Source organism: Populus nigra, chromosome 15 (assembly GCF_951802175.1).
Source record: "Populus nigra chromosome 15, ddPopNigr1.1, whole genome shotgun sequence".
NCBI lineage: Eukaryota > Viridiplantae > Streptophyta > Magnoliopsida > Malpighiales > Salicaceae > Populus > Populus nigra.
This window is the reverse complement of record NC_084866.1, coordinates 5,056,169-5,128,257: the sequence shown is the minus strand read 5'-3', so window position 1 is coordinate 5,128,257 and position 72,089 is coordinate 5,056,169. Positions and strand designations below refer to the sequence as shown.

Genomic DNA, 72,089 nt, shown 5'->3' with positions numbered 1-72,089 from the left:
AACATATACAGACCTCGCCTAAAACCATGGGAAAGAGTGCCCAGAGATCTAGAAGGCCTTGACGGGGTTTGAACCTGTTTCCTGTCAGTTCATGACATAAATTAACCACATAAAATAAAAGTTTAGCCAGCAAGTCATCTGAAAACCAACATGGTCATGTTCAATTTCAGTTAACATAAAAGAGGATGATCATCAAGAGTGTTTGACACAGAATTTTTAATATTTGGAGAAACAAAACCTTCTGGTATTATCAGTTACACAAATCTCTTTAATTCACTCTCAAATGTACCTCATTGGATTCTTGCTGGCTTCCAATGTTGTTGCTTCTGTGCTTCCTTCAGAACAACCAAACACACGAAATAGATTGCTGAAATGTAAAAGAAAGTATATCATGCTATGTGTAAGCAATCAATTAACCAGGAAAGTGGTAAAGACCAAGGGATCATTCAAATATATGAAGCACACCTGTATGAACCAGTTGCCACTCGAAGTCCATCTCCACTCAGACAACACTCAAATTTGTCAAAGATGGAATCGTTTTCATACAGATCACAAAGCTGATCAATAGCAAAGAGCAAAACGATCACATTGTATCAGTACCTCATGATCTCTACTAAATGCCATCTAAAATCACACACAGGATACTCAAGAAGAACATGTCACCTTTGGTCTAAGATTTTCATGAACTTGGAAGGTTGAAACTGGTCCAGAATCCATATTTATGTCCCACAACTGAAAACAAAGAAATCCAGACTTTGTGAGAACAGACGCCACATTGGGTTAGAACTAAAGCAGAAGGAAGGTATGAAATTGAAATAAATTGCCTGTGGAGAACAAGTTGTGCATCTAGCCCGCTGCCATCATTATCGATTTTTAATTCTGTCAATACTTTTTCACTCTTAGGGCTGGTTGGGTATTGAGAGGGTTAACAATAATCCCTAAACGAGGGATTGTATGTTTTTCCCTCTCTTCTTTTTCAAATAACCAAATAAAATTCAAATAGTTTTTTCATCATCTCTCTCTTACTACTAACAGTATTTTAATCCTTTTCTCTTTCTTTCTACTAACTGCCATACAACTAACTTTTACACCCTTAAACATTTACTAATAAAAATCACTCCTTTGTCAGTTCAACTATATTTCTTTAACCTCATGCCAAATGCACCATTAGCATTAAGAATAAAAACACACGATTAGGTTTTGTAGAATGCAGTTTGGATTAAGTGATTACCTTAAAGAAGTCGAATTTTTTGAAAATCATCCAGCTCTAGGTAGTAAAATATTTGCTATGAAAAAACAGCAAAGTGCTAATTGAAATAGTGTGCTTAAATTTTAAAAATAAATACTGAACATAAAAATAAGAACCTTTAGAGTCATGTAATCACGACTAAGAATATATCTCCCATCCTTGGCAAACTTAATATCTGAGATTGAGGCAATTATCTCTGTGAAGAAGGACCTTGAACCAGGCACCTCTTGTTCCTCAAACCTGGGCCACCAGAGAGCATAACGTATATATTCAAAAGAAAAGGAAAAATAGTAAATCAATAAAAGATATCTAAAACGTCTCATGATACATCAATAACTCCATGATGTTAGATAATACATGAAAATTCAACAAAAGAAAACCATGCAGACAAAAAACCTAAAGTACTTACAATTTGCTATGAGAATCGCATAGAGCTGACTGTCTCATGTCAACTAAACGAACTGAGCCCCTTGAACTACTATATGCCAGAATATTGCAATGAGTAGGATGAAATTCTGCTGAAGTTATCACCTCTGCATACATAAATTCAAATGTGTGAATACCATGACAATTTGATATAGCAATCAGAACATTCACATGATTTCAATATTGAAATCTACAAGATGAATACCATGCTTTAATCATCCAAAACATTATATGGATAAGAAGCACAACAAGAGCAGAAGAATTGGCCTCTCACCAAACCACCCATGCTTGCAGAAAGGGGGATAAGAGAACTAAACAACAGCACTTGCACAACAGGAAAGATCATATAACAAGCTAACAAGACTCTAAAGAGAATATTTCTAGACCTACCCGCCCAGAATACACCATAGACAACATGTAAAACCAATAACATCATAAAATACTCGGATGTTTAATTTTCATACAAAATACAGTTATTCTAACCAGTCAGATCCTCCATGTTTGCAGGCTTTACATCAACAATATTGAAACTCTGATTGCTGATTTCCAAATTCCAAAGATTTATTCGCAGATCGTCAGCAGATATAAAAGTTTCACCATCACTGCAAAAAAGAAACCAAAGGAATAACCAATTATGTAGAATGCTATGACTGTGATGGTTAAAGATCATGCTTTCAGGCTTGAAAACATTCGGGAAATTTCAAAACGTGTATTATGGACAGCATCAGCTTAAGCTAAGAGCCACTAGGGCAATGGCCCAAGGCCCCCACTAAATCAGTAAGATATATTTGTCAATTATGCTTTATGAAATGAAGATTGCTCCAACTTAACAAAATGCCCCAAGTACAAAATGAAGATTTCCCAAGGCCCCACTTGTCAGACACGCATTAAAAAAAAATTCTTAAATATTTTAAAAGGTCCTATTTGGCCTAAGGCCCCCATTCACTTTAAATCGGCTCTGATTATGGACAACAATATAACTATCCAAAATATCAAAATAATGCAGAATCATTTCTTCGAAGAAGTGCCATAATATACATTGCTCTTCAATATCACATGTCTTTACAAGATCAAAAAATTCAATTAAAAGGAAATGATAAGAGTAATCAAAATGACAAGGGATGTTAAAGACATGGTATGTGAAAATGAGAGTTATACATCTATGAAATAAGTGAATGCACCTGTTGTTAGAAATGGAGTTAATGTGATAGTCATGGGCATGAGCATATATTCTCCGACACCTAGGCACAAGGCTGATTTCACTACTGGTCAACTGGATCATGAAAAATGAAAGAGGTGTTAGAACCAGATCACAAAAGTAGAGAACATTATAATAAGCATTTCTAGATGTCAAAATCATGATTTCCATGAGCAAACAAGTGTATTTGAGTGAAAACAACTACCACGGGTAAGTGTAGAGACGGGACACCCCCAAGTGGGAAAGAAAAGTCATTGCTCAAGCCCAAGGGTTTATCCAAACATCCTCCATTGGCAGTATATGGTTTGGAGCTTGTTGGTATGCTTGGACCTACAACAGGACCATTTCCAGCAGCTTTTGCAGGGTCAACATTCATGTCACATATTTTCTTGACCTTCTTTTCATGGACCTGTCCACCATTAGAGCAAGCACATTTGATACACCCACTGATTAGGAAATTCCATTGTTTTCCAGATTTCTTCAACTTGTCAAGTTGTTCTATTAGTTATTAAAGATGCAAAAAATTTAACCACTACAACATAGACTGAACCTTAAGAGTTTACACTAAAAGCAATTCTAATGGTTAGAAACTTTGAATGAAACCCACCTAGAAAGCTAGAGGAATAAAAATCACCTACTATAGTACAGCTAAAAATTGACAGTAAAAATATCAAAAAAATCAACAATGTTCCACCATACCTTCCAAAATTTGATTGTTTTGTCATTAGTGGACAGAAGAAAAAGTGCACCATTAGCTGCTTGGCACCATCTAATCTTGTTGATCTTCTCCTCAATTTCCAAGCTCTTCAGATAATCAAACTAAGATGAAGGAAAATAATGAATACTTATCAAATCCTGAACCCAGGAAAGAATAAAACAAATATACCCAAACAAATATAATTCCCAGTGATTAACAGGAAAAAAAAAGCCTGAAAAGGAAAAATTAAGTACCTCAGGTTCATGGCTCTGAAACTCTGTTTTGTAACGGAATTCAGGATGCCTGATAATTGGAAAATCCATCCTCTCTAGATCTCTCCGATTTCCACCATGCTAAACAATGTAAGTTTATGTCATAGAGCTATTTCGCTACAGCGGGAGGAAAAGAAAAGAAATTTTCTTTAAAGATATGCCTATGTTGTCTTACATCTCTCTTGTCGGTTCTTTCAAATAAAACCACTCGACCTCCACGATCTCCAGTAGCAAGATGGTCACCAGTTCTATCAAATTCGATGGCAGATATGATATCGACTACAAAATTCCATAACTAAAAGAAGTAAGAAGGTGAGGATGAGATGCCATAATTCTGAGGGAAATTTTTAAGTAAAAGAGTTTTGTCAATAAATATGTCTTCCAAAATTGACTTCCACTTGTTTTATGTGTTTCATCCTCTTGGGAAGGATATTTAGTTGTGGGGAATAATTATTAGTTCTTGATTACCAACCACAAGCACATAAAACCCGAATAAGCATAGTGTTCATAGATAAGCTTAAAATCCTGGTGCCTAACTACCACCTGAACTATCAAAACAGTGGGACAGTAATCTGACTGCTCAGTACAGCATGTCTTGGCTTGAACCATTACAAGCCCACAACATTCAGTCATTCTGCTATGATTGTTTCAGTTTTTACAATTCTAGGTCAATCAGTAGGTGCAGAATCAGAGCCAAATCTACCAGATTTACACAACAGCAGGTTTGCATTGACCATTTAAAATGAAATCATCTGACATAAAACTTCCATTTCATTTATCAAAAATGAGATTTGACCCCAAAATCTCTCTCCTCTCCACCAGTGCCTTTTCCATTGTGCTGTCACAATACTGGCTAGGATAGACAGTTTTCCATGTATTCATGAGCTGTACAACAGTTCCGCAAATTTTGAGACTGATAACCATGAATTTAGAACACATAGAAGCACTTTCAAAGTTATAATAAAAGTCTAGTCTCTTAAACCGATGATATTGAGTTAGCAGGTTTATTTAAATAATTTGAACTCAAGCCCCAATCCTATTTTCATCCATTCCCGTACATACCCCTTGTAGATAACTAATTCAGCAAGTCTTCTAATGATCATGTATCATGCCAATCAAAATTACTATTTTATTCTTCCAATTGCCAGTTCGCTTCTATTTTATTGGCTTCTCTATCCTCACTTTCTCAGAACATTATGCAATCAAACCCAACTACTGTTATGAAGATAACATAAGTTTTTTTTCTCACAAATATTGCAAAAGATAACTTAAATCCCCAAACTTCCTAGCTTGCAAGACTGCGTGTATGCAACTAAGTTTATAAGATTAATGCATGACTCAACATGCCCTCTGTAGCAGGTTTCCAAACACAACACACAATCATCAATTTGTATTACAATCAATAAACAATTCAGCTAACCATCCATACTATCATCCACAACAACGATGCAGTTAACCACCACAGCATGACCATCATCAAACCAGTAGCATTCCCATGCAACAACATTCTAATTTTAGCTGCAAATCCCTCCCTAATGACTAATCATTATGCTCATAATAGCTCTGAAACTTGCTCTACATTGCTTCAAAGCCACACTTATAATGCTAAAAAAACACCAAATCAGACACTATTCAATGACACATACACATTCGAATCATCAAACTGAAACCAAATTAATCTCGCACGAAAATAGAACAACGAACGAACACTAATTACACCAAAAAAAAAGGACAGTTAAATCCACAATCAACAATTAATAATCCAACAACGCAGAATCAAAACCCTAACCACAGATCGTATCGTACCTTCCTGTACTTCTTCACCAGCCGTTCGCTCTCCAAAAACCTGGGCAAATTTCCACTCAAGCGGCACCGGCGCTGCCGCCACCGCCTCCGCAGCTTCCTCACTGCCGCCTCCGTTCATTTCAAGCTAAATCTTCGTTTGGCAGAAATAATTAAGAAAAAAAAAAGAAGAAGAATCGATCTGATACTCAGATTGGAAAAGGCAGCATCAGCGGCTAGAAATCATCTCCATTTAGAATGCTAGTTCTTGATTAATCAACCATCAGAACTGAAAACAAAACCACAGATTTCACATAGAGAAATGCTCTCTCTCTCTCTCGTCTGGGTGGTTTCCTTTTTTTTCGGTTTTGCTCTCTCTAAATCTTACGCACGGACACCCTTTCTCTCTCTTTCTCGATGGATTGAGAGATTGATTTGATTTCACACGCACAAAAGCACTCTCATTTTCTCCCTGTTAATTTTCTGCTCTGTTTTTCTATTATTTTTTTATTTTATTTTACTAAGACAAAAATTAAAAAAGAAAAAAATAAGATGGGAAGATAATGACGGAGGGGGGATGCGATGTAGCTTTTTTGGCTGATTAGTAGCTCCTCTCTCCTCTTAAGATTTAATTGGAGTAATTTTATGTCATGGATAGATGCATCTGACGTGTTACTCCTTACAGTAAATAATATAATAAATAAATATATCTCCGATTGGGATATTAGAAAAGCTGTCGAAATTAAAATCTTTATAAATGTGTTAAAGATTTAGCTGCTGAAACTAATTTTCTTTTAAAAAATAAATTTTTAAAAAGTAAATTATTTTGTAATATTTGGTAGTATGATAAAAAAATAAATTATAAAACACTTTTAAGTGTTTGGTTATGTTATAAAAAATGAGCTGAAAAATAAATTGTTAATATTTTATTTCAAATTTATTAAAATAATGAATAACAAATCTTACAAATTAAAAGGTTAAATGAGAATAAAATTTAATTTAATCAATTATCTCAAATAAAATAAATAATAATAAAAATAATAAAAATTAAATCTAATAGATAAAAAAGTTGAAAAATAATGAAATTAAAAAAATATAATTTTATAAAATTATTTCAAATAAAATAAATAATAATAAAAAGAATGAGAATAAGGACCAAATTGATAAATAAAAATTTTCAATTAAAAAAATGATAAGAGAAAAGCAAATACAGTCATAAAAATAAGAACAATAGTTGATATAAAAATCAAATTAAATCAAATTTTAAGGGATAAAATTAAAAAAAATCAAAACAAAACATATAGCAATCAAAAGTTTGAGAACCAAATTTGATATAATCAGCAAATAATATGATATTTCTAAATTTTTCACAACTTTTAGAAAGTGTTTTCCGTTCAAAATAAAAGAAAAACACTTTCATGGAAATCAAACTAATTTTTTTTACTAGAGAATATTTTCCATTAACCAATTTTTGCAATAATTAATAAACATATAAAATTTTGAAGAGTAATTTTAAAAAAATTATTTTTCATGAAACAAACATGATTTTAATAAAAAAATAAATAAAATGATAGGGAAAAATGCAGGATCATCATTGAAAAATAATGATTTATATATATTTGTTGTGCAAAATAAATGACAATAATAATGCTGGGGTATAGTATAATTTCCTTTTAGGGTTTAGATATGGATGGCAGGTGTGTTGATGTTAGACGGTTGAAAATGACATGTAATATTATTATTATTATTATTATTATAACTTTTTTAATAGGGGTCTCAGATGATGTTTGTTGACCTAGATTACAATGATCCTGTGTCTGCAGAACAATATATCAAAGAACAATATATCAAATCAGTCTTTAGAGTAATTTTTATAGATACTAGTTTCAAAATCATGGTTTAAAAAATAAAATATTAAAATATAAGGAGAATAAAAACTATGTAATATAAATAAATAAAAATAATAAAAAGGACGTGGAAACTGTAAACACAACACTAAAAAGATTGATATTTGAAATATGAATACAATTTTTCTTAATAAACACGATCCAGTTTATTTAGTGAATCCTTGTCCCGTAGTTTCTTTATCATGAAATTTCATCATTTTAGATTTAAAATCCCTCGTCTTAAATTATCCAAAGTAATTTTTCAGAAAAGTAAAGAGGTAAAAACACTTTAAATTATTTAAATTAATTTATTCTAAATAAAAACCAATGTAATTTTTATAATTAAATACATAGGCAACGTCTATAAAATAATATTAATGATTAAGTTTAGATTGGCACTAGAGTTTTTCTGTCTTGCTATGCCGTGTGGTTTAAAAAAATATTCAAACAAAGATAACCTGAGTGAATCTAGATTAACTTGGCTAACTCGCGTGAGTCAATTTTTTTCTAACGTAAAAGAAATATTCAAAAGGTGATAACCTGAAAGAACTCAGGTTAATTAGGCTAACTCGCGATCTATGATAACCCTAGAGGAAGGAAAGGGAAAAAAATATAAAATTCAAGACACAATAACTTAATATTGAATGATGAAATAAAAACACCAAAGTTAAATCATGTTAATCTTTGAAACCAACAACTCCGGTCATGAGACCGAGATGACCATACAAAAGACCAAAAAACTCTTGAGCAAAATTCTTAACCGTCAAAAAATTAAAAAGAAACAAATAGTAATCAAAACAATGACGATCAAATCTTGTATAAAAAACTAATAAAAGAAAATAATGAGGGGCTTAATCGAAAACTAAAATAAAAAAATTTAATAAAAAAAGAAAATAAAAGAATGAGAACCAAAATTTGATAAAATAAAAAAACAAATGAAATAAAATGTTAAGGGAAAAAATTGAAAAAAACAAACCAAGAAAAGGATAAAAAACAACAATTAAAATAATGAGTACCATATCTGATATATAAAAAAAAACAAATGAAAAGGGATGAAGTTGAAAAAAAAAATCTAAAAAGAAAAAATCAAAACAAAGAAAAACCAATCAAAAGAAAAGGGCTGATGATTGAATTTTTTCTCTATTATTTTTTTTATCAAAATATCATTTTACTTTTTAACCAAATAAAAGAATCAAGTGATCATGTCAAAATCCATTGATTATTTTTTGCCATCATTTTTTTTTTATCAAAACAATATCATTTTTACTCCATGCATAATAAAAAAATCCAATTGACCCCTGTAACCCTAGTCATTTGACCCAACCTGTGACTCAAGACATGACGGTAGGGGTGATCATTTTCGGTTCGGTTCAGTTTTTATCTATAAAAACAACTAAACCAAAATTTAAAAAAAAAACTGAAACCAAACCGAACCTGGTTCCAACTGATCGGTTTTGGTTCGGTTTTCTATGTCAAAAAAAGAAAAAACCTATATTGTTTTTAACATCCAAAAGCCACAAAATCAAACTCATCTTCATCACCAGCAACCCCCACTACAGTGTTAAATCCATACCAGCCTTTTCTCAAGCAAATAGCCTCCTACAGAACCACAAAAACACATCACACTTTCTTACAGTAATCAATCACTCCTCACTATCACAAACCCAAAAACCTACATCACCGAAAACCATACTCTCAAATACAAACCATCACCACCACAATAAACATTGTCCAGTGCCCACTGCCACTTTCTTTACCAATTTTCCTTTCATAAAAAAAAACACAACAATTGCCAACAACCAAAACCATAAAATTAAGCCTAACCCCCACCTTTACAGCCTCCATTAATCACTTATAAATTGAAGAAATTTTATTATTGCTGAGGCTTAGGGATGTTGCTAGGATGATAGATCTGGAGATGATTAAAGAATGAAGATTAAAAGGTTAGGTGTGGCGTGTGGGAGCTTCGGTAGGGGTGGTTGAACTTTAAAGAATGAAGAACTAGTGTTGTGAAGAATTAATTGTGTTATGTGCTGTGTGCTGTGAAGAATTAATTATGAGACATGAGTGGACTTGTGAGAGCTTGGGTGGGGGTAGTTGAAGTACGAATAATTAATTAGGTGTAGAGTCTGTAGACTTTTGAGTGTTGTGGGAGGTTGTGCCGCTGTGAGGATTGAAAATTTGAAATGTGGTGTGACCCGTGTGGATTGTATGGCGTGTATGTATCTGTGAGGACTAAGGAGTATTTATATATATTTTTTAATTTAAACCGATTCGGTTTGGGTTGCTCGGTTTAAGCATTAGAAAACCGAAATCGAAAGTTTTTCTAAATATTCTAATTGGTTTAATCGGTTTTTTTATGGTTTGGTTTTTTTGGTTAATTGTTTTTTGGTTTAGTCGGTTAAATCGGTTTTTTCAGTTTTTTTGATCACCTCTACATGACGGGGTCGATTCCAAGCCGGATTTTAAAAGCATGATAAAGAAATAAGCACAAAATATGATACGAAAATTCAATGAAATTAAACAATGAAGGATGAAATTGCCAAAAAAAAACAATTAATCAAAAAGAGAACTTAAAATAAAAGGATTTGTAATCATAAGAATGAGGATTAAATTCAACAAAAAGAAGAAATTAAAATCAAATGATTAGGGATTAAATCAAAGGATAAAATCCAATTAGAAAAAAGATTAAAAGCAAAAAATTAGAAATCAAAACAATGAGGATCAAACTTGATAACAAAAACATAAAAAAATTAAATGCAAAGAGATGAAATTGAAAAATAAATAAATTTAATTTAATACAATTAAAAGATTGAGGATTAGTCTGCAACTTTGCAAGGCTAGCACACCTCTTGAGGTGGAGGAGAGAGAAAAAAGAAAGGAGGAGAAAAATTGTCATCAAAGCTCCATCGTGCAATGGAGGCTGACACGTATCAGCCCACCGTGTAGAGGGTGGTGTGATGCTAAGGACGCCACCATGGAAGGCAATAAGAGGCAACTGAGAGGTACTGTATATGTCGTCCAAAGGGCAATAACGCCTTCCACCTGCTGGCGTATGCACCAATTTTTTTATTTATCAAAAGACGAGAACACCCTTGACCCCATGTGATAATTGCAAAAAATCAAGGTAAAAAAACCAAAAATACCCTTTGACCTCAAGCAAAAAAAAAGTTGACCCCAAGAGCTACTCGGTAATTAAACTATACAAAATCACAAAAAGCCCCTCAGTTATAAGCTATGTTGTTGTTTTTTCAAAGGCATGGGGGTAATTATATTATGCAATAAAGTGTGAAAATATTATTTTAGGCCCGAGTGTGTTTTCAATCCTCTTGTTTTTTAAAGGAAAAATAGTTGTTTTACTATGAATTGCACTGTTCACAATCCATATTAAAACACTGATAGGTTTTAGCTTTATGTATAATTGACCATAAACCAAAAGAAAATGAAAGAATATTACATTACAATTACAATTACAAAACTAAGTTTCCTTTTGAAGTTACTGCAACCCAAGAAAGATCATAGTGAATTTCAATAGAAATCCACGATGATTTTCTTTTATTTTTATGTTTTAATCCTTTGATATTTTAGCTCACTTAATGTTTGGTTTTACAAAATAAGATTTAATTTTATTGGTTTATATCAATCAAAGCTTTGGGGACTAAATTTGAGAATTTGACAAATGTTGAGCCCTTTTAATTTTATCATATTAGGGACTAATATATAGGGGTCTCGCAATGTCGAGGGGAAAGGTCTAGTACCTAGTTGATGCTCAATTTGTTAAAATATGTTTAAGTTCTACTGATTTAGAATTGTCAGGGATTCAAGGACCAAATTGGATTCTAAAAATAAAATATGAGGGATTATAGTTAACAAATAAAGTAAGTTTGGTTGAGTGAGGGAGGTCACAATTCTTTAGTGGGGTCTGCAGCCTCTCTAGTGGCTAAACTCGACCTTCTGCGATGGCTTTAAATGTGGCGTGTAGTGCTCTTCCATATGGGGCTGCACATGAGGCCATAGTATGATGATTTGTTGATGGTGGTATTTTCTTTTTTCTTTCCATTGGTTGGAAAATTGGCTCCATGCGTTTTTCTTGATGGGGTGATCTCGGTTTCATAAATCATGTTACGAGTTTGAAAACTTAGTTTCGGTAAACATTGGGTTTTTTAGGGGTTTTTTACACTAATTTTTTTTCCAGTTTTATCCTTCTACATTTCTTTTTAGTTTGAAATTGAGCTTCATTATGTTCTTCAAACTCCTTTCTATTTGGTTATCCCGATCTCATCATCTAAATCACCGGTTAGCACTTCACATGGTCTAAGCCCATGTCTTACATATTACTTGAGATATTAGCCGAGGAGGCATTTAAAGGAAACAAACCTTCTTCCACCTTTAAAGCATAATCTTTTGTTAAGGTGGCTATAGAAATTAGTCAAAAGTTCAACGTGCAATACGAGCCTAAGCATGTGGACAATCATATCGAAACTGTGAAAAAAGAATGGAGAATAATAACCAAACTTAAAAATAAAAGTGGCTTTAGTTGGGATGATTGTTTGAAGATGATTACAGTTTCGAAAAATGTATATGATGAGGAAGTGAAGGTATGATAAATATTATACTCTTTGTAATTTTTATATTTACTTTTGTTTCCAAAATGTTATACAAGGAACTAAAAAATTGCATATTCTAAACTTTATGAACAGACACATCCCAATCATGACAAGTATCTCAACAAAAAACTTGATATGTACGAGACAATAACAATTGTTGTTGGAAAAGATATGGCAACCGGAAATTATGCCAAATCATATGTTGATGTCAACTTGAAAGAGAACACTGAAGATCAATCAATTTCAATTAAAAATGAAGGGGAATATGAAGAAACTTCAAAAGAAAAGGAGACATCTTCCTCTAGTGCACAAAAAAGGCAATATAGGAAGAGAAATCGTATGTATGAAGATGATGTGTTGAAAAGTTGTCTAAAAAAATTGGAGATGTAGCATTTGCAATTCAAAGCCTCCGCAAAAATCAACTTGATGGTAATGAGTTATATACATAAGTGATGAAAATTGAAGGCTTTGATGAGATCACTCTTGGGGATGCATTTGATCACTTGGTCTAAAATGAAATGTTGACAAAAGCATTTATGGCAAAAAAATGCTAATTTGAGGAAAATTTGGGTTCAGAATTTTGTGAATCAACACTACTACAAGCCTGATTGCTAAGGTGATTTTACTATGATAAGAAAGTTTATGTTTGTTATTTGACAAGTATGTTTACTTATTTAATTCGGTCTAGCATGCTTATGTTTGTTAATTTGAACTAATATGTATGTGTATGACATCAAAACTTAATATTTATGCATGACTATGCTTGATGTAAGATATTTATATTTATTTCTTAATGCTTATTTCAATTAAAGGGATATTAAAGGGATAACTGCTCATACCCGTAAAAAAAAAACAATCTTTATCCAAAAAACCAATCAAAATATTTTTGTATTTATTTATCTTTTAAAAAAATCTTCATACCAAAAAAACCCAAATATCAAACTCTTACTTAATACCATAAACTAATTTGGCTTTCTTCATATGAAAAAAAAAAAACATATTTTAAGCTTTTAAATTTGAAAAAAATTATTAATAGGTTTTACTTAAGAAATATTTCACAAGATTATATCTCTGTAATATTATATGACATATATAGTTATATTTTATAAAATAAACTATATATGAATATAGGATATAACAAAAAAAAATTCATCATTACACTTTTTAGATTTCATTCTTTTATTGTAAGTGATTAAATATTTATATTTTATATTTTATATATATTAGATCAACTTGAAAAAAAAATTGATTCATTAATAAATTATTTCCCAGTTAATTTTTCATAACATAGTCAAACACTGGAAAGTGTTTTCCAGTTTATTTTTTATAACACTACCAAATATCAGAAAATAATTCACTTTCCAGGAATTTACTTTCTATGTAAACCACTTTCTAAAAAAAACTATTTTCCGGCAAACAAACGGGACCTAAATATTAAAAAAAAATCACAAGAGCATAGTAGCTAGAACTAATTATGACTGAAATTTAAGAAATTATAATATAGTGGGGGGGGGAGAGCTAAGGGTGTAGTAGTCATCATTGATAAGTCACGAATGCTCCCAAGTAACTGTACATTTATCCTTTTTTCAGTTGGATTATGTAATTCACTAAGCAAGGACTTGATTATAATTTTACTTAGATACACTGAGCTAAAACCACGACATGATTGGTTGGTGGTGAAATACAATACATATTTGTTACATCTTCTTAATAATATTAGATTAATTATAAAAAAAACAATTGTCTGCTATTACCATTGTTGCACCCAAATTGATTGAAAAATATTAAAAACATAAGGACCCAAATTGACATAGTGGGTGAAATAAAGGTTTTTTTCACTACTCAAAATGCATCTTTTTATCTTTTTGCCTTCAGACTTTGTCAACTTCTTTTTTGGTCTCTTTTGTTTGAAAAACATAACAGTAGGTGAGAGTTCGCTTGCCATAATAGGCGACCTCTTGCCCGTTAAAAAAAATAGAAAAAGCGAACTTAAGAAAAAAGTTTTAAAAAACCCAAGAGCCTGGACTTCTAGGCCCAAGTGCAAGCATGATCTTTTAAATTAAAGCCATGCACATGGGCATATCCCGATGCCTGCACACTTGGAATTTTTTTAGAGAGCTCTGCATGTTAGGCTACCCAAACTTGCACGTTTTGCTTGTTTTTGTTTTTATTTTTGTTTTTTAATTTATTTTTTAAAATCAATTAATTTAAAATATTATAAATGTATTAATTAATTAAATTAATTAATAATATATTTTAGATATTATTTTATTAAATACCATTCAATTTTTACTTTGTGTTTCAAATAATATTATAACCATATTTTTATAATATTAGTAAGGTTTTTTTACATCATGTCATTATTACTTTTAAAATTTTATCTAGTTTCTTTTTCTAATAATATTTACTTTTATTATCATATAATTAAATAAAAATTATTTTAGAAAAATGATGCCAAGACAATTAAGTCCATGAACATAGTCATGAGATTAATGGGGTAATTTGGATTGGTTTGGGTTGAACGAAGATGTCATTGTTTTAATATTTGAAAACAATTATTTTATATACATCAAATTTTAAATTCACAATCAAATATGTAGTTACAAATAAAAAAACAATTAACAATTCTTTTTGTTTAACCCATAGCAAAGTATGAGCTGATTACCTAGTTTTAACTAATAGAGTTAAGTTAGTAAAGGAAATGTTTCAAAACCAGCAATCTAATTAGTACTAATCATAACAAGAAATATTACATTATATAACATTAAATCTTAAAAATTTTAATTTTAGATGCGAGAGAGTTATTCAATGCTAATTTTTATTTTTCTTTGACAATTAATTAAAACAGTTACAAACAATAGTAAGTTAATCTATTACTATATATTAACAAACACTAAAGCTTGTGGTGTTTTTACTATGCATAAAACTATTGTTCACTCTCTTACAAATCTTGTGGATTGAAGTACTAATTTTTTTTTTAAAAAAAATTTAATTTGATCCCCAAACTTCTTATTTGCATAATTGAGCTATTTTGAGCTAAAATAAGCACCCAATTGCTTATTTTTAGGGAGGGAGGGTTAAATTGAAAGAGATGAGACTGAAATGAAAAACACAGGTAACATAGGTGATGCTTTCAAATTTGTTTGTGAAGTACATTTTAATCCCTTAGCTTTTTTTTTCTATAAGGTGATCAGTCCCTTTAGTTTTTTAAAAATATATTTTGGCACCAAACTTTGTTTTCCTCATTTTCAGTCTTTTTTTCATGGAAGAAGAGAGAGGAGTCGTTGGATTCTAGTGAAAAGAGAAAAAACTTTTCATTGGTGATGATTCCGACCACTAAATATGATAAAATTAGTGTCAACGGATTACACTAGGTGAAAGGAGTCTTATAGTGGTTGTTTTAAGTCTCAATGTAGCATAAAAAAACCAGATCTAGGTTAAGGATGCAATATTTTTTACCCAGTTTGATTGGATCTTTTTTTGTGTTTAATGAGTTGATAGATTGGTTTCTTAGTGTTTTTAGGGTAAAAAACACGTTAGCCCAATTTTCCAGCTACTATTATGGTGGTCGAGATTTGGGGTAGTATATGATATGTCGTCTGTCATAGCGAGCGACATGTTGTTTATCTTTTCTCCCTTTTTTTTTTTAAAAAAAAACAATATAGGGGTGGTGGACTACCTATAGTCCACCCTTTTAAAAAAGAAAAAAAAGAGCAGGCCCTAGGCTTTCAGGTCCACATGCCTAAACTTTTTATTTTTTGATTTTTTTTTCAATTAATATGTTTTTTAAATATTTTTTAATTTATACCCCCTCCTATGTCATTTTGTTTTGGTTTATTTAGAATTTTTTAAATAATAATAATGTTTTAAATTATATTGGGCGTCTTTAATTTTTTGCGAGATTAATATGATTTATTTGTAATTTTTTATATATTTCATATTTTATATAAATTAAATTTATTTTTATAAATTAAAAATATTTATTTTCTTATGATATTTTTAACATATGAAACCTTACATAATATTTTTTTTCATTTTATTTTATTCAATAAACTTTAGGTGTTTGTTAATTTCTATTACAAATTGATTTTAATAAACAAATTCATTAAACACAATTGGATAAATGACCCGTGTTGCACTATTAAATATCTTGATTTATATTTATCTTTTAATTTTTATAATTTTTTTTATTTATCATTAATTTTTTTTATAGAATTATCTTGACTTCATGATTTAGTATACACGACATATTCCATGTCCAGGTCATGAATTTCACGTGTTAAACTAGTTTTGCCCGAAGCTTTTTTATTTTTATTTTTTTTATTATTGTCTTATTTTTTATTGTATTATTAAATTTATTAAAATTTAACTTGATTATCAAATTTTTATATTTTTTTAATGATTGTTTCTTGTTTTTTTATCGGGTTAAAAACATTTGATATAGCCGGTGATATAACGTTGACCACCAATCTGGCATATGCTAAGGACAAAAAGCAAGCATATTATAGTAAATTATACTTCATCAACTGCAACCAATAGAAAAAAAAAAGCACAATTAAAATGTGACATCTGTATTTGAAATTAATAAATGTTAAATAATTTTAATAAATATAAAAAGTATCTATGATGTCTCTTCTTTTTCAAAGCTATAAACTACCAAAATTGAATGAATAATTAATTGAAATAAATATAAATATAAAACTAATTAGAAATAATAAAATATCTCAATCTTTCACTCCAAAATGAAAATTACAAATAATTATATATTTTTTGAATTATATTGAAAAAGAATGTGATATCTCAATTTCTAATTGGATTAAACCATGTATTTTGAGTATTTTAAAAATCCACAAGTTACTTGAATTTAATTTTTCTAATATCCCACATGAATTAAATTAAGGGCTAAAATTTTAGATTAAACGAATTCTATGCCCCCCAATTAACCAAAGCACCTCATTAGTCAAAAGTCAACAATCATGAAATCCAAATCCATAGAAAAATAAGGACAGAATGGTAATTTCATCGAACTGTCGGTCTCTAGCTCAGGTTAAAATTAACCACGGCTCATGTTAGATACAAGGTGTAGGGGCCTCTCGTGAGTTCGCTGTCGAGCGTCGGTGACTCGCTATCAAGTTGACACTTTAAAGTGTTAAAAAAGAAAGAGAGAAAAAATGAATAAACGATTGACAGAACGAGAAAGATAGCGCATAGGGAAAACAACCCTCAAATTTATAGAAGAGAAGGGAACGAAAAAAGAAAAAGAAAAACACAGAGTTGAATAATATCAAGAAATGGGAGATTCAAGTGACTCAGTCTCCATTGATATGGAGACGCCTTCTCTTAGTGGAAAGGTACTTTCTGTTGCCTAGGAAAGGAATCCTGACTTTTGGTTTGGTTTGGTTTCTTTTCTTTTGAATAAGGTGGAAATTAATTCCTGAAGATTCCATTTCCATTTCTATTTGTGTTTCTTTGGTTCTAGTTTTGGTTAACAATCAAGAAATGTTTTTGATGTTTGATTCTTGAATTAATAAATAAAATGGTATTTAAGGAATGCAAATATGGTTTAGCTATGTGAAGATCTGCATTTGGTTAGTTGAGTGATGGTTTTTTGCCTTGTCAGTAAAGGTTTGTTTTTCAAAAAGAAGGGCTGCGCATGGAAGTTTTTATCTACTTGTAGAATATACTTGACTTGGGCAGGCCTAAAATATCCTTTTTTTTTTCGTTGAGCAAGCGAGAGAGAGGTAAGAAGAGGTGGTCCTTCTTGGATAAAAGGTTTACCTTTTGAATGCTTGGTTTGTGCACTGATCATTTTACCAAATTAGTAGACCCTGTAATTACGATGGTAATGGTTTTTCTTTATTTTTGTTCGAGTTGATTTCTTTTGAGTGTTTAGCTGATTGAAATTCGATTTTGAAACGTGTTTGCAGGAGTATGTCATCGAAACTTGCTATGGTCATGTGTCTGTTTCTGTACATGGAGACCAAGACAAACCAGCTCTTGTTACTTATCCTGATTTAGCTCTAAATCGTAAGTAAACTGCCATTTCATATTTCATATCAATTGTTTTTTCATTCATCATGCTGATAATTGATATTTGATTTTAGATGAATATGTGACCTTGCATTGCTTTTTTCGTAGTCAGCTAGTCAAGTTTTTATACCAGGCATTTGATGTATGTTTAGGTGGGTTTTTGTTTTGGAATATGTATGCGGAAGAAATAGATCAAGCTTTCCAGTAATGTGGGAATTTATTGAGATCTATTGTCCGGGTCATGTAAAAATGTTTGCTTCTAGGCTCACAGATGCAACTTCAATGAAAGTTTACTCGTTGCGGACCGGGATTTGAATTGGAGGTGGTTTATTATTTTTACTAGCTCTATCAGTGCGTGATTCTGCGGACACAATAGGCTTTACCGGGTTTTTATTTATTTATTTATTTTTATCTTTTTTTGGAGATACACTACTAACAACGCTTTGACTTAAACCTATCTTTTTGGACTTGTAAACAGATATCTCGTCTTTTCAAGGATTATTATTTTGTCCTGAAGCATGCTCGTTGCTTCTTCACAACTTTTGCATATATCATATCAGTCCTCCTGGGCATGAGGTAGGTTTGTAGCTCCTGGTTCCTCATGTTTTCCTTGCCTAAACTGCTCTAATTACTGGTTCTATGGAATGCGATGTATTACCTTTGTTTCTTACGTGGCACTTTCTTCAAGAGTTATTGCAGTTAGGAGCTGCAACAATTAGCCCCGATGACCCTTTGCTTTCTGTTGATGACTTGGCAGACCAAATTGCTGAGGTTCTTAACTATTTTGGGTAAGTACATATCGCTACACTTGCTTAAAATTTTCTTTTTCAAGAGTTGGAGATGTGAAACAATGAACAAAAAGAATTAAAGCATAAAAGAAATAAGCTTTTAAAAAAGAAGCTAAGAATTGAAAGCTAAGAAAAAGGAAGAATAGGGATTGGAAACATGCAAATCTGCAATATTTTTTTAATTAATCATCAAAACTGTCTCATAAAATGACGGAAGCATATAAATAGTAAAACCCTAAAACATCTCACTATTGGGCTCAACCTATGAAGTCAAACAGTTTAACATAAATAATTTCAAATAAATAAAATAAACAATGAGACAGATCCAAATGGGATCAGTCTCCCAACCAAAAAGTGACAGACTGAGCCATCCTACGTTGTCTCCGTTCATATACTCGTGTAATTTGTGATGTGGGTCTGGTGTCCCCACCAACTCTCTCGGGGTTGGAGAAACTTGACTCTGTTGAGTGTAGTGCTGGGTGACTCCGATAGTACTCTCAAAGATCTGGATCAATTTGCTGCAAAGTAGCTCTAATGATCCAAGTGCAATCTGAATCAGGTCGACCCACCTAATAAACTAAAAACCGTTGAACCTCACCATTCATGATAAAAACAACTTGTTCATCTAGAATAGCATTAATATTATCCTTTTGTGCTGATGGCAAAGTGAAAGGGATAAAGGTTTCAATAAGAACATCAAGAGGGGAGTTAAGTGGTATCTCAAATGGATCATTTGGAATTTGGAATAGGAAGTGACTTATGGTATACAACTAGATCCTCAATGTTAAAGGTGGAGCTAATGTCAAAATCATGTGGTAAATCAAGAACATAAGCTTTTGGACCAACCCGTTGTAGTACTTTTAATGGCCCTGCACTACGTGCATGCAATTTTCGATTAGTTCCTGAAAGAAACCGCTCGGGTCTAATCCATATCATAACATGGTCGCCCACATTAAATTTATTATGTCGTCTATGTAAATCAGCTCGAAGTTTATATCGCGCATTACTTGTTGGAATATGTTTAGTGATCTCAACATGCAAATCCTGAATTCTACATGCAAAAGACTCGGCTGACTCAGACACACTAGTATGAAGGGACATGGGAAGAAGGTCTACAGGTTTCTTAGGCTTGTAACCATGTACAACTTCAAAGGGACTCATGCAAATCCAGAATAGTTTTGATGATTAACAATGTTTTTTTTTCTTTTCCCGTAATCAGAACAGGACACTTTTTTTTAAGATAAAATCGGATCGAGGGTTAGGGTGATGAATAAGCATAAGAGAGAAGATCATTTTATTGTAAGAACAATTAAAATCCTGGCTCTGATACCAAATTTGATGCGGAATAATGAACAAAAAGAATTAAAGCATAAAAGAAATAAGCTTTTAGAAAAAGAAGCGAAGAATTGAAAGCTAAGAAAAAGGAATAATGGGGATTGGAAATATGCAAATATGCAATATTTTTTTAATTAATTATCAAAACTGTCTCACAAAATGACATAGAAGCATATAAATAGCAAAATCCTAAAACATCTCATTATTGGGCTCAATCTATCAAGTCAAACTATTTAACATAAATAATTTCAAATAAATAAAATAAATAATGAGATAGGCCCAAATGGGCTCAGTCTCCCAACCAAAAAGTGATAGGTTGGGTCATACTATGTCGTCTCCGTCTACATGTAATTTGCGGCTTGGGTCTGGTGTCCCCACCAGTCGGCTGATTTGAAATTCATGCTGCAAATTCACCCTGGTTCACATTTAGATGGCGCACTGCTGCATGCTTAGAAGGGCTTAACTGTCTTTTCTTTTTGTATCATGAACTTTGTTGTTTCTTTACTTGATGGATTTTTTTTCACCATCTGTCAGACTTGATGCAGTGATGTGTATGGGGGTTACAGCTGGAGCTTACATTCTTACTCTATTTGCTGTATGCTTTCCTCGGCACAGTTCTCATGGTTTGCTACTTCATGATTCTAAATTTTGTTTTAACCTGACATTTTTACTGGTCCTTTTGTTTTATACTGTTTGGCCACAGATGAAATACAGGCAACGCGTCCTTGGCTTGATACTTATTTCTCCTCTATGCAATGCACCCTCTTGGACAGAATGGCTGTATAATAAGGTTCCTTCCCTGGGCCCTCTTATGTTCTGCTTGCAGTCAAGTTATCCTATTTTCACTCTTATCCTTAATGTGATCTTAATCTACTCGCAGGTCTTGTCTAATTTACTATACTATTATGGAATGTGTGGAGTTGTGAAGGAATTATTGCTTAAGCGGTATTTCAGCAAGGTATTTTCGTGCATCTAGATCATAAATTAAGTCCATCCAAAATTGGATTGGTTGGATGATTTGATTCTAAATGATGTTGGCAGGAAGCTCTTGGTAGTGCTCAAGTACCAGAATCAGATGCAGTCCAGGCCTGCAAAAGAGTTAGTCCTTGGTGTTACCTATCCATATGGTTGTTCATTTTAATTATAACGCATGTAAAATCAGAACTTGAAATCAACTAATAAATGGCATTCAAGAACCCATACTTACCTTAACTTGATGGCATGTGTTTTTTTCAGTTGCTGGATGAAAGGCAGGGTTTAAATGTATGGCGATTTCTTGAAGCAATAAATGGGTAATGCCTGTTTTTTGTAATAGTTTTTCTTGCTCATGCACCCATCTAACAAGCGTAGATGATAGAAGTCCATGCTTTGTAGGTTGAGTATTGTTTTTTTTTTTTTGGCATGGGGCACTGTTTTAATGAAACAATGCCAAACTCATGCTATGTAATGAAACTAAAGTTTGTTATTCTTTGCTTTCTACCAGGAGACAAGACATTAGTAATGGATTGAGAAAACTACTTTGTTGCTCACTAATATTTGTTGGCGAGAACTCTCCGTTTCATTTTGAGTCTCTTGACATGACCTCAGAACTAGACAGAAGATATAGTGCCTTAGTAGAGGTATGCATTACAGGTCTTTATCCCCAACTTTCAAAATGTGGCTTGTGTGTGTGTAAAACTGAGGGAGCACTTTTTATTTACTGAAACTATGGTGGCCTACAGGTTCAGGCATGTGGGTCAATGGTGACAGAGGAGCAGCCCCATGCCATGTTAATACCAATGGAGTGCTTTCTCACAGGATACGGTATGTACAGGCCGCCAAAGTTAAGTGTTAGTCCAAGAAGTACTTTGAGTCCAATTTGCATTTCCCCAGAGCTCCTCTCACCGGAAAGCATGGGCTTGAAGTTAAAACCGATAAAAACACGAATATCTCTAGAAGTCTAAAGGATATGGATGGTTGGGGAGAATGCTTTTTGTAATCTTATTTATTGGAGGAGTTTGTAATTTCTTTGATTGGTTGGGACATTATTGGAGGATTAGAAGATTGTACATGGAAGGAAAGGAGGAAAAGATACAAGGGAAAAATATTTAGAAAGAAAGCAGATGTTGCCATTCATGTTGCCATTCTTTTATTTGTAATCATAGACTTCAGTCCAGGTTGAGAGTGGGTTCAGTTGTAAATCCTTGATTTTATTCTAAGCAAATAATGACGGTGACAATAAAGGGTGGGCGTTGAACTTGTGTTTTCACAGGTTTTATAGTACATATATATTTTTTCTTGTCGGGTTCCATGTCAATTCGGTTATGTCTTTGTTAACAAGGTAAGAGTACAAGCTTTTTGGCAGGTTTTTGAATTTTTTTTTGTAATTTAAGCCTTCGCTGATGCATTGGCAAGCGGGATGCCCCTTCCCTCGTTACTGATATGGTATTGAATGAACTAAAATGTTGGGAGCCTTTGTGGAATTTTGTTCAGCTTCATGTTGATAACGAGCAACTGCGATAAGACTTGAGCACCAACGGGTGTTGAGTTTTGCTTGGATTCCTTTTAAATTACTCGTGCATGGGAGGTCAACTGGAGCCAAAAGCACGCTGTAACTGCCACCACCCTCTCTTGTATTGTGTCAATGAGTTGTCACTTGAAAGATAACGAGTGGTTTATCTTGTCGGTAGCCGAATGCAGAGACAGTAGCGTTAGATAATAGCAAAAGTGGTGGCAGCAGGATATCCTTCAAGTATGAGGTATTGTTCTTATTTGGCCAAGCTGGAGAAGTTGTTCTATGAACCATGCGGGGATCTTGATTGGTTGAATTTTGGGATCGCAAATGAAATCACTACCGCCCATGTCTTATGATAATTCAATGAAATGCTCTAATAAGAATGGCGGGGCTCTGCTATCATTCATGACATGCAGACAGGGTGTGGTTTTGGGTGCATATTGTATGGTTTAAGTGTATTCTTACGGCCTTTTCCAAATTTCATGGAAATCACTTTATAATGCTGATATTGATATACCTGTCATTAGCAAAGCCACTTCTGATAAAACCATTCCCATTACTTATCAGATCATTCTTTAAGAATTATACAATCAAGCATCAACATGAATCGGGCAAATCATCCCTCTAGTTTCTTGCCAATCAGATTCAAAGCCATGCTACCGCAGGTTTATTTATTTTTACAAAGAAGAGAATCCAACAGGAGACCTTCTGGGAGAGAGTGGTCACTAATGTCACAATACCATAGTTGATCATACAAGAAACATAATATTCGAATATATCTCCAGCACCTACTGAGGAACTGGAAGGACGTTTCTGTTAGCAGCATCAGGTGCAGAAATTGAACTCGTTTGAAACTTGCAATCAACTGGAACCAATTGATCTGCTCTTACACTGCATTTCTCTTCAATAAAGATTGTATTCGTTAAATTATGCAACTTAGTCTCAAGCTCCTCCCCATCACTCCATTCCTGAATATTTGCCTCGACAAGCATTTTGTTGTTGCAAATGAGCTCCCACAGAGGAAAGTTCTTCCTTGGCATCAACGCATCTGTTTCTTTAAGAGTCAAAGCTGGGCAGAAATCATTTTTTCCATCACCAACATAGATGAACTGTTTTTCTCCCTCGGCCGAAACAGAAGCTTGGATCCTTTTCATCACCAGACCCTATTGAGAAATTAACTTTTGATAAGCCAAATATCCTTACAGCTCTTAATTCTAGCTTTGTTCATTGAAAACTCCCTATCTACTTTTTCATTTCTTTATTTTAGCTCCTACTTTCATTATCCAAGTTCAGCCATCAGCATGAAAAGGTATTTTTCAGGCAAATGCAAAAATTATAATTTCTTTTGGTAGGGGTTGAAAATGCCACTAGAGGGGGGAACTAGTGAACTTGCCTTGCACATGTTGGGAGGGCAGCTGGTGCACCCATGAGAAGGGAACTTATTAACATCATGGTACTGTAAGATTCTAAGCCTTCCTTCTGCATCAACATAGCTCGGGTTTGTGTTGATCTCGGAGAAGCAATCCATCAGCCCATTATGTTTCAAGACTGTCTCGATAAAGAAGTAATTTGAATCGCTTACTATCCTTAAGTCACACCTGAACAAATTACGCATCATATGTTAATGCAATGTCTTCTTTATATGCAGAGTTAAGATTTTTGTGAACTGATACATCATATACCCAGGACTTATATTGGCAAAACTAGAATATGAGAACCGATCTAGCTTGAAAGACCAATTGTTCAATTCATCCAAACACACATGCATGTGTAGTGTCTAAAAGGCATGCCAAACGATTAAGACTTTATCAAATAATAATATAAATTATATCTTGAAACCTTACCTAACAACTTAAGTTTTTGGGTTGAATTAATTCTTTGACATGGTATTAGAGCTTTGATGATCAAGTGTTCTCGAGTTCGAATCTCAACATCCCTATTTATTTGATAAGAAATAATTACAAGGTAATGTGAACCTGTACAAGTTTCAAGTTTAAAGAACTTTCACTTGATAGGATATGTTAGAGAATAATATAAATCATATCCTTAAACCTTACTTAACAGTTTAAGTTTTTAGACTTTTTGTAGAAAGTTTCATCTTCAAAACAAAACCAGGCTGGAAGGGGTGGGATGGGAATTTAGGGGTTGAGGAAGGACTACCTTTATCCTTTTGAGTTGGACCAATAACAATAATAAAAATAGAAACAAAACAGTTGAGGTATAGTACCCAGAAGCATAGGCTGATTTAATTGCAGAGATAATCCTGGGATGCAATGGGAGCTTTTTCAAGCACTCTGCAATATCCTGAATTGTCTTCCCTCGGGAGTGAAGCTCCATCATCATCTTATCCTGATATTTACAGGAACACGAGTTTTAGAACTAATTACTCAAACCCATCTGATGTTCCAGGATCATTAAGAAACAAATAGAGTAAGAGAGAAAACCAAGAACATTTGTATGCCTTTCCCTTAGGAAAGCAAAGAGAAAATCATTCTCCTAACACTATCACAGAATAAAGTGTGTTGTCACCACTGTTTGCAGACTGATCATTGCCAACACACAACAATATTAAAATCAATAATGGGTGATAAATGCAAGAAATTAACATGGATGCATATTCAAGAACAAACCATGAGACGGTTCCAAGGCAAGGAAGGAAGGAGCTGAGCGAACAAGTCGTGGACATCTAGCTTTTCGACGACCCAATTATCACTATCACAGTCAATAATGGTCTTGTCGAAGTCGAAAACCACAACCACTTTTGCCATCACACCTCCTCCGATGCCCAGCATCTGTATTGATAGAGAATTGTGTAGCAAGGTGGCTTTTTATAGGGCCGGCGCGCCAAGGTATTGCAGACAGCTTAGCAAGCACTATAAAGACAGGGCGCGCATTTGCAGGGGAGTGTCTGTGCTCAGAGTAGAACTCCTAATGGACACAAACTCGCTAGAGTTTAGAATTAATACGGTTTAAATTTCATTGGCCACTTTATGTATGTTATGTTTTCTTCCTTGGTGGTGGGAATTAGTTGATGGATCCATTATCCATAGAGATAGTTTTGTCCCCTACCTTTTTCCACGTTCAAAGTGAAATCCATTGAATTATTTGATGAAATTAAGGCCTTGTTAGAATATCCCTTTCATACCGTCTCTCTATTGGGTTTCTTTTCTTATATGGAAATTATTACTATTATTATTTTTAAGTAGAATTTCATGTATTTTACATTCTTAAGCTTTAATTGCCTGGAATCCGAGCTTTAAATAATAATAATAAAAAAAACCATAGCAAACAATCAATCAATTATAAATTAATATTCATAAAAGTTATACCAAATAATAAAACCCAAAATCCCAATTTGAAAAGATTATGATAAATTAAATATTTTATAATTATAATTTATTTTGATTCGTCTAGTTATTCATGTAAATAACAATCCAAACTGGGAATTATGAAAAATCAAATTAAGAAGAAAAACATAGAATTAAGGATCCAAATTTAAAGGGATTATGGGAAATCAAATAAATTACAATCATAGAATATTTGATTTCTCATCATCTCTTAAAATTGAGATCTTTTGATTATAAGTTTGTATTCTTAATTGATTCTATGGAGACATAATATCTACTAATTATACTCTTTACTATGAAGAAGAAGAAGAAGAAGAAGAGGAAGAAGAAGAAGAGATAATTGTATTGATAAATAAGTTTGAATTGTTAGATATGGTTTGTTTATATAGATAACACACTATGAGAATAAGAAAACAAACCAAATTCTTAATTGATTTCGAGGAAATTGTATTGGTAGATGAGTTTGGATTGTTACAAATGGTTTATATAAAAAACACAATAGAAGACTAAGAGTCTGTTTAGCTAAGAGTTTGTGGCTGCGTTTAACATGTAATAGTGATAATATAGTGTTTGGTTAAGAAATGAGCTGTGATTTTTATATGTGGAACCTACCATTATCTGCGTTGAAAACACGGTTTTGTTGAAGCAGAATTTATATGCTTTCTGTTGCATTTTTCCCTTTCTGCTGCATGCTTTCGCACATCAAGCAAATTAATTGGCATGAACAGTGCAGCAAATTAATTGGCATGAACAGCGCAGCATGCTGCACTATTCGCATCAACAGTGTAGCATCTGCACTATTCGCATCAACAGTGCAGCATGCTACACTGTTGATGCTAATTAAACAGTGCAGTGCTGCACTGTTCGCGTCAACAGTGTAGCATGCTGTATTATTCTGGCCGAACCGGTTCCGGTTCAAAACTTAAAATATATTAAAACGGGTTCGATCCAGTAAAATAAAAATTATTTTTTATTATTTTAATTATATTTTATTTGAAAAACTAGTATTTAATATTATTCAATATTTAACTACATAAATTAGACAAAGATCGCTTGATGACGTAGCATTTGCAGAATTGTAGATATTTTAATGGAATAATAAAAAATATTTTATATAAAGTATTATTTATTTTATGATGTAATATCAATAGTTAAATCTACAAAATTTTAAATTAAAAACCATTAGTATTAATATATATATTTTTAAATTATTTTATAACCTCAATTTCAAAAGTATTCTTAACCAAACATATTAAACTACTTTTTGCTCAACCTCAATTTTAACCACAGTTTTAACCAAACACCTATTTTTTCAAATCAACCTTAACTAAAAGTACTTTTTATAAAACAACTTTTTTCAAACCACAACCATAACAGCTACCGCAATACCAAACACACTCTAAGGAAACAAATAAAATAGTGTCTACTGAAAGTGCTGGCTCATATAAGCTCATCTCCTATTAAAGCACCTGTTTGTTTTTTATTTTCTTTTATGGTCAACAAAATCAGCTTTTGATTAAAAGTCAATCATAGATAGTGATTGGTAAGTGAATCATTAAAGATAAAAATATATTTGATTAAAAAAATAAAAAAAATATTTTTGATGTAATCTTGAAATGAATTTTATGTATTTTCAAAATAAAAGATAAATAGAGGACATATATCCAGAAATATTATTATTATTTTTTATTCTTAAAATATCATTGTAAAAAACACTTAATTCAAACGTTATCCAAATAAAACATGTAAGGATAATAATGGTTATTATCATAGTTTTTAAACCCAACTCAGGGGTCGATCTAGGACAAAGCCCGGGTCACGAGTCGAGTTAACTCTAGTCAGCGTAAGAATAAAAATGATTATTATCCTAATTTTAAAACTCGATTCAGGAATCGATTTAGGGAAAGACCCATGTCATGAGTGGGGTTGACTGTTGACTCGATTCAACGTAAATTTTATATATATATATATATATATATATATATATATATTTCATTGGTATGGATATTTCGAAACATTATGACAGTTGTCTACATCCATTTATCTTTTCATATTTTTCTCCCACAATTTCTTTTTCTTAAATGACATCTATTAAACATTTCACATACTTTTAAAACTAGTTATGTTTATCATATAGTTTGACAACCTTTTCTAATTTAACAAAGTTTCAGTAGAATCTCCTTTATACAGGGCCATACCTAAAATTTTATCCTATTACAACCTGTATATAAACACGTCAAAATATTTCCACACGGTAGCCTTAGGCATATTACCATTCATTTATTTATCCATTAAGTCCTTTCACATCACATCTCATAACAATTATACAACCCTTCAATACATCATTCCTTAAAACACACACACACACACATCTAACAAAACTATATAATAATAATAATAATAATAATAATGATGATGATAATAACAACAATAACAACTAAATCAACGTTGTCTTGAAGTATGTGATAGCTTGCACAAAATATAAAATTTTTAAAGGATATTAGTTAACCATTAGACATATACACACACTTATATGAAAACATGATTTATTAAACATATTTATCCTAAACTTTATCACACCACACTTTCTATCATGAGCAATTCTATTCTAATGACTGTGTAGAATTTTCAATAATATTTTTACTTATTTCATTCATAATTGTATAATAGGTCACTGTCCATATGACTATTTTTAAAGCAGATATTTACAATACTTTCTAATCAACTAAATAATTGTCTATTCCTTGAAATCACAATCCCTTAGTTACCATTCCTGGTTAACTAAATACATAGTCTTCAACTCAAGGACTAAACTGTGTAATTAATAATCACTTAGTTACCATTTTTAGGTAATTAAGTCCAGAGTCTCCAATTTAAGGATGACTGTAATTCATAATCTCTTAGTTTCCATTACTAGCAAACTAAGTCCATAGTCTTCATCTCATGGCCCAACTATTAATTAATAATCTCTTAGTTATCATTTTTAACTAAATAAGTCCGTCGTCTCCAACTCAAGGACCGATTATATAATTCATAATCTTTTAGTTGCCATTACCAGCTAACTAAGTCCATAGTCCCTATTTCATGGGTCAACTATGTAATTTCATAAACTTTTAGTTTCCATTATCGACCAACTAACTCCACAGTCTCCATTTCGTGTATGTAATTCATGTCTACATTTATATTCTTTTCAAGCTTAATTTATATAAGTCTATTTCAATACTTACTTTCATATACTTTCATATACTTTCTTTCCAACCATATCGTATGTCTTTCCATATTACATACATAACCCATTTTTCTCATTCGAACCATATTTAACAACATAACACAACAATATTAAAAGAATATTAGCCAAAAGATACATTAAATTGAAAAGGATCAAAGTGCTAGGCACCTACCTGCTCCTCCAGCCAAATAAGCTCCTCCCACAACATATGATCCTACTCATGGTGCCTCTGCTGATTTGAAAAAGATGTTATTCTCAGTATATCTCAACATATCATCAATCTTATTATATATTCAAATATTCATATTATTTTTAATCTCATCCATACAATTTCATCATCATAATCATTCCCTTTAACTTTAATATATATAAAATTTTAATTCATTCACCCCACAATAATTTACATAACCCACATAATTCAACTTAAACCTTTAATAATTTTCCTTTGATCATATTGCTCATTTAACCATTTAAGCTATTTAGTTTCACATATACATATACAACCCATTATTTTTTTTATTTGCATTACACATTATATTTCTTCCATCCATTTCATTTGTGTAAAGATATGTCATATCATTTAAAATCATATAGTACCTTTTTCTATTTCCAAGTGTTACTAAATTACTTACCATCCAAAATTGATTTATGTAAATCAACACTAACAATTTTTCTTCCAATTTCTCTTATTACATGTTCAACTCAATATCACCATAATACATTCCCACAAAACAGTTCTCATATCATTTACACTTATTCTTTTAACTTCGCATTTCATCAATATGCATTCAATTGCAAAATTACTTAATTTATGAATTTTACTATTTTATCCTATAAGGTATTTTAGAGTCCCTTAACATCATTCTTTCATATTCAAACCTTACTACTTTACCTACTAACAATTAGTTTTATATAACTCAACACTAAAATCTCTAACTTTTTATTATATCTCCAAGCAAAGTATTGCTATAATTAACAATATATTTACACACTCTACTTCTAGCATTCATATATTTCATTCTTATATGTCTTACATTTTAATATCATGTGTTTTACAACAAAATTACTACATTTACTCATTCTGAACTTTCCATTTACTTAGTATATAATTTATAACAAGGTATTTCATTTAAAAACCCATTTCCTTGAAACACTCCTACTTATATAGATATATATATTACACAAAATTCTTTTCTCAGCTTGCTAATAAATTCAATACATAAATATTTTCACAATCATTTAATCAACCATGATATTCTTACATTTCTTTTCAATTTGGCCGATTCTACCAACATGTTTCCTTTCAAATTTTCTAAGTTAGTTTCATTCATTTCCATCCTTTTATTCTCATTTACACTAACTTCATGTCAATTTGAATAATCTATCATCACTTGTCTATTTTCCAACTTTCCTACTTATACTCCTTACTTAAAAATATACTAATAGTCCTAATTCAATGGATAATACCAACCAATGCCCTTCCAAATATTGTCACATCAACAATACATATAAACTAATCACAATTCATAAGAATTTATCATCAATTAATCCAATTCCCTAAGACCTCATCTTTAGCCTACCTATGTTTCTTTTTAATTCCTTGTTCCTTTTTATCATTTCATCAAAATGTTACACTAATCACTTCATATTCCACACTAATTAACTCATTCAAAACCAATTTTACATTTCCTCCAATTTTGATTAAGAATCCTAATTGAAAGTTAAGAGATTTTGCCTAAAATTTATCTAAACCTCATTAAATAATAAAATAATTGGTAGAGAACACTTTACTTGTTGATTTATGCTCAAAATATGCCCTCCAAGTGAATTCCTTCTAATCTTTCTTTATCTTCCAAACCTTTTAGTTTCTCTCTCTAACTCTCTTTTTAATCTCTCCCAAATCATGTGTTTAAACTCTAATAACCTCACTTATCATGTCTTAAAACCTAGTTTTGCATAAGAAATTTTATGGGAAAAAAAAGAAGAAGAGACGAAAGAAGAGAAAAATGAAGAATTTGTGCATGATTTGCTAAAATTACAACAATACCATTACCGAGTCCATGTGTTATATTTTGTATTTTTGTCCGACCATTAACACTCTCACAAGGCCTTTCACAAATCTAATTGCCATGAATGTTTTCACCTAAGATAAAAAAAAATATGTCAAGAGATGCCTTGTAAAATTTTATCTATCTAACGGTTAGATTGAGAATTATACTTGATATCGTAAAATTGGATAGTAAATATTTTTATGCCAAAAATTTGAATTCGTGTACAATTTTGTTTTCTTAAATCATCAATATTTTCAAACTAAATCATTGAAGACTTTCATCTTTTTTCCTAATAAAAATGTTTCCCTTAGATTTCCTTCCCTTTCGGTTAAAAACTATGTGATTGTACGCAAAACATTTACCGGTTGGTTAGCATAATTTGCATGTAAAATCATACATTAATTTAGTTGGAATTCCATTCTATCTTTTATAAATATTCTCACCCCAAATTTATCAAAATTCTTCCTTTAAAATAATTATTTTATCTGATTAAGAAGTTTATGTGATTTATCACTAGTTAACATTTCGTGTTATGATTTTATTACTTTATCTCAGTTGAAATTTAAGTTAATTTACTAGGGATGTTCATCCCAAATCACAACAACTTTCCTTCTAATTTATCATTTTTAAATTAAAAATTACCTTATTTAATTTTGATTCACTGATTTTTAGGTCTGGGGTTTAGATTGGGAGTCGAATTGAAACAAGATTTAGATCACGGGTTGGGAGGGTCAACGAGGTTAGCCAATTTTTTTTTAATTATCAAAGCAATCTTGTTTTGACAAAAAAATTTTTTCACAAAAATTCAATAAGTTTCTGACCTGTGTTTTATCCTAAATCAACATGGGTTATTGATCGGATCAGGTCGAGTCAATAATTCCTTTATTTTTTTTAAACTCATGTTTAACCCGATAGGTCAATCCTTGTTTTATAACTAGAGTTATTATAATATTATTAATTTTAACTCTCAATATAAACTTAAGTAAAAAAAATAATTTCTAATTATTTTTCTAAACATGTAAGTTTGATAGTAATATATATTAAGAGTAAAAAAAATTTATTTTATTTTATTTTATTTTGTCCACTATAACCAAACAGGATACAAAAACAACCACTTTGTCTTGTACACCATTACCAAACACAATTCTTTCTCCGTCTTCTTTTTTATCTTATGTGACTCGATTCATAAGATTGTTATAACCCTATAGAAAATAAATCAAAATAAATTATATTGATCAATTCATAATCAACCAAATGTTTAAGGAAGAAATAAAAAATAAATATTAAATTAAAAAGGAAAAAACTACTCGATTTAACCCGCTAAATTCACAAGTCAAGTCATGAGATTGAGGTAACCCTATAGAAAGAAAGTAAAAAAAAACTATGAAGCCTATTTCCCAACTAACACAATATTGAATGATGAAAATACAAAACAATCAATTAAAAAAGAATAAAAAACAACCCAAGTTAACACAAATTAACCTATTAAACATGTGACTTGAGTTAAGAGACTGGAGTAACTTCATAAAAAACTAATAAAAAAATTATAAAGCTTCATTTTCAACAAATCCAATGTTAAATGTTGAAATTGAAAAAAAAAAACTATATCCCTAAGACCTGATAACTCTACAGAAAGCAAATTGAAAAAATTACGAAGCCTAATTCTCAAACAACCTAATATTAAAGGATGATATTGAAAAAAATAAATAAATAAAAAGAAGATTGAGTTGTTGGAGGTGAAATTGAAAAAAAAAAAGAGGTTAATTTTGGTTATGAGATCAGGATAATTCCATAAAAATAAAATAAAAATACAAAGTCCAATTAAAAAATATTAAATTAAAATGGATCTAAAAAAATGAACAGAGTCAATTCAGGATAATATACCAATCTCGCAACCTAGGTTTTAAGATAAGATAACCCTGTAAAAAATAAATAAAAAAATTACGAAGCCTGATTTCTAACCAACTCAATGTTGAAAGATGAAGTTGAAAAAAATATCAATTAGAAAAAGTAGCAAAAAACAAATGACCTGAGTCAACACAAGTTAATTTGTTAAACTCACGACTTGAGTTATAAAATGAAGATAAATTTATAGAAAGCAAATCAAAAGAAACAATGAAACATCATTTCCAATAGATCTAATGTTGAAGGCTGAAATCGAGAAAAATAAATAAATACATAAGAGGTCTTATATAACCCAATAAAAAAAATTACAAAGAACAATTTCCAAAACAACCTAATATTAAAAGAATGAGATTAAGAAAAAACTAAATAAAAACAAGAAAATGAGGTTGTTGAAGGGTAAAATTGAAAGGAAAAAAAACTAAAAAAAAGAGAAAAAAACACTAAACACTATTACAATGAATAGTATTTGTGGATGTGATTATAATGATTTAGCCACATCGTTTAGTGTTTTGTTAATAATTAGATTGATGGCCCACACTACACCATAGTCCATTTAATTTTTTTTCCAACTTGAAAAAAGATGTCAAGGTGACGTAAGTGTTCATAAGAAAGATAAAAACAACCTGAGACTCATGTTAGACTTAACCGAGTCTAATAACTCAGCTAATTTAATAATACAAATAAGAAATGCAAGGACAATAATTAAACTTGAAAAAAAAATTGACAACGACAAACCTTTTTGCTAAACCAGGGTAGTCTCGATGAAAGAAAATTGAATAAAATTATGAAGTTTAATCACCAAAAAACTCAATGTCAGATTTTTCAAAACCAATGAAAAATCTAATAGAAAGCAAATAAGAAAATAACGGTGCCTAATTTAAAATTAAATAAATTTTGAAGATAAAACTGAAAAATCATGAGCTTTTTTTTATAAAAAAAAACAAGCAAACCCAAACGAATCTTCAAGACTTAAGTTAATCTCCTAAACTCGTAATCCATTAAATTTCATATCTGGACTCAATCAATAAGCTCAATTTCCAATCAATTTAATGTTAAATAACGAAACCAGAAAAATATCAAATTTAAAAATTTATCTATGTAAAAACAAAACAGCAATTAAAAAAATAAGGATGAAATCTAATATGGAAAAAAAATTATAGAAGGATTAAATAGCAAAACAAATTCAATTGAATAAGTCATTTCATATAAAATGAATAGGAATAAAAAAAAATATGAATCAAATTGAAGAAGAAAACAATTGAATAGCTGTCTTGAGATTTTGAAGGGTGAAACATGAAATTTGAGATGAAGAGAGATGAAAGAAAAAGAAAAGAAAAGAAAAGAAAAGAAGAAAATACTGCCAACACAAAACCAGATACCTTTGGACCACACATGTCTCAGGCAGCGTTTGGGAATGCGGCTACGGCTGCGTTCCCAAAAAAATTGAATTTTTTTTGGCTAAAATTTAATATAATTTGTACGTTTTGGATCGTTTTGATGTGCTGATGTCAAAAATAATTTTTAAAAAATAAAAAAACATCATTGACATGTATTTTGATAAATTATTTAAAAAATACTCGCAACCACACTGCCAAACACGCTCTTTCTCGTAGATGGTGCGCTGCAGAGATCACAATGCCTTCAGCGTTTGGGCGTCATGCATTCTGCATATCAATTCTTTTTAATAATGCACTTATTTTTTAAATTACTAAACAACTCTAAGTGTACCTCTAAATAGTGTCCTGTGCTACTTGTGCCTCTTGGATTTCTTCGAATTTATAAGCAAAGGAATTTAAAAACACAGCAGGGTTCTTTACATGTTTATTTGGGGCGGCTCGAGCCAGACGTATCACTGCATATAGTGAGGCCTACAATAAAAGAAAGATTGCCATGAATTCATGTTCAATGCATGCATGTGAAATCCACTTAGTTAATCCATGGCTAGTGGAGGGAACATATCCCAATCAACAAATACGTGATTAAAATGTTAACCCCAACAACACTTTGGAGCATTTATATACAGTTATATCCATTTGCTGGATGCCCTTTTTTTTTTTTTCACCTATTCAATCATAATAGTAACAAAGTAGTTCTTCACGTCACTACCATGTCTATTTTTACATCCAACTCTAGCTCACATTAAATCTTGGATTGCTGATATGCTAATTCTGTGATTGCTGTTGGTTCCCTCTTCGTTTTGGTGAGCCTTTCTTCTGTTCATCTCGGCATACATCTCCTCTATCATTGGTTTCCATAGACGAACGCGAGCATTTATAAACCAGTTTGATACCTGTTTATTTCCAAGATTTTGTGAAGGAGATTGTGAGGCAGCAGAACAAATGTTGAATCTTATAACGTCAAGTGATCAAAACACAAGAGCGTATAAGCATGTCCTTCAAATTCTTGGAATATTCCATCCAACTATACAATCTTTTTTTATGTACCTGGCTTCTTGTTAGTCCGCTTTTTGCCGCAAGCAAATGCTTCTCTGCATCTTTAGGGTACCTGAAAGACATCAAACGTATAACTCACTTTTGACGCATGATTGTCAAACCAGGCTAATGCATTTTACCATAGTAAAGGCCTCTTAACAAGGTTGGTTAGGAGAAAAGATCTCACGGGTGAAGAAAGTTCTGAAACATCCATGCACGCAGAACTGAGACAGATCTTTCTGGTAAGCCTCTCTGGGGTCTCCATAGTTGGTCATTTTTCTTCAGCTGCTGGAGAGTCCATTGCTTTTGTAAGTATGAAGTTCCAAAAGATCCTTCTGTCTCTATGGTGTCTCCACTATCCAAATGAGCTCCCATTGCTAGGATTTGGTTGCTGATCCGCTCCCTAAGGCGTTTGTACAAGAAAGATATTGTTTGAAGAGAAAAACGTGTGTGAATCTGTGGGTCCAACTCAGTTGCAGCATGGAATGCTGAAATAACTGTGTGTATTTCATCCAAGCATTGGCTATATCGTTCATCAACCTGAGCATATGAGGTAGGGTGCCTTGTTATTGTGCCACGATGTTGTGTCCAACAAACCCACACAAAGTAACAAGAGATAGTAGCTTTCACCATAGAAGAAGTAATAGGATAACCACACATGCTTCAAGCAATTTATACTATAAATATGGCGGGAAATGATATTTGAATAAAGCAATTTTTCAATTACAGCTTTGCCATTAAACTTTTCAATATTTGGATAGTTCAGTTTCAATGTTCAAACATTTATTCGATTTTGATCCGACAGAGCTCGTTTGTGCAGCATGTATATCAACCGATTATAACAAAAGTAAGGAGTTATTACATTCATTTTAATCAGAAGCATGATTCATGACAAGACAAGATTTTATCACTTTCATAATTAGTTTGTACCAATACTTAAATCGACATACCACTTGCAGTAGAGTTAGCAATTGTGTTCTCTTTGCTTCCAGTGCCCGTTTCTGCAGTGCTGGATCCATTTGAACATCAAGTCTATCATTCCCATCAGGAGATTTATCAAAACCCATCGGCAGCATCTCTCCCTCCATTGCGTAACTTGAAGAGAATAGTGTACTTGCTCCTGTCTTGAACCCCTGTTCTAGATTCTCCAGTGAATAGCTTGCAATTTGAGCAAGTATTTCCTGTATTACATGAAGATATCTGGATCCTAATAATACTTGTGAGGATTGACCAGTTTTGTAAGAACTGCAACTCAAAGAAAGCTCCTTACTGCTACAAGAAGTTTGTTCAGAGCCTAACCTTGTTTCTTTCGAGAAGTGGCATGCTACATGATTAAGAGTGATGTCCAAGCTTTGATCAGGGATACTTCTGCTATCCATGACAGAAGGCTGTGATGTGGCAAGGCTTAAAGAGAGCTCATTAGTAAGTTTACCAGATGCAAAACATTCATCTGCACTCACATTCACACCATTTGATGTTATCCAGCCATTTGGTTGGAGGTTTCCAACGGACGAATGTGGTTGAAACCCTGCTCTTAAAGGTGTTCGTCCACTGAGCTCTATGGGAGCAGGAAACCTGTCAAAATCCTCCTTACCATTCATACTACCAAATACTTCACCACATCCATAATTCAAAGATGGCGCAAATGATGAATTCAAAGCATTGGTGCAATCATTTGAAACAAATGACCTTGACTCTTCCAAAGGGTAGCTTGATGGTCCTGAAATTGCCAAGTTATTCAGAGTTTCTTGAAGACCACTTCTTGTAGCCACAAGAGTAGCAAGGGCATAATTAGGGATTCCACCCCCAAACTGCTCTTCAAACGGAGGGTTACCAGCAGAACGTGAACAGCCAGGTAAAGTATCTCCCACAACATTCCTTCCAAGAGATGCAACTAATGCATCTGAGTTCATAAATGAAGATCGATTTGCTGAGTGAATGTTTGCATGGAGATCACTTATAGGTTCTCCTTGCAATGTTGGAAGCATGGTAAATCCAGCCAATGTTTGATTATGGTGGTTAAGGTTAAATGAATCCAACTGGACAAGTGAGTTGGGGGTTCTTTGTGATGAAAAGTCCATGGTATCAGAATTCCTTCCTGCCGTATCTATTGGAACACTAAACAAACCATTCTCCATGATATTGTGAATCAATTAAATCACATGGCAAGAGACACAAATAGCAAGTTCCTATGTTTAACTTGTATGTTAGACCACTTTCACTTGCAAAACAGCGTTCCTTGCACTTATACGGAACTCCTCTCACTGAAGATCATGAACAACAGAACAGTAATCAGCATTCCATAGCTGAACTATGCGTAGTTCTTGCAGGCAATCTTGAAGGTTTTAATTTCTGATGTCAAGTAAAATTCAACTGAAGAATTTCAATGAATTGATAAGGTCAGAGCACACTAATAGTAAACCGTAGAACCATAATTAGAGGAAAAACAATGCTAGTATATATTCAGCAAAAAAATGGATGATGAAAAACGATCAATATCTGGCTGTTAGTTTGCAGGGTCCTTAATTTGCATTTTCTCTCTCACTGGAAAACGTTCTAGAGCATTGAGAATGCACTTTTAAGCAGGCATAGCCTAATGGCTGTTTACTTGATAACTTCCTTCACTTAAGCAAGGTTTGATTCCAAATGATTGCAATCTACCAAATTGTAATAATGTAATTGGGGAGGGCCACCCCCAGCTGTGAGGTCGGAAAAAAGTAAAAAAAAATAAAATACCATGGCGCACAAGCCTTCTCCAGCATAGGTACATTTTAAGTTATTTCAACTTAATTTTGATGAAATTAAGCCGAGGACATTCATTTCACACACGCATGGAAGCACATCAACAACCACTTTCATTTACTGATCCACATATAGAGAAAGGTGAAGATAATTGTTGGACGTACAGCAAATTGCCATCAGGCCAAAACAGTTTATTCTCAAGAAGTTACAACTGGCCATTAAAACACGCGAAAGAAGGCCAGCATGTACAATCTCGTTCAGATATCTATGAATTGGGGCCTCTTTAGTTGCAGTCACCACAGCCCCAAATGAACCTAGCCTAGTCTTATACAAGTGATAATACCGTCAGGCCATGGAAAATATGCCAGAAAGGAGAGCATGGATCGAAAGTAAGCTTGAGGGGTCAATACGAACCATATCAACAATATAAGGGAGAACATAGGTGTAATCTAAGAATGCTATGTAACTAACACCATTCCCGATGCAGTGAATAGTTAGCTATAGGAGATTTGCAGATGTGCTTACTTTTAAAGCTTCCAGAGCTCTCGAGCACTATTATCCGTGTAAAAGCAGAAAGGGGAGATCAGAGATGGGATAAAGACCATGTAACTGAAGCCTAAAGAACACCAAAATAGCATCCAAGAAAAGCAAGGGAAAAGAAGAAGAAGAAAGACCTAAAGAACTCTGCACGAGTATGCTAAAACAGTTGACATCAGGCGCAAAGAAAAGCAAAATTAACAGTTCAAATGTGTTTTGAACTAATGTATGGACATAGCAGGAGTGCTGGAATTATAAAAAAGGAAGATATGAAGGAAAGCATGTGAAAATGACCAACCTTGTTTACATTTGCTGAATGGTGATCACCCAGGAAGAGACAGCCCCTGTGGATACAACGTCGACCAGCATACCTTGTAGACGGCTAAATAATGAGAGTTAAGAATTTTCATGCAGATTCATGGGATTTCCCAAATCAGACATAAGAAGTTTTATACACTCACAAGACAAAGTGGACTGGTTGACAATACATGTAGGCTCCCTCGAACAACCCAGACAAGCTATAATCAAAAGCCACAAATTTCCTGTGAAATCATTGGTTTCTCTTTCTCCATGAAAGAGCACAATCAAAAGCCCAAAAACAGTGGTAACTTTTGTTTTTTCTGTAACAAAAAGAAATAAAATAAAATAAAAGCAACAAGGACTCATGCACTAACCCCACCCTCCTCTAAGCAACAACAACAACAAAAAAAAAAGATGGTTCATTTGTTTGCATGATCAGAGAAAGTATGGTTTTTTCTTCAAGAACCCGAAACCCAAGAAACTGAGATTCAGATTTTCAGACTCCTTCAGTCTTTCTCTCCACGAGATTTTAAAGCTCATAAACACAAATGGGTGTTGAAAATAAAGGACAAAAAATTCAGAAAACTCACTAAAAAGCAAGAAAGAGGGTACCCAAAAGCCAAAAAAAGCTTCCGCAGTGAGATGGGGAGATGCATAAAATGGACCCCTTCATGGAGACTGAACTGGAGAGAGAGAGAGAGAAAGAAGAGCCACACGAGTAAAACAAGGGGATGGAGAGAGAAAGGAAGAAAAAAGAGTGATGGGGAAGCAAATTACTCTTTGGTGCAGTGCCACTCATTTCTCTTGCAGGCTTTTGAGGGCCCATTGTTTCCCTCTCTTTGTCATCCTCACCACCTCTCATTATCTGTTCCTCTGCAATCATCACAATCAAAATATCTGGATTCTCTCTGTTACAACTTCTGTTCATGGCAGGTCTTCTCAGCACCATTTTTCAGATAAAGTCCCTTGCTCTTTTAGCTATTTTAAGACAATGAAGCTAACGTGATAAGGGAGGAGAGTTACTGAACTACAGTAGGTTTATACTTTCTTCAAAGAATCTTAAATGTTTCAGCTTTCGGAAAGATTGAAGGAATTAATTTGATTTATTAATTGAATTCTTTTATATATAAAACTTATTGAATAAATAAAATATACTATTTACTCAGCTTGTTTTCGTTTTTCTTTAAACTTCTTTCAGATATACATGCAAGAAAGAACAATGTTTACGAGATCAAGTTTTTTAAAAAGTGTTAATTTCAAAACGAATCACACCTCTTTGCAAATACGTAAAAAACCCTAATTTTAATAAATTATAAAATTCAGTTGCTTAAAAGCCTTTTAAATATTAAAATGAAGTAAATGGTGTAGGAACTGGGATTTGTAAATCTCAGACTTTAATGTTAGAAAACACACTGTTCCAGGCTTTTTAGCAGTGTACTTTACAAGAAATGGTGATGCAAGCAAAACAAAAAATGATGAGAAAATCTAGAGAGGAGATTTGACAAATTTATTGAAGCAATTACAAGGCCTATCTACCTCTTTACTTCTTTCGGATTTCTATGGGCCACACACCCTACTGGACTACTACTACGCAATGTACGTGCAGCAGGCTCTATTTTTCTATCTATCTACAAGGGAGGAGACCTATGCTGTGATGATGATGAATGATGCAGCACTGGTTTCAGGTGATCTTGCTCACTCTGCATGTTCTCTGGGTCATGCTTTAAGTAACTCAAGATTCATCAGATCCATGCGGTAGAGTCCTGAGGAGCTGATGTGATGATACAATCCCCATCTTCGGTGTGACAATTTTGAGTATAACGAGGCTGGCAACTGGAAAAAAAACTCTTCTAATTGGTGAGATCTCTAGTTTCTTTCAGTGATGTTGTTACTGTCATAGTTATTTCCGCCCTCTTATGTCTAAATGATATATGTATTTGCACTGATTACATGAGCATTTAAAACTAAGTTTTATAAAAAAAGAAAAGAAAACGAATTAGTAATTGATGAGTTGATAGGTATTTTTTATATATATTTAATTAACATTTTTGCCATCGTGATTTATTACAAGAATGATTCTCAATGAATGATCATCTTGTGACTTGTGATCTTGCAATGCTACATTTGTCATGTGAGACATACTAGTATATCAATTTCTACAGGTTTAGATTTGATGATATTACCACATAAAAAAAAAGTCAAAAAATAAATTCCAGATTTAAAGAATATTTGAAATTATGGTGTAAAATGCTTATTTTAAAATAGATTTTCATTTGAAAATAAATTAAAATAATGTTTTTTAGAGTTTTTTATTTTTATATTAACACATTAAAATTATCCAAAAACACTTAAAAAAACTTCAATGTAATGAATTTTCTAAATAAAATTACTAAAAACAAAATATAAAACTATGACAAACACCCCTACACTCATTATTATTTAGCCTTGTCCCATTTTTATACCAAAAAATTAAGAATGCTTAGGTAATTTAATTTTATGAATCAAATGTAGAAGCCTAGGTAATTTGAATCAAGGTATTCTTTTCAAGAGATGGAAGAGTTGAAGATGGAAAAATATCAAGTCTTTTATATAATTTCTATTTTTTTTAATTTTAAAACATAATTGTTTTTGTTATTTATTTTCAAAAACATGAAAGTATTTATAAACAATCATTTAAACACTCACACTTTAACTCATGATTATGGATTGCAAATTATTACATATTTATGTTTTTTTTTTGTTAAATGTAACAACTAAGAGAAAGAGAAATTATATATATATATATATAAAATAAAAAATTAAAGATAAGTTTGGTTTGGTAGTTTCCCTAACCTAAGCAATTAAGGCTGAAAGGGGTGTCTTAATATCTAATACCTTAAAGTCAATTGACTTGGAAGCTACTGATTCAATGTTTGTTATATAGGTTGAAAAGAAAGCTTAGAGAATCAAATATTACACTATCTACATTTAAATATCTGCAACTCGAGTTACTAAACTTATATGAGTGTCTCAACACCTAATGTCATAAGACTAACTGGTCTGAGAGTCATTACCTTAAAGCTTATTACATAGGTTAATGAAAGCTTAGAGAATCAAATATTACACTATCTACATTTAAATATCTGCAACTCGAGTTACTAAACTTATATGAGTGTCTCAACACTTAATGTCATAAGACTAACTGGTCTGAGAGTCATTACCTTAAAACTTATTACATAAGTTAATGATGCATTTTATTTTAAGCTATATTATTAAAAACAAAAAAGAATATATATATATATATATATATATATATATATATATATATATATATATATATATATATATAAAACCCAAGGATGTTAACCTTAGAAAAACATTAAAACAAATTTTGTTTTCTTTCAAGCAAAGTCCCATAACTATGTGTTGATATATTAAACATAAAAAGAAGGTTTATTAATATCTTGATTAAGAGATATATAACATATACATAAATCTAATGAGAGTTTGTTTATTTGAATAGATCAGTGAAGTAAAATGATGACTAATTTGGTTTTGGATTTTATAAATTATTATTTTATTTTAACGCTTTAATTATCGGAGATTAGTAATAAGTTAGTTGAGGGTGTGATAAGTACTTGTATTTTTGTTAAGGTTTTATATCATCATATTGCACTTGAAGTATCATTAAATTCCCTAACTTAAACATGTTTTATAATAAAAAGTTTGATAATATAACATATTTTAAATTTATGGTAAATACTCATTTTAAATACAGGTTTGTAAAATATACATATCTCATAATTTAAAGGATTCATGATTGATGTGTTTAACTATTGAAATTGAAAAGATAAAAAGAGGGCTAAGTTTAAAGAAGAAATTCTAGTTGGGCTGGTTCGATTCAAAACTAGAGCACCATTCCGTTTTTAGGTCATAACTTGAGTTTTAGACATTGGATTTAGGTGCAGTCTAACTTGAAGGAAAGATAAGACATATGCCTAATACATTCATGAAGAGTCCAAAATTCAATACTGCTGTTTTGAAGTTCAAATCTTAGTAACAAAAGAGAAGTCTGAATCTGTCATGCAGCTCAAACATTGTTCGATGTTCAACCCATATCTCGAGTTCTAAACGTTTAAATGAGTCTGTTTTTTTTGTTAGAGAAATGAGACAAATAACCACAACTTTCATGAAGACCATCTATTCAAATTCTGATGTGATTGATGACATTTTGTTCAGCCACCAAATCAATAGTTCTAAATTTTAGCCTATAAAAGGAGGCATTTGCCATATATTTAGGCATTTTGGTTTTCAGATCAAGATCTTTCTCTTGCTTTGTTTCTTTATATTTTTGTAATATTCAAGTTTTATTTCATGTAATATTTTCATTAATCTCTTGTTTATATTTGTTATTTCTTTTACTATACTTAGTTAATTTATATCATGGCTATGTTCTTATCTTGTTTATTTATTTTTTTTCTTCTTCATTATATTTAGTTAAGTTTATTTTTGTCAAGGTGAAAATGTTATACTAATGGTATAAGAATAAGTATAGTTCAAACTCAATATGAACTTTAATGATTATATTTAAGAAAGTCTGCTATTAACGTGTTTTATAATTATTATCTTACTCAATCTTAATACCCTACTTGTTAAGTTGTGAGTCTGGATTCATGTTGTACAACTCTTGGTACAACAAATACTTGATTCTTTCATAGCCTATTGTATGGATAACCGACATCTGTACTATGAAAAAAACTTGATTTGTTGTTGATATAAGTTAGCACCATGAATACTTGACAACATTTACAAGTATTGACATTACTCAAAATAAGATAATTATTATGATCATATTAACAACTTAAAATGAGCCATCAATGATAAATCATCCAATTGGAACCTCCTTTGTGTTTGGTTTCCATTTAAGTAATAAAAAGAGTTTGGACTATACTTATTTGAAATACCATTGGTGGATCCTCTAACCTTGATAATTATTTTATCTTTGTTTAATTTTTTACATTAATATCACATTTCAAAGTTCTCTTCAACTCTATTTCTTTTATTATTTATGATTTTGTATAATTAACCTCTTTGTGGATCGACCTTAGTCTTGCCAGATTATTTATTACTTTGACATGCCTACAATTGAAAGAAGACATAAATCATTTGACTGCGTCAACTGGCTACCTAACTTCTTTTATAAGAAGAAAAAGAATAAGAGGTAAGCTGTTTAAATCCTTTAATATCTTTTGAGAACTCAATATATAACCAGGAAAGCTATCATAGAGTATGTATGGTAAATACCGAGAGGTGATCATGACACCTTAGAAGTTATACTTATATGATTATAAATGATAAGTAGGGGAGTTTTGAAAGGTCATAATCGATGAGATAAAGATGTATGCAAAGATCATATGAGCTTATCAGATAAGCATTCTTTTCCCAAAGATCAATTCCACAAGTTATAGCTCGAGCAGACCTAAACAGAAGAGTCATGAAAACTCCCTACAAAGATTAAAGCTTTAAGAGACAAAGTCCATGAAGAAAAGAGACATATTTTTCAGATAAAAATACATGCATATAATCTTGAAAGCATTGCATTTTGATCTTTATAGGGAGTCAAAGAAGAGAATCCTTTATGGATTTGAATTTTTTCTAGCAAAGAAAATCCATCAGAGATTCAATTCCCACTGATATAAAGGCAAATTATATCTAAATATGAGATCATTAGATTATATGACTGCAACTTTGAAGCATATCTTTTCTAGTGCGCTTTTAACTCACTCACTTTCAGACATCATCTTTGAAGCATATCTTTTGAAGTACGCTTTCAAACCACTTACTTTTAGACAACATATTTGAAACTATCAATTTTTGTGTGTGCATTTGAGCTCTCACTTTCCAGATAGCATGTCTTTGATCCTAATCTTTTTTACATAGTGCTTTCGACACTATTTTCTTCTGAGTGTGCCTTGAAGCCCTGCCTTTTGGATAACACATCTTTGAGCCTTATCTCTTTTACATAATGCTTTTTACACTATTTTTTTAGTGCATCTTTGAGCCCTTGCTTTCTAGACAACACGTCTTTAAGACCCATCTCTTTTACATAGTGCTTTCAGAACTATTTTCATCTGAGAACGCCTTTGAACCCTCACCTTATAAATAACACGCCTTTGAGCCCTATCTCTTTTATATAGTGATTAGTACTTAAAAATGCATTTTTATTAAGGTTTTATATCATTATTTTGCACTTGAAGTATCAATAACTCCTTAACTAGAGCATGTATTATAATAACATGTCTGATAATATAAGATACCTTTAATTTATGGTAAATGTTCATCTTAAATGCAGGCCTATCACATAAATGAAAGGATTGATTGATGAGTTTAACTACTGAAATTGAGAAGACAAAGAGAGGGCTTAGCTTAGAAAAGAAATACTGGTTCAGTCCAAACTGGAACACCATTTAGTTATTAGATCATAACTGGAGCTGTAGAACTTGGATTTAGGTCTAGTTTATATGTATGAAAAACTAAGATATAGGCCTAAAACTTTCATGAAGAGTCAAAGATTCAAAACGACCGTTTTCAAGTTCAGATTGTAGCAACAACTGAGAAGTCAGAATCTGTCATGCAACCTAGATACTATTCAGTATTCAGCCCATATCTTGAGTTCTAGAAGTCCAAATGCGCTGATTCTTATTTTGTTGAAAAGCTGAGATAATTTCCTAGAACTTTCATGAAGACTATCTATTCAAATTCTGATGTTAGCAATGACGTTTTGTTTAGACAAGAAGATAACAATTGTCACCAAGTCAAGATGTGGCCACCCACTCAACAATTAGTCATCAAATCAATAGTTCTGAATTTTGGCTTATAAAAGGAGGCATTTGCTATGTATTTTGACATTTTGGTTTTCAGATCAAGATCATGTTCTTGCTCCCTTTCTTTAAATTTTTGTAATGCTTAAGTTTTGTTTATATTAATATCTTGTTTATGCTTTTCATTTCCTTTCCTATACTTAGTTAACTTATATCTTATTTATGTTCTTATCTTGTTTATTTATGTTTCTCTCTTTCATTATGTTTAGCTAAGTTTATTATATCAAGGTGAAAAGGTTACACTAATGGTGTAAGAATATGTATAGTATAAACTCAACATGAACTTTAATGTTTGATACTTATATGTTTTGTATTTGTTATCTTGTTCACTTTTAATACTTTACTTGTTAAATCGTTAATCTAGATTTATGTTGTATAACCCTTGGTACAACAAATATTTGATATTTTCATAGCCCAACCGTATGATATAATCGACACCTGTGCTATGACATGAACTTGATTTATTGTTAACATAAGTTATAATCATGAATACCTGACAACATTTATAAGTATTAGCATTATTCAAATAAGATAACTAATGTAATCATGTTAACAATTTATAATTCGACTGGAATCTCTTTTGTGTGTGGTTTCCAATTGAGTAATGAAAAGAGTTTATATTATACTTGTTTGAAATACTATTAGTGGATCCTCTAACCTTGACAATTATTTTATCCTTGTTTAATCCTTATATCAATATCACATCTCAAATCTCTCTTCAACTCCTTTTCTATTATTATTTATTTCTTTATTTGTATTTTATACAATTAACCTCCTTGTGGTTCAACTCCGGTCTTGTTGGGTTATATATTACTTCGACACTCCTATAATTGGGAGAAGACATCAACTCTTTGGTCGTGTCACATAGTGCTTTCAACACTATTATTTTTTATTGTGCCTTTGAGCCACCGCCTTCCAAATAACGCGCCTTTGAGCCTTATTTTTTTTACATAATGCTTTTGGCATAATTTGTTTTAGAGTGTGCCTTTAAGCCCTTGTCTTCTAGATAGCATGCTTTTGAGCCCTATCTCTTTTACAAAAATAACCCAACTTTAGGTTCTTTAAAATTGTCATTCTATTTTATACAAAAATAAAAAAGAGAGAGAAAAAGTTAAAAATAAAAATATACAAGAAGACAAGTGACTTGGTTGGCAAAAGCAAGCTGAAGAAGAATTGACATGTATAAATAACAGATGGAGTGACCAAACTAAATCTGTGACAATTTTGTAAATTCAAAAGCACTTTTGAAAGGCCTAAAAGTAAAAGACAATGCAAGTTCAAGATGAATATTAGATGAATTTGTATTAAAGTAAGTGTGAGGACTTAATTAGATTTTTAGTAGGCTAATTTGATTTAACCTTAATGATTTAATTAAGTTTATAAATTAATTTAGACCAAAAAGACAATGCAAAGACTTAATTAGACTTTTAATGGGTCAAATTAATTTTATTAATAACTTAATTGGTGAAACATAAGTTTGAAAGCTTAATTTGGGCTTAATTGAGAAGATTAAAATTTTAGAGGACTAGACTTAATTTTTACAAGCTTAATTTGATAAAATCAGGGGTGAAATTGCAAGAAAAATAAAGTTTAAGGGTCAAAATGAAGAAATTCAAGACCAAAAAAATAGAAAACAAATTTAAAAATACAAGAGGATACACATGAAGAAAGCCTAGAAGACTACCCAAGTTAGTGGTAAAGGACCAAAATGACAAATGGAATAGTTGGAGGACCAGAATGTACAAGATTGACAAAATTGACGACCCTATTTTAATTGATAAAAGACCCATTTGGTCAAAATATTTTTATTTGGGGTAAAGAAATACAAATTTAGATGAGTAAAGACTCAATGACAATTTTGGAAGGCTTAATTAATTTTATTGAGGACTTAATTGCAAGGAAAATCAATTTTTTGGTGTCAATTGAAAGAAATTAATGTTTGGGGATTGAAATTGGACTTTGGACAGTTTAATTGATTAAATCAACGGATTAATTATATATAAAAAATTAAAGTTTGATAACTAATTAGAGGTTTGATTGAAGAAATTCAAAACCAATAATCAAATTGTAAAAGGCACGACATTTCAAGGGTTGAAATTCACAAATAAAGGTTAAATTGAAGAAAATTACAAGTTTAATGGTTAATTAAAGGTCCAAATGCACAAATCGAAAACCAAAGACCAAGATGAAAATGATATTAAACTTTGAGGTTAATGAATGAGTTTGGTAGAGGTGAAATTGCATGAAATTAAAAATTTAGAGGCAATTACAGGTGTAATTAACTGAAATTGAAAGAATAAGGACTGGCATGAAATTTTTCAGATCCCAAATTCAAAACTCTAATTTCTAGGGGTTTAACATAGACGGCGTGTTATTCACCCACTGTTTGTCTCTATCATTGACAGTTTTGAATGTTCGGGTTGACACGTTCCAAGAGCTTGTTGTGGAATTTTAAACCTCTAAATGGCATGAGGGTTCTAACAAATAGAAGAAGAATATCCCCTCTATAACCTCATTTTCATGAACTTGGACGTTTACATCCTAATTCATCCATAGAAGTTTCCAACATCTTTCCCTTGATCAACAACCATCACTGCATTTTTAGATTTTGGGTTGATCACATTGACACCTTCAAGGGAATGAAGGTGGAGTTACAGACTTCCAAATGAAGCAAAGATAGATCCAAATAAAAGATGTGCATCTTCTCTACCAAATTCAGATGGTCTTCGATGACGTTTACATCAAAGTTTCACTAGCGAAGCCTTGTAAATGACCAACTCAATTGTCCTTGATTGAGATACCCATTTGTGTAAAACCACATAATCTTTTCATGTGTTCACACTTAAAAACGCCTAAAGGGTTCTTATTGAGGGCCATAAATCTTTCATCGAAGATCAGAAGATGAGAAATACATGCATTTATCTCTAAGAAAGAGAAAACCATTTACGCAAAACCATCATCCCTAAAAATTATTGAAGGATAAAGGTTACAGCTGTTAACATTTGTCAAAAACTCTCTCATTTTGATCAAAGGACTGAGTTTTGATCAATCTATGAGGTAATCTACAAAAAAACCTAGAAAAACCCTATAAATACCCCTAAAAATCAAAGATTAAAAAAAAAGAGAGAAAAGAGAAAAATATGAGGGTATACTTTATAAAAAGATCCTAGTGTGAAGGTTCAAAGACCTAACATAAAAGGTCTAGCAAACTTTAAAAAGAATAGAAAGTGAAAGGAAAAGAAGGAAGGAAAAGAGAAGGTAAGTAGCAGCCTATAGCCAGCAAGCTTGGAGAAGGCTATGTGAAAACTTAAAGGTGGAGTCCATATGGTCTGCCCATTCATGTTTTTTCAATATTTAATGATATTTTTTAATCTTTTTGGCATTATTTTGTGTTTTAGCATTTATGTGGATTGATGAATGAAAATATTGTTTTGATTGATTAATTTTATTTTAAAATTGTTGTTAATGTTATTGAGATGTTTAAAAGGTTTATGTGTGCTTAGTTTTGGAATCTGTCAAAGGTATTAAAAGGTGTTTGATGGCTTAGTCTAGGTTGCTAATGCATGTTCTTGATTCCCGAGTTTAGTTTGGGTCTTAAGTGTTTAAAGAGTCAGTTTTGAATTGAGTTTTAATATAATTTTTTACTAATAATAGGGCTACAATTTTGGAAGTTGAAATCTTATACATGTTCTTGATGATTCAAGGTTATTTGCTAGTGTTTTTAATTCAAACCTATTTGTTTATGATAATGTGGTTTGTTAGGGCTAAGAGAGCTCGGTTTAAAGACTTAAAATGTATTTTCTGGGTTTGACAGTGTACGATGATTTTTCTTGGTAATCTAGGTTTATATTCTTCATGTTCATTCAAAGAATATTGTCTTGAGTGCTAGTTTTATGTTTTATTTTGATTTGATTTTGGTTTCTACAAGTTCATATATCATAATTATTAAATCCTCTAGGGTTTTCATGTATCAATAACATGTTTTTGTGGGTTTTAATCTTAGAGTTTCAGTTTTGAACTGAAACATATTTTTGACAAAAATCGTAATGTTTGAGCAATAATCGAAACAAATAGATACTTGTTTACATTGTAGGGTTTGAGTTTGAATGTTCTTCATTGTTCTTCATGTTCTTTGTTTTCCTTGATATTTGATTTGTTTTTGTTAGAAAATTTAATATTTTTATTTTTATTTTTGATTTTGTTTCGGTTTAAATCTCTATTTTGGTTTAGTTTTGGGTTAAACCTTGGTTTTTGGTTCAGTTTATGGTTGAGCCAGTGTTTTTAGGTCAACCCAATTAGGTCAAAATCGGGTCAAATACTTAAGACTTTGTTTGGTTTGCTACTGTTTTGATAAAAATGAATTTTAGCTTAAGGGCGTGTTTGGCAAACACATCCTTAGGCATGTTTTGTTTTGAATAAAAATATGATTTTGCCAAACATGACCTTAAACAAAATCTTTTAAAAATAAAAAAAGATGATTTTTACTTGCATACGACTTAATTCTTATAAAAAATTGCATTTTTATAACGGAGATTTGTTTTTTTTTTACCATGGTTTGTAAAATTCTTTAAGGACTTTGCCAATATTTCAATAAATCTATAAATTTTAATTCATGAAAATTAATGGTTAATATCCTGGTATAAATGTTGGACTTATAAATAGGTTGCTATTTGAATATCAGGAGTTGAGTAGAAAAATTTCAAGATTATTTTAGATATTTATCAATTTTAGTTGGAAGTATTTTCACCACAATATATAAGTTGTGGAGAACCCTTTTGCTTTCCGGGATAAATGAACACTTTCAGGGCATCTACATGAATCCTTTCCATAAGAATTTATTTGAACATATGAGCCCATAATAAATTTGAAATGAAAGATTTATTCATGGGAGTAAATATTTATTCCAAGCTATAAACAGACCATGGGTTATGAATCCATCAAAACCTTTAAACCATATCTAAACTACACAATGCATCTTATCTCAGGCAATATGCGTTAGGGGTGCCAATACCTTTCCTCACCACAACTAGTCCCTTACTCTTGGAATTTCTGATAAGACCAATACACCTTGGTCTCATAATGACTCTTAACCAAACAACTAGGTCACGACTCCTTGATCCAAATGTCTTACCACGCCACACGCCCACATGCGCTATTAATTAAGGAAGTTTGAGCTTAAATTGATACAATAGGGACCAAATTGAAATTTAAATCTTGAATTTGAAAAACCAAGAAGATGCACTACTACTCTTAATACGCAACATAACAACCTGTATCGAGTCAATTTATCCTAAATGCTAAGAGTGAATAGCAAAATATTTTTTTAACATGAATTGTGAGAAAATAAGGAAGATTTTCTTTTGGAATATCAATCCAATTAGCCTTCTAATGTACTGGGACAAATTTCAATGAGCTTTATAAACTTGTTATAAAACCCTAAAATATGCATGACAAATATTGCATTTTGTTTTTCTTTTGTAAAAATGCTAGGATAAACATAAAAACATGCAAGCATGTATATATATATATATATATATATATATATATATATATATATATATATATATATATATATATTTCATATGGTAAGCTTGGTCATATACGAAAAGATAAATTTTATGTGGGATTTTTGTTGAGATGGAATAAAAAGTGAACATATAATTATGGGGTCTTGTAGAAGAAAAAAATAGAAAATAGACTACAATTGGATGAGATAGTATAAATTAGATGATTAAGGACCAAAATGAAAAAGATGAAAAAGTTTGGAAGTCTAATTTGGTTAAACAAAGGCTTAATTGAAGAGAAGATTTGAAGTTTATGGTGAAATTACAGTAATTGAAAAGCCAAGTATCTAGATAAAAGTGAAAGAACTTTGGAAGGCCTTAATTGATTCAATAAGGGGCTTAATTAAAGAAAAAAAACATATTTAAAGTTGATTTAACCAGAATTAAAGGTTCATGGACTGAAGTGTAATAGAAGCCAATATTGAAGATAGTTTTGCAAGTCATCAGGGGCTAAATTAAAAGAAATTATGAAAAATCAGCCTAATTAAAGGTTAAATTAAAATTTTGACAAACCAATGATTGAAATAAAAAAACAAAATGTCAAAATAACAGGACCAAGCTAATTTTTCCGAAGTCAACATCATTGGTCTTAAATTGACAAAACTTAAGAGGTTATTAGATATTGTAGTAGCGATTGCTTTTTAAAGTACTTAACTGTATTAAAATACTATTTTTTTTCTAATTTTTAAATTTAATTTTGATATCATCACATCAAAACGATATAAAAACACAAAAATAATAATTTGAAACAATAAAACAATAAAAAATTATTTTTTTCAAAAACGTTTTTGAAATGTAAAGACGAACAGTGTCCGAAATGGAAGAGGTAAATGATGTTGTTTTTCCCTAACTAAGACCCCTAATTAGATAAAAACGAATTGACAAGTCACTGACCACTTTTCTCAACTAAGACTTTGTTCTCTTGGCAACGTGAAAGGAAACTTTCATCAAATTCTTATGATTTTGCCTCCCACCAAAACCAAAGAAAAAAAAACGCCCTCTTATACTTTGTTATACCACTTGCAACATCAGCTAAAAATCTTGCCACAACCAACCCTGGACCCACTGTCACAAGACAACCAAAACATGCTCAAACCTGCTGTCCATCCAGCTTCCTTATAGCCCTAACCTAGTACAAATTTTGTTACTTATGGTGAAGGGTTGAAGATCATCTTTAGGGTTTTAAGGGTTATGATCTTTCCAAATAAAGAGAGTCTAGAATGTTCGTAGGTCTCTATAAATAACAGACCACCAAAAAAGAAAAGAAAAGAAGATGGAAGAGAAGGGAAGAGAGATAAGAGGGAACAAGGGGAAAGTAAGTAATACTACAAGAAGAAAGAGTGAAAAAGTGGAAATAGAGAACAAAGTAAGAGGAGAAACTAGAGAAAGAACAAAGTAAGAAAGGAGAAAAAAGGAAAGGAAAGAGAGTGAGGAGCAACAGTTTAGTTTGGGAAGTCATCATAAAACACACACCCTGAAAGCTTAATAAACAACCCTTAAAGTAGCATTACAGCAATTGGTTCTCAGCCAATAAATTAAGGACCCTTAGGTAAAAACTTTTGCCTTTGTAGCTTATCTGGTTATAAATATCTGCGAGTTCCTTCATTGTGTTGTGCCTTGCTAGGGTTTGATAAAGTTATCTCTTGTTTTGTGTTTTTAATGGTTTTAGTTTAAACATTTCCCGTGTCTTTGTTTGCATTAACCACATGCTCAAGCAATGCATATGTATTAAGACATGGCCTTAAACTATTTTTGTTTCTTTTATTTGTTCATAACCGTACTAAGAATGAGAAGAAAACTATATGAGCATTTTGGTTTTAGGAAAGTACTGTGTTTTGTTTAAATATCTGAGAAATCTTGGCTGTGATTTTTTTTTTTACTGCGAGAGGAAGGTAAGTGACTTGAGAGATTGGTGTTTGATAGGGTATATATAGCAGTACTTGAGAGTTTTTCTCTGCAGTGCTCTGATGAGAAGAGAGGTTTGCTTCTCGAACCCAGTTTTTCCATGTTTCTTATCCCAAGAATAAGCTTAGGTCCTGGGTTTAGTCTAGTATTAGCTTAAGATGACATGACACCATGAGATATATTGTTAGGCAATTTCACTTTGAAAGTTATCAATATTAATTGTGGCATGTTTGGGTGTTGTTTTGTACATGGTAGTCTAATATTCCCACCAAGTTTTGTTTTATGGTTTTTAAGTTTTATTTTCTTAAAAAAAATTATTTTTATTCCAAGCTATAACTTAATTCCTTGTATGTTTATGATCCAAAAATATATATTTTTTTAAAATATTTTATTTAAATTATTTTATTGAATTTTTGGATTTTTCTAAAAGAAAATTCAAATTTGAGAAAATTTTAGGGGATCTAAAATTAGGTTATGACAATAATAATTAAATTTAATCCAAAAAAGTAATGTATCTAATTCAATTAGCGTTGGCTACAGAGGTTAAGTGCAATAAATATATAAAAAATAACACATAAAGGCGCATGTTCAAAGTTGCATAATATGCCAGTCCATCTCTACTAATCATTTGCTTTTAAATTTGGATTCATATTCCTTAAGGATGGATAAAAGAATTAGTGTACATGACCATTTTATTAAAATTTTAACGATGATGTAAATGGTTAATATTGGAGAAAAGATTAAGGATGAAGTATAAGTCCTCTTTCTATTATTATCTTTACACAAGTTATAGAAGATATTGGTGCAAACAATACTAGCTGGAAGGTGTTTGGAGTTAATGATGTATATGGTCCATGTTTGAGAAAAGATTGAGGATGAAACATAGATCCTCAACCTTGTGTAAAGATATATATAATGAGAATTGAAGTTGTAGAAAGTCAAGAGATGTTGTGTTTTCTATATAATATAAGAGATGATTGTGATGATCTCATGGTTTATAAAGGCAAGGAAAATTTTGAAAAACCCATCAAATAAAGATTCTGTATGTTATTTTTATATTTTATTAAAAAAAGAATTGTTTCATAGTTTTAAAGAATATAATAAAGATCACGTAGTGTTAATAGATGATAAATGAAAGGAAGTTACTGAAATTGATGGGTTTTTTTTTTAAAAAAAGCATGGTGATATAATAAAGGTTGGTGATGTTAGGCACATGCTAAAACTTGAAAGGAATTTAACACCAATTATGAATAATGGTAATGTTAGGCACATGCTAAAACTTGAAAGGAATTTGTTACGTTATTTTGGTCCTTTTAGTTTTAGTATATTTTTTTTGTTTAAAATTTTATTTTATTTACATTTCAATAATCAAGTTTGAGAGAAAAGAGAGAAAATCGCTAGAAAACTAGGAAGGAGAGAGAAAATGATCGATTGGCTATATTCTGACAATAAAAATGCTGATCTTAGTGTAAATAAGTTCTAATGTATGAGAGGAGTGTCACTAAGGTGTTTTTTTTACCATTCATCTTGCCATAAAAACATAGATAAGGTCTTTGTAGTTTTTTTTTTATTTGTTTTGAGAGATTAAAGTGTGGTTTAAGGTTGGAGATAGATTTATTGAGTCTTTATGGTGTTTCATCGATATTTTTAAGTGAAAAAAAGTGTTGAAAATGAATTTTTTTTTTTCAAAAAATAGGAACCTAACTTTTCAGTTGTTTATAGTGGTCAAAATCTATTTAGGTAAATGACGCGTTATCTATTTTTTTAAAGAGTTAGTGACATGTTGCCTATCTTTTACACACACTACAAGATTCCACAGTTTTACCGACGGACAAATTCTGTCGGTGCGTGATTAGAAGTTCGTCGGTGATTTTTTTACCGATGTCATCACCGACGGATTAAGTCCGTCGGCTTTACCTTCGTCGGTGATTCCAATTTCCGTTGCCATATCGGTCGGAAAAACAAAAAAACCATTTGCCGATGGTTTTACAGAAGGAAGTTGCGCGCAAAAAAAAAAGATTCTCGCTTGAAATATACCGACAGATTTTTAGTCCGTCGGTGATATTCCCACTTGAAATATACCGATGAATTTTTAGTCCGTCGGTGATATTGTGATTTACTGACGGAAACAAACTGTCGGTAAATTTGTCGGTGAATGTATGAAATACCGACCAAATATGTCCGTCTGTAAATTCATCAGTACTTGTGGAAGCTACTGTTTAATGCCGACGGATTAAGTCCGTCGGTAAGTATGTCGGTAAAATCCTTGGCAATATTTTTTTCTGAATTTGTTTTTAAAAAATTATTTAGGATATATAATATAAACTATATAAATTAATTGTAATACAAACCAATTATGCAAATAAAATTTATATTAAACACAAAAAAAACAATGTTAAATAATATTCATTACAAACTGAATATGTTTCAAGAAAAATATTAAATGAAGTTTTAAAGGTAAATAATGTTGATTACAAATTAATATAAAGGTGGAGCTGGTGGAGGAGGAGGAGATCCTGGCGGAGGCTGGTGCTTATACGACAAAAAAAGATTAGGCGCACATGTTCCACTATTTGACAAGTTCATAATCATTTCGCGAAGCTGTTCATAAGCCGCTTTTTGTTGTTCATGAGCCGCTTCATACTCCGCTTTTTGTTGTGTTTGAGACGCTCTGAGTTGCTCAAACTCCTCTCTTTGTTGTGCATGAGACGCTTTGAGTTGTGCGTACTCCGCTTGTAGGTTATCGTATTTCTCGGTGAGCTGAGCCATGTGTTGCTGCAAGGCCACGAACTCCTTAGATTGAGAGCTCGATATTGATTGGGAGCTCCCAATAGTTGAAACACTACGGCTCGACCGCAAGTTGTCGGCCGTAGTGTTGGAGAGCCCGTAAACCCGATTTTTATCGGGTCCACCTGACGAGGCAGCCTCCATCCACAAATCCGGATCGAATTCCGGATGGGTCAAAATATCGTCCCCGTATCTCTCCCTTAACCGATTATTATAAGTCTCCTGAAAATAAAAAAAAAGTAATCATCATATTCAATACATTGAACATAATAACTTACAAAATAAAATGGTTAAAAACAAACATACCACGAAATGCTGAGCACGGTTATCAACGAACTGTTGCGCCCCTTTCTGGTGGTCTTGACTCCGCACGTGCGTCTCCACAAACAGTTCCATCGGGCTCGGCTCACGTCCAAGAGACGCAACCTATAATGAAAAAAGATATATTAACAACAACTGAATTTAACGATATATTTCATGTAAATTAATCTTACCATCCGTTTCGCATGTGCAGCAAACGGAACGGAGCCGCCAGTGTGCGTTGTCACCCCGCCATGAATTGGCCGATTCTGGTTGCCAGCACTGGACTGTGAGCGTCGTGTGAACCGCTCAGACGTCACGTGCTCAAGATAGTGCGGCCATATATCTTTCGAGATGTATATAGGTTTGAAATCCCTCCAAACCGCAACATCGTTCCAGCCTTAGAAACCCCTATCCCTCACGGTTTTTTTTGCCTTTTTCTGTGCTTCATACCAAAAATCACTCAACCTACTTCACGCAACCAAAAATGACATTCGAAACATAAATTTTTGTCTAAAAAAAATCCTGTATTGTTTTCGATCTTATCTAGTTGCCGCGTGATTTTTCCACACCCTCCTCATAACAGTGTTATGCTCACTGTCCCAGCAGAATTTGTGTTGTGTATAAATAAACAAGTTTAAATAAAAATAATAATTTATTTACAATTATATTAATAAGCTGAAAATTATAAATTAATACCAACCTCAAACCTGTTAAACCATGCATTGATTTGAGGCATCCATTCAGGATGCTTGGATATCTGACTCCATTGAAACAATGGAATCTCCATCGACGATTTAAACGCTGATGATATTACTCGAGCGGCTTCAATGTTTGTGAACCTGAAAATAAATGAAATAAATTCAATAGTGATTACTTCATAAATTATGTTGTAATTTAAAAAAAAAACTAAAACCTTAACAAACTTACATTGAAAGGTCGTCCTTCCACTGTGCCTCGTACTTGCGGGTAAATTGATTTCGCTGCGAAGGCACGCCGCCTCTGCGCTGTAAAGTACCGCTGGAAGAGGCAGCATCGGTCGACGGCGCAGGTGGTGTAGGTGCCTCTTCTTGAGAGGCACCTAAGGAAATATCATCATCGCTGCTAGACAAACTAGCTGCGACTGCACTTGAGCGAGCAGCTCTGGTTTTCGTTCTACGTATCTACACAATTTGATACAATTAATTATATAATTAAATTCAAATGTAAAAAAAAAATTCGACAGCACCTCCCCTATACTGGATACTGCCCAAATCCACAAACCTGCACATATTAACAATAGCGACAACCAATTTACCCAATCTATACTAACCCCGAACAAGATAACAAGGTCCAGGCAGGAAAGAGATATAAAAAGTGCAGATTATGTTTACTTTAGCTTCCAACAAATGTAAATCATTCAATAATAAATTTAAAACAAGCAAGCCCATGAAAACAGAAAAAAATGGACCAACAGTGAAGACAACTTCTTGATAAAAAAGAATGCCTCAGTTTTCTCAACATACAAATCCATTTCTACTCTTGAAAATAAAGACAAAAAAAGTATGCAGAATTCCTCAGATCAAAACATTTACATAGCAACAATTAACATAATCTTTTAAATTTAAAAAGTAACAGCCACTCACTCACTCACACTGACATGATTGAAAATCCTGTAGATTAAGCAGCTTAATCATCATTAAGACAATTCTCTACCACCATGATTAAGACATCAAACCAATATAAATCAAGCAATCACACATCCATAATTAACATTGACAATATACACCTCTTAATCACAACAATAAATCACTTCAAATTTACCCAATGAAACTAACATGACCAACCCTATTTCGAAACAACAAAATTAATATAATTATGCAATAATAAAGAAAAATTAATAATTATTCCAACATATTCAATTACTAATTCTATGGTAAATTCAACATTAACAATACATATTCAACAAATTAACTAATAATAATTATGCCAATACAACAATAAAAAATATTCAATAAATTCAAAAAAAAACTATAGACTTTAGCAATGAATTATGCAAAAAAAAACTATAAACTTTATATACATTACAAAAAATACACCAAAACAAAAAAAAATAACCAAAAAAATAGCAAAAAAAAACTATTAAAGTAAAATAAAATAGAGGAAACACTAACCTTTTAAACTGATGAAGATGATGAAGAAAAATTGCTAGAGATTGGAGGTGAAAGCTTTGAAGAATGGAGAGGAAAAAAATCAAAAGCTTTAAGGTAAGAAACGAAGGAGAAACTGAACGGACGGTCACTTGAACTTATATGGCAGTTTTACCGACGGATTCACCGACGGATATAAAATTAATTATTATTTTAATTTATTCCGTTGGTGATGTGTTAAAACTCTGTCGGTAAATTTTGAATTTCGCACCAAAATTTTTAATGACCCTCCATATTTTTCGTGGTCCGTCGGTAATTTCGTCGGCAAGATGACGCGGTCAGAGGCGCATTTAATGCACAACCCTTTGAAATTCGCGCGGTCCGTCGGTAATTTTGTCGGTAAAATTGACCCGCCGACAACTTACCGACGGAGTTAAATTCGTCGGTGTGGACGTCGGTGATCGGGTGGCATATCAAGTAATTATTTTCGAACTCTCTATGAAATGCTGACGGACTTACGGCTGTCGGTGATTGGGTGGCATTTCAAGTAATTATTTTCGAACTCTCTGTGAAATGTCGACGGACTTAAGGCCGTCGGTGTGGCCGTCGGTGATGTGGTGGCATTTCAAGTAATTATTTTTGAACTCTCTGTGAAATGCCGACAGACTTACGGCCGTTGGTGTGGCCGTCGGTGATAGGGTGGCATTTCAAGTAATTATTTTCGAACTCTCTGTGAAATGCCGAAGGACTAAGTCCGTCGGTGATGTGGTGGCATTTCAAGTAATTATTTCCTGTCACAAAATATATCATCCATGATCAATAATTATTTCAAGTAATTATTTTTTAATTGTGGCATTTCAACTAATTATTTCAAGTAATAAATATTTTGTGTTTTGAAATATATATATCATCCATAATCTAAATTACATGAAAAAAAGGGTTTTACATAGGGCTTCATTTTGGTAGTTAGTCAGAATTTTCTTCTTCTTCGTCATCAATTGAATTGTCATCACCTTCATCGCAATCTTCAATATGAATATCATTTTCTTCATCGATATTTGCTTGTCCGCTAGAGCTCAAAACAAAATTTAACTCCTCTGCGTCAACATCAACAAGACTATCATCGAAAACACGAAAATTTGAATTTTCTTCCAATTCAATCGAAGGAGCAACTCGATATGGTTCAACCACCTCACCAACTTGAAAGACTTCATCTCACACACTTGTGTCTTCGTTCTCTTCCAGAACAACCTCGACACAACCCCGGGGTTTCATTTTTAAAACGGACAACCAATCCACTCTTGATCGATCCTTTCTAAATGAAGGGGTGTATGTGTAATAAACTTGTTGACATTGCTTTGCGAAAACAAAGACATCGTTTATGTTGCGGAGTCTAACTTTTGAGTTGATTTCTACCAGACCATAGTGTGGATCAACTCTGATTCCTCTGTCAGTCGTGTCATACCAATAGCATTTGAATAAAAACACTATATTTTGCTCGTTATGATATTGCAGTTCGACGACCTCTTCTAATCTACCATAGTAGTCAACTTCTAACTCACTACTAGTGGATCCCTTAACACAAACACCCTTGTTGTATGTCTTTCTTCCTTGCCCGTATTCTTCAGTATGGAAAACATATCCATTGACAAAATACCCGTTGTAGCACTTACATTTTCTTTCAGGCCCCAGGCTTAGTGAAGACAATGACTTAGGTGCACTCCTTCCCATTTGATAAACCTTGTATGTAATGTACATCAATAAATAGTAAATGAACGAGAATCTCGTAATGACATGCATACGTACAGTAATTTTGCAAGTTAGAATGAGTTTGTGATAGTGCTTACATGTATTCTAAACCACGTGGCAAACTGCTTATCTTGTAATTGAAAGATCTGGGATTCGGTCAGCTGTGAGTTATTGGAGAGCAAATATTGACGATGTTGCCTGCAAGTGATAATGAGTGTATGATATTACAATATATAATTAACAATATATTACTAACAAAGTTTAATTAGTATAAACTTACTGAATAAAAGGTCTCAGCTCATCACAGTTAAATAGAACATAGTTGTGTGCTTGTTTGAACTCTATTTCCGACAAATATCTTCCTCTTACGGCATTTTTAGGTGTGGGTCGTCCAGTATTGGAGAATATTGACAAGTTCCCACTGGAAGGCACTTCACCGCCATCATCATGCCGTGGAACGCGATTGATTCTCATTCTCAAATGAGGTTCGAAATAGTACGAGATAAATGTTGAGATCTCCTCAACAATATAGGCCTCACATATCGAAGCCTCAACATGCGCCTTGTTCTTAACCTTTTTCTTGAGATTAAACAAGTACCTGCATTGAAATATTAATCAAGTCTTTTCAATTAAGAAAAACATATAAAATACTTTTATATATGAATTACATTGCAACTGTAATATCTAACCGTTCGAATGGGTACATCCATCTATATTGGACCGGTCCTCCAGCTTTTGCCTCGAACGGTAGATGTATAGGGACATGCTCCATTGAGTCAAAAAATGATGGAGGGAATATCATCTCAAGTTTGCATAGTGTCTCGATGATATTTGTTTGAAGCCTCTCAATGTGATCAACATTCAACTTGCTGGAGTATATATCTTTGAAGAAATGACTGATCTCCGTGAGTGCATCTCATATTCCTTTTGGCAACAAATCATGAAAAGCTAATGGGATAAGTGTTTGCATAAACACGTGGCAATCATGACTCTTCATTCCATACAATCTGCAGTCCTCTATATTAACCAGCCTTGATATGTTCGATGCATGTCTATCCGAAAAACGCAGACTCTTAAGCCATTTGTAGACTAGTAGTTGTACGTTTTTCTCTAACACGAAACTTGCTCTTGGTTTTGTGACCCGTGACTCATCATAAACCAACTCCATATTTTTACGGTTACAATATAAAGCTATATCCAATCTAGCCTTGATGTTGTCCTTTGTCTTCCCCTTCACATCCATGACGGTGTTGAAAATATTCTCAAACATGTTCTTTTCGATGTGCATGACGTCAAGGTTATGGCAGAGCAGATTGGTCTTCCAATAAGGAAGCTAAAAAAAGATACTTCGCTTTACCCAATTATGGGTCAAACCAAAACCAGGAAACTTTTGCTTTCCTGATTGAAGGCCAAACACAATGTCACCGTACTCTAAGACAACATCATGCAATTCTTCACCGGAAAGACGCGGGGATGCAACATCTTTTTCAACTCTGCCAACAAAGAAATCTTTTATTTTCTTTCTGTACCTGTGATGAAGTAGCAAGAAGCGACGGTGACAGTAAAAAAAAGAAGCTTTACCTTCATTTGCTAGCGTGAATGCCTTGTTGTTTTCCATGCAGTATGAACATGCGAGTTTCCCATGCATGCTCCAACCAGAAAGCATTCCATAAGCTGGAAAATCATTGATATTCCACATCAATGCCGCCCTCACAAGGAAATTTTGTTTCCTCGATATATCATAAATCAGAGCTCCAGAGGACCACAACTGCGCCAACTCATCAATCAACGGTGGAAGATAAACATCTATATTCCGCCCCGGGCTTCTTGGACCAGGTATGACAGTAGATAAAAACATGAACTCTGGCCTCATACACATTCCCGGTGGCAAGTTATAAACTGTGAGTATGACTGACCAATAAGAATAAGGAGCATCAAATGACCCAAATGGGTTGAATCCGTCTGTACACAACCCAAGACGCACATTCCTTGATTCAGCTGAAAAGTGAGGATGAACACTGTTAAAGCGTTTCCACGCTTCGCCGTCAGAAGGATGAACCATCACTCCATCAACCGCATGGTGTGCTTGGTGCCATGTCATGTGCTCAGCAGTCCTTGGTGACATGAATAACCTCTGCAGTCTAGGTGTGATCAGGAAGTATCTAAGTTTTTTATATGCCACTAGAGTCTTTCCCCTGCCAGTTCTAGGTTTGTAACGGGAATGCCCGCATGTCATGCACTCGGTCATCTCAGCATTTTCAAGGTAGTATAACATGCAGAAGTTAGGGCACATGTCAATTTTTTGGTATCCTAAACCGAGGGGTTTCATCATGGACTTCGTAGCATAGAAGTTCTCTTTCAGCCTGTTCCCTTCAGGTAAAATGCTTCTTGCCCATTCAATAATCTTGTCATACCCGGCCTCACTCAACCCGTGATCTGACTTGATGGTGAACACCTGTGCTACGACCGATAATTTATTGTGGTTCGTGCAGCCATCCCATAATGGTTCGTCAGAATCTTTCAACAAATCAAAAAACCTAGCTGCATCTACATTAGGTTCTTCTTCTATGATTGGACATTGACTGCCATTACCTTGATTCATTATCATTGCATCCATAACCATATTTCTGTAAGGATTAGTGTTGTCATTTGCCATTTCATGCACGTTGCTAGCACTAGAAGTAGACTCAACCACCGTTTCTTCCATTCTCCTTTCACTCTCGCTAACAAATACTTCTCCATGTGCATACCAACACTGGTAATTCTCCATAAACCCTTTATGTAGAAGATGCATCATTACAACATCTGGATGCAGATACTTTTTATTTTCACACTTACCGCATGGACACCTAATACCGCCTCCAGTAAAATTTCTGAGAATAGATGTTGCGAAATTAATAAAACCCTGAACCCCATTACAATAATCCATCCTCCGCAATCCTTAGGGTGACTCTTGATACATCCATGAACGATCATCCATGACTTATATCGAACCTCTATAAAATTATGATGGCATCATGTATTAATTAACTAAGTTAGGTAAATAAACTTGCAAAAATATTACTTTACCTCGAGATTATCCAACAAACCAATCACAACTTCTCATAAATATTAAATATTCATTATCATTTATCAACGTCCATATGAATTAAAATATATAAATTTACAGAAATTACCACTCCGCAATACCATTGATAAAAATTTAAACGGGCCCATTAAGCAAGCTATTAATTATTTCAAAATAAAGAAATAACACATGTAATTCGGTAATTCCATAAAGAAATAACAATTTACAAACAAATACAATCTTACAAAATCTAAAACAACCCATAACAGGTACAAAATTATACATTCATATACTACAAGTTTGTTTGAGAAATAACAATAAAACATGTACATCTACTAACAAAATACATATACTAAAAAAACAATAAAATTGACATTTAATTAAATGTTAAAATTTAAAAAGATAGAATTACTTACAAAAATTGATAAAATCCGTTGGTAAATCAGAATACGGATGTTGTGACCATAAAACTTCAAGAAATATAACTTGTTGTGCTGATATGAGGAAGATTTTTTTTTTGGGGGAAGGGGGGGCTGGTTGTTTGCAGATGGGGAGAGTTGGGATGAGGAAGAAGAAGGAGAAATAGGGGAGGAGAGGGTTAGCAGAGCTGTCATATATTAACTTTTTCCGACGGTTTCACCGACGGAAACTCCGTCGGTTATTACATCGGTGATTCTGACGGAAACATAGACACGTCACCGTACAGATTTACCATTTCAAATCCCTCGGTGAGTCCGTCGGCAATTTAAACGGCAAAACCGGTCACATCACTGTACGGGCACTGTACGGGCTGTCGTTTTAAATCCGTCAGAAAAAAAACCCGCCAAAACCTCCACGTTAGCGACCCGCTTTTTTTTTTTTTTTAATTTGGGAACTTTTCCGTCTGTAATTCAGTCGGTAACTATTGATGGAAATTTTTCGTCGGTAGTTACCGACTGAATTACGAACGGAAAAGTTTCCATCGAGAATTACAGACTGAATTACAGACGGAAAGTTGTCGTCGGTAATTTTGACCTAAAAATACCGACAGAAATATTCCGTCGGTAAATCCGTTGGTATTTAACGAATTTCTGGTAATGATATAAAGAAGTTCAAGCCCTAGCATGACGTGATCTAAGTAACCAAAAGATTTGTTAGAGGTTTTAGCTGGTCGAGTGACAAGACTTAGAGTTAAGAGATTCAAAGAGACTTTCAATGGACTTTTTCAAGACACATGAGATAAAGTAAACTTCAAAAAGATATTAAATTATGAAATAAAAGCCTTGATTAATTTAATTTATGTTTAATAAAGGCTTGTAGATGGACATTTAGACATTATAAAAATATTAGAATAAAAAGATTTAAATATATCAGTTTTTTACCTTTAACTACAATTTTGGTCATAATTGAAGCTAAAGAAAGAATTTTAATGCGATTTTAGTTGCATTAAGAAGTATACATCCATATATTTCTAATGATATATGGTACAACTTCTAATTCATTAAGAAGATATAGAACCATGCATTTGAAGGGAGTTTTGATTATACCAGCAGATTACAAAAATGACTTTAGTCTTATTTAAATTAGTTGAGCTATTATTTTATTTATATTTTAGTTATTATTACATGTTTTAGAGATTTTAGAGCTTTTATTTAAATTTAGGTTCATTGGAATATTATTATTTATTAGGTTTATCCATATTTATTAGGGATATCCTATTAGACTTATGATTTTTTTTATAGTATAAATACTCTTTTATAGAATTTTTTTTGGAAAAAAGGTATATTTTTAATAAATAATTCAGCATTCTTACTATCTCTTGTGTGGTTAAGTGATTCCTATACTAAGTTCTTAATTAAACTTACAAACTCTTCGAAGGATTGATCAACTTTATCGTGATTTTATACTATTCATTTATGTCTCTTTATCGACATAGGGCAAGAGTGATCATTATGTATAACTTTGATTCTCATAGGTAAATTCTTGTTGGATCAAGTTACAAACCATTTAAATATGATTTTAACGTATCTTGGAAGGTGTTCGCATTAGTTCGTATTAGAGGTTGTGTTATTATTATGTTATATCCCTTTAATTTTTAGTCTGTCTTTTCTTAATTTTCTTTCTTCCTAGTTTCGGCTAGGATCATGTTTCTTTTTTTAAAAAAGAGTCCATTCTTTTCTTATTATTTCAAAGATTGCGTCAAACCTTATATATATATAAAAAATCATGTTGCTTAGCTTTTTTATTTTGCCGAACACAATAAAGAAAAATTATATTCGTGATCTTTATCTTCTATATTTCTTGATTTCGACATAGAATAGAAAATAGGAAAGGAAATCTTGTTCTTGTCGAATTATGTGGATACAAAAAGGAAAAATTATAAGAATTGATTGAACTGGCAAATTAAGGCATAACCGAATACAAACCCTTGAATTTTATGGTTGACCAAAAGTTTCTTGAATATTTTCTTGATTTTGCTGAATAGGTACATACCAAATCTTGGTATTGCTGACTTGGATTCTTGTTTTTCTTGAATTATCTTGCCTTGTTTTATTTAAATTTGGATAGTATAGTTCTTTCTTGTTTTATTTTAATTGTTTTCTTGAAATTCTTGAAGTTGAATCTTGATTTTTTGAATTATTGTTTAAATATTGTTTTCCAAAGATATTAGACTAATTAGACTAGTGAGCATAAATATTTATTTTACAATCATGCAATTCTTATATCATTAGCATGCGTGCTAAGCATATATTTAAATTTGCAAAAATAATATTAAAAAAATTCTAGCTTGCATACTAAATTTAAAATATATTAAACTTAAACTAGAAACATGTAAAGTTCTTACTCGTTGAAACTCTTAAGAATTTTAGAACCAAAATTAATAGTGAATTAAAAGGGTAGTTTTAAATGAGTTTGTCCAATAAATAAAATCAATTTTCTTTCCCAGACCATCTTAAAGACATGTACCTTATATTAATATTAATATGATTTATTTATTTTTAAATACTAATCTTAAAGTTTAAATTTAAAAAGAGAGGGAATGAAGCACCGTCCAATTCACCAAGGCAACTAAAACTGTTCAATTAACTTTTATACCTATAGAGTGTATACATAACTGGCACAAAAATATATAGTTAAATTGGTGATTACATTCAGTTCCTATGACATGTCATCAAAGCATGGCCACGTCAGCAACATAAAAAAAAAAAAATCACCTTCCCTGCAACTGAGAGTCATGACTTTTCCTGCCACCCTTTCAATTTATGGCAAACTCAGTTCCTCACTGAAGAAAATCAATCCACCTAATCGAAGAGAACAAACATTGGGCATGCAGATGAAGATAGCAAATTTGGAGTGGACGTTGCCATAATCTTCGATCATGGGCATGGGAGGTGCAGGGGGTCTTTGAAACTATCATGTTTTCTTTCTTTCCTTCGCCTTTCACAACCACTAACATGTTGCCTTGGCCTTTTCTGAGATGTTTTCGTAGTCTTCCTAGACGTAGAAGAGAAGAGTGAGTGCCTCACTAACCCTCCCTTCTTCGCATCATTAATATTAATATTAGGGTTGATTATTTTTTGTTTAATTCGGTTTTTATCTATAAAAATAATAAAATTTTATTTTATTTTAAAAGGCATGTAGGTTCGCAGGTCGTATAAATGTTGGGTTGATAAAATTTTTTATATGTTTGTGCTTGCCAGGTTTGACATTGAAGCCACACGAAAAGCTATATATATTTCAAATTAATATGGTCTCTCTCTTCCCACATGTTTCCAACCATATGATATGACTCATTGTTCACATCCAAAGCAACAAACCCACGTAGTATCTTTTCTTCTCTCCCTCATTTGCGAGCAAACTTCAGTCTCATCATTGACAGAGGCACAGATATGTCAGCCATTTCTCCTGTAAACATGGCCAACCTAGCTTTTGTATTAGACTACACGAAAACCAAAGTACTGGAACTAATTGGATTCTAATTTCTGCCATGGTAATTATTCAAACACTAGATATAGGTTAATGTTTTAGTTAGTTAATTAAAGGAAAATTCAAGAGAAAAGAAGAGGCAGAAGAATGCTTTCATCACTTGTTGTGAACCTTCGTTAACTTATTGAATAGAAAATGATAACAATATAACAGAAGTCGCCTAGTAGATATAAAATATACAAACCAATACCAGCTGCCTAACCAGCAAGAGAACAGCATATATAAAAGGAAAGGGGAAAAGGAAAAACCCAACATGCAAAATCCTTAACTGAGCACTAAGATTATTTCAAATAGGAGAATCTTACCATCATCTAAGCCAATATCAGAATCATTCATGTCCATGCAGAGATGCAATTGCTATCACTGCCAGTTTTTGAAGATTTGACTTCACAACAGTGTCCACAAACATCTTTGTATCTTCACCTGTATTGCCCCCTGGTATGTCCACAATATATGACTCCAAAACAATAGCGTATACCTTGCCTTCCTTGTTGAACTCATTGACTGATGTAACAGACTTATAATTATTTAGCCTATGCTCACCCCCAACAACCCTAAAGCTCAATATATGATTCTCATCATCCAAAATCTCTAGTCTTTCAGTGCTTGTAGAAGCTGGTAGGCCTGAAACAACTGTTACCTCTCTCACGCTGCCTACACCGCCGTCACCAGCACTCATGTTGCAACTCTTGATGAAGTGCTTGTATTTCTGTGGGTTATCAAACCTACGAACAAAAGACCACACAACATGAGCTGGTGCATCAATGCGCTGGGTTATTAGGGATGTGCATGTGTTGGGTGCTGGCTCAAATTTATGGTATGTGTCAATCAAGGGCTTGAGCTCCATATATTCTTCTTGGGTTAGGCCTTGTGGTGGCGGGGCTTGATTCGTATCCATGGGGGGAAGAGCTGGTACAGCATGCAAGGGGAAGAAATGGGGATATAGCTAATGAAGAAGGAAGAAGAGAGGTTGATTGCAAGAAACAAGACACAGCAAATAATGTGAAAACATGGATGGATGGGGATATAATATATATGATATTGTTTTCATTTCTTTTGTGCTTTTGGCAGATGTGTCCTTGGCTTAACAAACTTGTCAGGAAATTAACCATGCTTTTGTCCTTGCATTGAACATGTGTCTACCTCTAAAATAAGAGAATTTAAGGGTGGCCCGAGCATAACTATATCAGGAAATTGTCTGTGTTTTGCATGATAAGATTGTTGATTATATCAATTCACTAGAATACTGTTTTGCTTATCTTTTGGGAACATGACAAATGACAATACTCGAAGATGGAGCAGATCTTTAAATAAGAAGCAAGATGGGCGCTCTGTAAAAGGGTTTATCAGTACTTTAATCACTCAAACAACACATAGTAACGGGTGGTATTTGGAACTTGCATGATTCTGCCAGCCCTATTTCAGCCCTTTTAGTTTTCTTTATTTTGTGCCTTTGTTTGATATGTCGAGCGAATCAAACTTTGACCAACCCTACCTCTTTTACAAATTAACCTACATTTACTCAGATTTTTCTTGATTTATTATATATTAATGTTCTCAAACAACCCTCAAACCGAGAATCCAAAATATTTTTATCTTGATTAGCACATAGTTAGCAATGGTAATTGTTGAATGTTTGGCATCCAAAGAATTAAGAGAATGGAAGAGGAGGAGAGAAGAGTAAAAGAGGGGGCGAAAGGGCAAAGACAAAATGAAGGGAGTTGTCGCAGTAGCTGGAAAGGCAAGCTGCAGATTCGTGGATCATGTGAGGAGTCTAACAAACTCCCGCGTGATCAATAACTCCACTTTGAAGCAGGATTCCCCTTAACTCACATTAATTATTATGATTATTAATTCCATACATTACCACATCACAAATGTATTTGCTAAATTCCATGCCATCTGTTTTTTTTTTCTTCACTATTTATTCATGAGAAGAAACATTAGGTCTTGCCCATATTGGTGTACACATATACATATTAATTTCTTAAATCCTCTAGTTTTTGATACACGTATGTTGGATTTGATTTAAATCACTTCGAATGAATGTTATGATGTTACGGTCACACAAATTAATTACTCTAACTTAAACAAATAAGATAATATATAACAAGTAAGGAGTTGATCCCCAAGAAAGATCAAGTTCAAGTCTTTATACTAAATGATTCAAAGTTAGGGGATTTTGAGGTTATCTAGGCTATGCTATGGTAAACAAAATAAAATAATCAAACTAAATTAAATAAACCGAAACATATTAAGAGAAAAACCTTGGTCTCAAGTAAAAGTCCACCTACAAAAATCAAAAGTGATCAATGAAACGATACATCAATTTATATAACCTTAGTAATTTCACAAGTTTAAATATCACAACTCTGATTTTGATAGCAAACTTAGCAATAGATTTGTTAGAATAACAACTTAGAGTTCGCTCTAACAATCAAACTAAGCAATTATAGAAAATAAGCATAGAAAAATATTCATACTCATCATATAAACTGCAAAGAAAAGATAAAATAAATCTCACAATTTTTGAAATCCAAAGGTTTTTATATCCTTTCAACCAGGATAAATAACTTAGTTTTACATGTTTATATAAAAAAGGAAGAGACAAGATGAAAACATAATTCTAGATCTATGAGAAAAGAGTGAGAGTTTTCTTCTTCTTTCTAGCCACCCTCTTTCTTTTCTTTCTCTCATTCTTTTTATTTAATAGGAAACCCTAATCCCCAAATTTCTCTAATCCATTTTATTTTGGCCGAATGTCAAAACTGGTAAAATGTGAGACTTGTCTTTCAAGACTATGATTTCCATGCTCTTTCTTTTTTATTTTTCTTACCATATATGTATAGAAAGGTATGAATGTTAGCTTTCTAATGCTACTAGAATCACTTTATTTTGACCTCTACAGCTTAAGTTCTACATAAAACATCGATCAGAAATCAAATCTGTCAATATTCAACATGTGTTGGAATATGGTCTGAATTTTATCTCCAATTCACTTCTTTTTTAATCTTACATCCAAAAGTGCCTTCAAAACATAAAATGCTTTCAAAACATAAAACAAATATTATCAAGGCCTAATTTGGGAGGAAAGAAACAAGAGGATATTTGAATCCTCTTGAATCTCCATGGAATATCTCTTCTGGAAATTCGAAGTGATGTTCTTCACAGTTTTTCACTTTCATGAAAAGGATCACAATTGTCTTAATCTTGGCTGATGTGTGGTTGCTGCCTGGCCTATGTTCTATAATTTTTGATGAGTTGAATCATGTTTGCATGGTTGATAATTATTATATCCTGGTGTCTACTCTCGTTGCTGGCTTTTGCTTGGTCATAGGATGCAATGCTGAATCTGCGGTTTTTGTTTTTGTTGGCGATCGGATTAATGGCCTGGCTTTTCTTTTCTTCTTGATATGCTGTTGTTGCTGGATTTTTTGGGGCTGCATGGCTCTTTTGTTGGTTAACTTCAGCACCTGATCTATTTATAGGTTCCTTAGTTAACCAATTTTGTTTATATTTTTATGTTAAGGGATCATGTTTCCCTCCCCAGCTTTGCATATGTATATGTTAGCTTAATTTGCTTTTCTTCTTGATATGCTGTTGTGGCTGGATTTTTTGGCGCTGCAAGGCTCTTTTGTTGGTTAACTTCAGCACCTGATTTATTTATAGGTTCCTTAGTTAACCAATTTTGTTTATATTTTTATGTTAAGGGATCATGTTTCCCTCCCCAACTTTGCATATGTATATGTTAGCTTAATTTGCTTTTCTTGGGAAGATGTTCTCTTAGGTTTTACATGTTTGCATATGTGACTTGTTGGCTTCCCGACTCTGTTTCTTTTTTATCTTTATATATACTTACATTTGATAAAAAAAAAATTATCAATGCCTTTTATATATATATAAAAACATGGGCAAAATACTAGGTAAATATAGGTAAAACTATCAAATAATATGGATGCATCAAATACCCCCACACTTAGCTCTTGCTCGTCCTCGAGAAAGGAGAGATAACATCAAACTTAAGGAAATCTAAAGTGTAAATAAAACTATGACTAATGTTTTAATCTCTCATCAATGTCCAAGAGTACATGTATTATAAACAAGAATACAGTCAAGAAGGATAAAAAACATAGATTTTCATAAATTTATTTATATGCGAACTTCAAAACTCAATTAATCACTGGGAATTAAATGAAATCTATGTCATGCCAAAGTGATAGGTACTCATTGATATACACTCCAACACTCACGTGTTTAAAGCTTATATGTTTAATCTCTCTAATTCAATAAATGAATATGTTATGTCATAAGCTTGCTCTTTAATTTCATCTCCATTACTAAAATATTACAAGCAATAAATGAATTAAAAGGTCTTAGTTTTCGGTTGTAATGGGACTAAGGTTAAGGTGAGGTAAAAGAAAGAAAAAGAAAATGTTAAAACTAAAGGAAGTATAG

General features: G+C 32.4%; 5 protein-coding genes across 7 annotated transcripts in view; 1 reads left to right on the top strand and 4 right to left on the bottom strand.

Moving 5' to 3' along the window:
• Nucleotides 1-6,214, bottom strand: part of LOC133674607 (serine/threonine protein phosphatase 2A 55 kDa regulatory subunit B beta isoform-like) — a 7,011-nt gene extending 797 nt beyond the window's left edge. Inside the window, exons 1-13 of one of the 2 annotated variants that reach the window (XM_062095818.1) lie at nt 5,649-6,214; nt 4,018-4,121; nt 3,825-3,923; nt 3,573-3,692; nt 3,076-3,282; nt 2,857-2,948; nt 2,159-2,277; nt 1,659-1,782; nt 1,366-1,489; nt 664-732; nt 466-557; nt 290-367; nt 14-81 (exon numbers count right to left, since the gene is read on the bottom strand). In XM_062095818.1, coding sequence (XP_061951802.1) covers nt 14-81; nt 290-367; nt 466-557; nt 664-732; nt 1,366-1,489; nt 1,659-1,782; nt 2,159-2,277; nt 2,857-2,948; nt 3,076-3,282; nt 3,573-3,692; nt 3,825-3,923; nt 4,018-4,121; nt 5,649-5,766 — 1,414 coding nt within the window. In that variant the 5' untranslated portion in view covers nt 5,767-6,214. The remainder of the gene's footprint in view (nt 1-13; nt 82-289; nt 368-465; nt 558-663; nt 733-1,365; nt 1,490-1,658; nt 1,783-2,158; nt 2,278-2,856; nt 2,949-3,075; nt 3,283-3,572; nt 3,693-3,824; nt 3,924-4,017; nt 4,122-5,648) is intronic. The other variant, XM_062095819.1, reaches the window with a different exon arrangement.
• A 10,999-nt stretch (nt 6,215-17,213) lies between these two features.
• On the top strand, nt 17,214-22,548 carry LOC133674479 (protein NDL2-like). Its single transcript, XM_062095593.1, has 11 exons — nt 17,214-17,468; nt 18,045-18,144; nt 18,626-18,723; nt 18,847-18,935; nt 20,805-20,865; nt 20,974-21,060; nt 21,151-21,228; nt 21,312-21,368; nt 21,507-21,562; nt 21,754-21,889; nt 21,992-22,548. Exons 1-11 carry the CDS (start codon nt 17,409-17,411, stop codon nt 22,211-22,213), a joined length of 1,044 nt encoding a protein of 347 aa, XP_061951577.1. The 5' UTR covers nt 17,214-17,408; the 3' UTR covers nt 22,214-22,548.
• A 752-nt stretch (nt 22,549-23,300) lies between these two features.
• Nucleotides 23,301-25,811, bottom strand: LOC133674480 (thiamine phosphate phosphatase-like protein). Its single transcript, XM_062095594.1, has 4 exons — nt 25,395-25,811; nt 24,992-25,113; nt 24,158-24,362; nt 23,301-23,927 (listed from the first exon to the last, which is right to left on the bottom strand). Exons 1-4 carry the CDS (start codon nt 25,554-25,556, stop codon nt 23,553-23,555), a joined length of 864 nt encoding a protein of 287 aa, XP_061951578.1. The 5' UTR covers nt 25,557-25,811; the 3' UTR covers nt 23,301-23,552.
• A 9,397-nt stretch (nt 25,812-35,208) lies between these two features.
• LOC133674359 (homeobox protein ATH1-like) lies at nt 35,209-40,286 on the bottom strand. Of its 2 annotated transcripts, none has more exons than XM_062095415.1 (6): nt 39,306-40,286; nt 37,028-38,101; nt 36,679-36,928; nt 35,916-36,268; nt 35,741-35,801; nt 35,209-35,586 (listed from the first exon to the last, which is right to left on the bottom strand). In XM_062095415.1, the coding sequence occupies exons 2-6, from the start codon at nt 37,864-37,866 to the stop codon at nt 35,431-35,433; spliced, it is 1,659 nt and encodes a 552-aa protein (XP_061951399.1). In that variant the 5' UTR covers nt 37,867-38,101; nt 39,306-40,286; the 3' UTR covers nt 35,209-35,430. The 2 variants fall into 2 exon arrangements, with proteins under 2 accessions (XP_061951399.1, XP_061951398.1); XM_062095414.1 differs by having other exon boundaries at nt 36,679-38,101; nt 39,306-39,389; nt 39,469-40,286.
• A 26,417-nt stretch (nt 40,287-66,703) lies between these two features.
• LOC133674256 (abscisic acid receptor PYL2-like) lies at nt 66,704-68,893 on the bottom strand. The gene is made up of 2 exons (XM_062095285.1): nt 67,940-68,893; nt 66,704-67,553 (listed from the first exon to the last, which is right to left on the bottom strand). Exon 1 carries the CDS (start codon nt 68,530-68,532, stop codon nt 67,963-67,965), a length of 570 nt encoding a protein of 189 aa, XP_061951269.1. The 5' UTR covers nt 68,533-68,893; the 3' UTR covers nt 66,704-67,553; nt 67,940-67,962.
• Between the last annotated feature and the right edge of the window lie 3,196 nt (nt 68,894-72,089).

Bases quoted from the DNA above. Each gene is read 5' to 3' on its own strand.
- LOC133674359 (XM_062095414.1), bottom strand. From the start codon at position 37,866: ATGGAGAATGGTTTGTTTAGTGTTCCAATAGATACGGCAGGAAGGAAT. The intron at 36,269-36,678 runs GTATGTCGATTT...TCATATGCTCAG, and splicing joins TGCTAACTCTACTGCAAGTG to GTTGATGAACGATATAGCCA. The intron at 35,587-35,740 runs GTACATAAAAAA...GGAAATAAACAG, and splicing joins GCGGACTAACAAGAAGCCAG to GTATCAAACTGGTTTATAAA.
- LOC133674480 (XM_062095594.1), bottom strand. From the start codon at position 25,556: ATGCTGGGCATCGGAGGAGGTGTGATGGCAAAAGTGGTTGTGGTTTTC. The intron at 25,114-25,394 runs GTTTGTTCTTGA...TGTAAATATCAG, and splicing joins TGCCTTGGAACCGTCTCATG to GATAAGATGATGATGGAGCT. The intron at 23,928-24,157 runs GCAAGTTCACTA...ATTTCTCAATAG, and splicing joins GCCCTCCCAACATGTGCAAG to GGTCTGGTGATGAAAAGGAT.
- LOC133674479 (XM_062095593.1), top strand. From the start codon at position 17,409: ATGGGAGATTCAAGTGACTCAGTCTCCATTGATATGGAGACGCCTTCT. The intron at 20,866-20,973 runs GTATGCTTTCCT...GTTTGGCCACAG, and splicing joins ACATTCTTACTCTATTTGCT to ATGAAATACAGGCAACGCGT. The intron at 21,369-21,506 runs GTTAGTCCTTGG...TGTTTTTTTCAG, and splicing joins CAGTCCAGGCCTGCAAAAGA to TTGCTGGATGAAAGGCAGGG.
- LOC133674256 (XM_062095285.1), bottom strand. From the start codon at position 68,532: ATGGATACGAATCAAGCCCCGCCACCACAAGGCCTAACCCAAGAAGAA.